Below are 55,843 nucleotides of genomic sequence, written 5' to 3' on the forward strand. Positions count from 1 at the left end.
AAGGTGGGGCCATTGATGTTTATAGAAGAAACAGCGTCCCCTACAGCCACAGCTTGGAATGGTTTTAGAATTTGATGCCTGTATGAAAAAACGGAGCATTTTTTTGTTTCTCTTTGCTGGTAATTTTGTACGTAGTGATTTAAACCTGAAATGACTATCAAATCCAATGTACATTTCTACAAGTGACATTTTGGTGAAATTTACTTACGGGTCTGCTTGTGTTTCCTTCCTCGTCCTACGTCGCCTGCGTCACTTGTTGACGTCGTCTTGATTTTGAGCGGAGGACTTATTTATTTATTAATTGACGCAAGGGCGCTAAATCTAAAATAAACCGCAAATAAAATGTAATAACCCACTATGTTTACACTGATGAAGTAGTTACACGCACGAGAGGTTCGATAATATTTTTCCTTAACAATAAATTATTTACATCTGCGTCAGACTGCGAGAAACTGAATGTCTTGTTGCTAGCACAAACAGCTAGCAAGCTAACTTCACGAGTTTATTCAGCGGAGACGTTTCCTTTAACTATGTGTTGGTAGCTATTTTCATTTAATGTTTAATGTGTTGTTGCAATGTGATATACGTTCGGGTTTTTAAGTGCAGCTTTGTTGTGACAGTTAAATTGACCTACATCAGTTGGCTAAAAATAAGTAGCATACTGATAACAGGAGGACTTCTTATTAAGCTGCATGCTACAATTTAGCTTCGGCTAACTGACTATGTTAGCAAGTCCTGGGAACTATTTCGTTATTTAAAATTTTCCTTTTCGTTTTGTCTCTTTCTTTAGCCTTTTTTAACGTTTCTGATTCTGGTACAGAAATTATATGTAAGGATATGGCACCTCGCGTAAAACTGGAGAAAGCCGCTTGGCTTTGGGTGGAAACAGTAAAACCAGAAGATATAAAGCAGGAACATATAGAGCTAGCATATCGGATCAATATTCCGACGTGCAAGAGAGGAATCTGCAGGTACAGTATGAACATTTTAAACTTAAAGTATGTGCAGAAACAAACTTCCAAGTTGAACTCTCGAAGGTCTGCTTTGTATAGATATGTTAAAAAGCACCGCTAACATGCTTCAATTTTTATTTCGACGTGTTAAAGTTTTGCATTCTTTTGTCCATTTACATTCTCAGATATATTTCTTTATAACTGTATATAAAAAATTTTTGGACAATTTTTGTGAATGCACAATACATATTTACGTTTCTCCTGTAAATTCAAGGATTCGCATGTCGTATTTTTGTAAACCTTTACAGCTTCACTTTTTCGTTCCCATTAATAGATTTTAACGTGTATGTATTTGTTCAGTACGTTTATATTGTTGTGTCTCTTTGCTACTGAATCATTGTAAACGATTCCCCCTGCTTGTCTAATAAATAATTCTGTTAGTTTTTGTTACAGTTAGCTATATCCTCACAATCTTCAGTGCATTCGCCATTGTGTGATCATGAAGTTTGGCATCTGACAATATAATAAGGGCTCATTACAGTTTGTTGAGATTGTTGAATATAAAGTGGTTTGTAATTCTGTTATATTACAAAATTGTTTTCATTTATGAGAGAAACAATAATTGTTAAAGTGAAATCGATAAAAGGACAGTAATGGTCATTACTTTTTGTTATAGGAGGAATTGCAAAGGGAATCCCAACTGTCTTGTAGGTATTGGGGAACAGGTGTGGCTTGGAGAGATTGATGAAAACACTTTCCATAATATTGATGATCCAAATTCAGAACGCAGAGAAAAGGTATTTCTAAGTAACATACCCTTGGTTAATATTTACTCAGTTGTTCTTTAGTAGGGTGTTATAGTGCCATCTATGGAACAAGTTTTGAAGATATTCCAATTTTTGTTTTCTGTACTTATTGAGTTTTTTTGCCCCCTTCCAGAACATATTTGTTGGCCTGACCAACCTTGGTGCAACGTGTTACGTCAACACATTCCTGCAAGTGTGGTTCCATAACCTGGAGCTCCGTAGGAGCCTTTATCTGTGCCAAAATTCACGGGCACAGGAACACAATATTGATTCTGGTATATCTAAAAGCTACATTTGAGCATGTTCTTTGAAAGTCTGTATTTGTGTAATTAAACTGAATAAAAAATAAACTGAATTGCCAGATTTTAGCCAGATGGAAAGTATGATAACTTGATTTATATCTGTTTCAAGTGCATTAATTGTCTGGAAGAACCTTAGACCTTTTCTCTATTTTACTTTGTGTCTCAGATTATGAACCCCAGTCCATATGTGAGCATTTGCAGTACCTATTTGCACTCCTTCAAAATAGCAACAGAAAGTACATCGACCCCTCAGGGCTCGTCAAAGCACTGGGTCTGGATACGGGACAGCAACAGGTGAATCAGACACAAATTGTTGGACAAGATCCTAGTTGTATTTCAGAAACAGCTAGTTTCATATTTGGAACACTTTCAACGTGTAGTACATTACAGTAATCTTTTCTCTATTGTTTTCTGTGGTAAACTCTTTGTAATCACCATACATTTGATAAGGAACTGTATTCTGATTGGAATTACTTTGAAACGTTCTTTTTTTTATTAGATTCAACTATTCTTTTAATAACTCTGCCACTAACGTACTGACTCACTTGCACTGCAGAGAAAGGTTACTATGATCAGTTTGATTACATTTTTATGTATTTATTTTGTTTAGTGATACATTCTAGAATCACTAAGCAGACATGAGAGACAGATTGCAAACATTAGCTTGGTTATTAAAAATGAATGAGGGCTTTCTTTTAAAGTCAGATCTCTAAATGTCATTTATTTTTATTGCCAGGATGCCCAGGAGTTTTCAAACCTTTTCTTGTCTCTTCTGGAGGAGACATTGTCTAAGGAGAAGAATCCCAACTTGCAAAATCTCATCCAGCAGCAGTTCTGTGGGCAGTTCTTCTACGTTACAATGTAAGGCCAACTATATTTTGTGCTTCAAAAAAAAAAAAATTTGCATTTTCAGACACTGATGTCATAACATGTAGTGATTGGTGTCCCACTGTGATCCTGCCTCGTTCATTACCAAACAAGTTAGAAAGAGTGCCTCTAACAGGTCTAAATTTGGGAAGCAAAGAAGCATAAACCAGGCTGAAGTTAGTGTTAAAACCACCTGAGTCCTATCTAGGAATTGCTTTATTGTAAGTTACAGATAATCACTTATTCATCCAGCAAGACACCAGGTGCAGGTTTCCTTTAATGAGCACCATCAGGGTGGTCATGATGAAGGACAGAAAGCAGGAATTTCACATGAGCTGCTGAAAGCTAAATGGTCTGGCCATGATAGAAAACAGAAGGACCCCTCTTTGTGAGCTTCTAGTTGGATTTGCATCAGGATTTGAAAAGTATCTTTCCATTGCTGCTGTCACGATTAAACCATTTATTCCTAAAGCAGCTAAAGGGTCCTTCAGATCACATCACTGCATGCCATTGCTGCTGCCAGTCCAATTCTACAGGTAGACAAAAGAAAGTATCGCTCAATAAACAGGGAAAATTTAACATATCTACTGGTATCACTAAGACATAGAAGTAAGTGCAAAACAGTAAGAGTTGGGAATAAAAAATCCTTTTGAAACGGTTTTCCATCTAAGCGCAGTTTGTGTTTTCCTCTTTCTTTTCTGTCATGTTTTCTGTGCTGATTCTAAACGTGGAGCTATGGGTTGTTTAAAGGTGCAATATTGATAAAATGTAAATTATAACAATTAATCAAAGCACAAGCATGCTATTAATTACATAACAGATTTTTTTCTGAATATTACTTGTAATGTTTAATGTTACATAAAACATCTAACTAAGCCAAGGTAAAGTTTTACTCAAGATAGTACATATAAACTGTATTATGGATACAGTTATTAATAAATAGCGATCAATTTGTTTTTCAATCCCCTGTTTATTCAAGTTGATGATAGTTTCTTCAAAGAGCCGTTGTTGATTTTTGCTGCATGTCTTCCCCTCCCTCTCTTCCCCGTGTCCTGTATGTCAACTTACAAAATAAATGCCACTAGTGCCACATAATAAAAATAAAAAACAAATAAATATATCCATGTGGCCTACATATAAGTTTGGCCAAAAGAGGGTTAGACAAAACACGTTCCTCTTTAATTAAATCCTGACCAAACACATTAGCTGACAAATTGTTCAGTCAAATAAGTGTATTAGTATTTTGGCTACTTACCTGTTTGATGGTCTAAGGGACATCAGCTTCTCTGTCTGTATCTCCAGCCAAAAAGCAAAAAAAAATTATATATCGGGATCCAAAGAAAAGTTAAAGTTTTGAGGGTTGTTTCTTGAGCTCTCAGTTAATATTCCAACTTATAAATCAAAGCCGAAGACAGCATAGAGAGGCGAGACACAAATGTCGGCATCACCAATGTGAGTCTTTAGAAAGACAGCAAAAACAGCATGCATGTGTGCTACAGCTGGACTGAGTCTTTAATGTCCACACTCAGATACTCAGATGGTCAATCAGTGTGCAGCTTGAGGAAATCACTGGAGCTCTTTCTGTGTAAAATATCCAAAGTTTGCAGGTTATAAACAGTGTAATTCTTTCATTCACCCCAAACAGAGCACCGTTAAATAATGTGAGGGTGAAATGCTTAGACTTCACGTTTGTAACATAAAAACAGCATTGTTCAAGTAAAAGTTCTCAAAAATGTGATCTCCAATCATGGTTGATATTCATTAGAACATGTTCATGCACAACACTGCTAACCAAACTGCATAAAGGTAAGAAATGACTTTGTGAAGCTTTGCAAATTCCAGTTTGTCCTGAATTAAAATGTCATTTGTCCAATAACATTTCTTGACAAGGTATATGTAAAACTTTACTGAATTTATAAAGGTTTTTTTTTTTAAGTTGTTTGCCTTGTTTCCAGATGTAATCAGTGTGGAAGATCATCTACTTTGCCATCCCGGTTCTATGAGCTGGAGCTGAATATTCAGGGGCACAAAAACCTCACAGAGTGCATCACAGAGTTCCTAAAGGTAGCTTTGTTTCCCTATTATAGCTCCAGTCAGAAGTATGAAATGATGAGTAATGTCTACTTTTGGACTGTTGATTTTTTTGAACCATTTTAACGCACTGGATAGATAATACAGCACATAACTGCAGTGATAAAAATCAAGAATTAGGTGCACACGTTTAGATTATTTTGGATTTTCTGTCATTTGAACAGCCAATCAATAAAGATACCATTAGTACATGGTGGGAAGACTGTCACTGTTGAATGTGACATTTGTTTTCCAGCAGCTTCTAGTTTGTTGCAGGCCTTTAGCCGTGGTTGTTTCCATTTTGTTATTGAACACCTTAACCTTTTCCTTTCATCTTAAGGTTAAAAGTCTTTCAGATGGTTGAAATATAGACACAGTTTGGTGTTCCAACAGGACACCAATCCCAAGATTAACAAGTGTACCAGGAAATCAACCAGTTAAATGAACTCTTTCAGTTCTACCAAATATAGCCAGAATTTTGCTAGAAGTTTGGTAACTAAAAGCAGGTTGTCACAGGAATCCTTGCTAAGGGATATTAATAATACTGATCAAATAGTGACGTTTGTGTATTTAGGCCTGTGTGTATAATTTTTACTCTGTTTGGATCTGAGAAAGCTTGGTGAATTCAAACTTGAGCATCTGGTTCCTGTTTTAAAAAAGTAATTGAAATTAAATTTTGTATAATGGCTCCACCCTGACCTTGCATTATTATGGAACTCGTGACCAGAATTATTTAGTGTATCGTTTTAGGCAATAATAAATAGTGGAATTCCTCCATATGTTATTGAAATTAACATTAGGGTGCCTTGTGTTAGATTACAGTTGTGTGTGGTTGTTTTAAATGCTCTACTTTTAACCTTGTAGGAAGAGAAGCTGGATGGAGAGAACCGCTACTTCTGTGAAAACTGCCAGAGTAAACAGAGTGCCACCCGGCGGATCAGACTTCACAGCCTTCCTCCAACCCTTAACTTGCAGCTCATGCGCTTTGTCTTTGATAGGTCAGTAACGGGGTTGGAAAATAACTGCTTCCACTGACAAAATATGTGAATGAGTGAGTGAAACATGTACCCTATTCTATAGATCTTAGTGGTCAGCTTCTTTTTAATTAATGTTTTGTTCTCGTTTTGGAACCAAACATCGAATGAGAACAAACTAATTGTGGGATGCTAAGCTGATTATTGACTGTGTGATCTGGAGGCTTTAGTTGAATTTAACAACAATCTTATAATAATAAATCTGTTTTGAATTAAAAGACTATGCTTTTGAGTGGTCTATGTTTGTGTGTGAAGAAAGCTTACTTGTGGAAGGATACCCATATACAAGGAAAGACAATGAAATGTATGAATTCAACAGAAAACACAGGTCCCTAAAATCTCTCGTTTGCTCTCATCTACAGACAAACAGGTCTTAAGAAGAAGCTCAGCACTTTCATCAATTTTCCTGAGCAGCTGGACATGGAACCCTTCTTTGAGGGAAAACTAGGTATTAATGAATTATTTTTGTGCATTCAGATATTGTATTGAGAATGTACCACTCACCCTCATTCTGGAATGCAGATCTGTTTTGATCTATTTTGTTGTTGGGATAAAACATGATTAGCATTTGCATAAGAGCCCGCAGCCTTGTATTGTTGTCATTGATTGCATATTCCTATGTTTTGGCCTTTTCAATTTTAACTTTTTGTCATTTATAATAAGATTTTTACTCAAATATTAGTTTTTTTTTTCTTTTAAAATCTACTCCTTTACTTCCTCTTTTCTGAAGACAAATGTTAAATGAGAGTGCTGCATGTTTGTGTGTTTATGACGTAGAAGTATTGTACAAGACAAGAGAGCAGTAAAATGGCAATAACTATGCCAATGTTAAAGCTAGTCCTTAACTGAGCAAAAATAAAACAAGTCAACATAGGTGATAAATAACAGAAATGACATTTCCTTTAGCTGTGGGTGAAGTGACTTCCGAACTCAAATCATCAGTAGTGAACATAACCTTACCTTATCAGTTCATTAATTGTAGAATTTAGCATTTCAACAAAAAGGGTAAGGCAGTTCTGTAATTCAGACAAATGAAAGAAGTTCTGCTTTCCAAAAGGGACTTCATGTAGGTATATTCAAAGTATTCATTGACGAAATACTTATTTTTTTTTTTTGTGTTGCTGAATAACAGATATGCTTAGCTGATGAACCTGAAGTATGAAAGACTGCTGTTGTCGTTCTGTATTTCATTTGACATTTTTTCTCAGACCAGAGATCTGTCTATGAGCTAAGTGCGGTGCTAATTCACCGAGGAATCAGTGCCTACTCGGGACACTACATCGCCCATGTGAAAGATGCTCTTACTGGTGACTGGTACAAATTCAATGATGAAGAGATAGAAAAAATGGAGGGAAAGAAGCTGCAGCTTGGTATTGAAGAGGACATTGGTGAGTATCCAGGTTCTTGAAAATCAATGTCCTCTTTGTAATGTGTTATCAGACAAGAGTTTGACTTTTAAACCAGACAGTCTACCACAACAGAACTTCTGATAATAATGTTGATTTGCTTGTAGTACTTATGTAACAAGTCAGGTGCTTGCTAAAATAAAAGTAGAAAAAATGTTCATTTTGTTAGAAATTTACATCTGCACATCATGGGCTTGAATGTCAAAGTAATTTTGAACTTGAATGATATTTGACATGTTTGTTGTATGGTGAATTAATTTTGCGACATGCAAATTCCATGATTTAAAAAAAAAAAAACTGGGGCCACACGTTTACATTTTTTGGGAATTTTCTCAAATACACACAAGCATAAAGCTAAGCATACAGGCTGAAATATATACAAACACCATCATTAATATGTAGACTAAGGTCCTTTAGCTTATTGCAAAGAAACCTGATGCTTTTTGCTGCCATCAACATGCATAATTCTGGCTAGATATTTGACCACTTTTCTCAGCAAAATTTCAAGATTTTGTTTAATTTCAGTAAACGTCCTATAGGGGCTTCTTTCTTGGTTGACACCCTCGCAATTGGTAGCAATTTAAATCTCCAAACTGCTCAATTGTGGACAGTTGCCTCTTTTGCAACACATTTCAGTCATAAACCAGAAAAGACAAGCCTCTCTGAGCTGTCTCTTGCCATTCAGAAATCACAATGGCTATATCCCACTCAGCTTTGACACGAGGTATCGCATGGCACTGAGTTAGCACTACACACAATCTATGTCAAAAGTAAATTAACTGAACTTGTATAGCGCCTTTCCAGTCACACTGACCACTCATAGCGCTTTACACTAGAGCCACATTCACCCAATCGCACTCACTAACGCTCACACATTCATACACCAATACGCAGATCCGTACTTGAGGTTAAGTGCCTTGTCCAGGGGCACATCGACATATGGCAGGAGGAAGCTGGAATCGAACCCACAACCTTCTGATTGCAAGACGACCACTCTTCCTACTGAGCAACAGTTGCCTCAAAGAGTCTTCCCATGCCATTTTTTAAAAAACAGTATTGACCAACAAACCATGTGTAGTGATCTTGTTGTTGGCTTGGTAAATGCTTTAAATTTAATTTATATATTTCTCCTTCTTGTCTGAAATGATTGTTTAATCTTGTTTATGCTTTTACATCCTGTGGCTGGTTGATTTGTCAGACCATACACAACCAATATTTTGTTAGTATTACAGTTTTAGAATAGACTTTTAAACTTGCTGCCAGCTTGGTCAACTGGTAATTAAGTGTCTGCTTGAACTTGGCAGGACAGCCAAAATAAGAATACAAGCCTGTAGCAGTTTGATAGCATTTCTTTTATAGCTTCAAGTTAGCTAATGAACTGAGAAAATGCCATTTATAATAAATGGCATTTTTTATAAGATCTATAGAAAGCCTATATACTGCTCTCTAAACCTCAAATAACATTTTAAGACTGCAGTAGTCTTTCTGCTCATAAAATCTCAACAGTCTGAATGCTAGGGATTAGGCTACAATTTGTCACTGACAAGCATAATGTAATACAGAGGACATTATGTATTGATCAGTTATAAAATTAGATTGGTCAAAACGAACTGTTTATCATAAACAACTTAATAGTCATAAACATTGCATTTTCAGACAGTCTTAAGAACACATTTCTGCTGTTAAACAAATGCCTTGAATGCCACATAACAAAAAAATGCAATCTAGTCAATCATCAGGAAGTGAACAGCCCTGGGCTTTAATTAAAACAGACAGCACCACCTTTTTAAAAGGTATACATGAATGTATATAATTACAATTTAAACTGGTATAGAAAAATTGGACTCTGTGGGTTAGAGATATGTACAACAAGTTTGAGCACCTATTTAGGCCCGCCAAGGCTTAAACATTGCCACAAACTCACCAAATTATGAAAACATGATGAAACTTTAGGTGTATTAAATGTTGCAAAAAAAACTTCTCAAATACATGGCCCCCTAATCTGTCAAAGTTTCCGTCTGTCTGACAAAGTGCCACCTAGAATATGTTAAAGGATCAGCCTGATTTTATAGTCAGCATCCTACAGGAAGTCAACCATTTCTGAACAAATGTTTTTTGTTTTTTTTTTTTCTTGCTTTTTTTTTTTGTTTTATCACCAAGGCTGTGTCCTTTTTCAGCTTCTCTCTAAATCCCTTGCATCCATGGGGTTTAGAAAAGAGTGTTAACTCGCCTGTAGGCAAGTAAAAGAATAAACAAAACGTAACAATCAGTTAAGCCCCAAATTATTTATACCACAGGCAAAATTTGATTTTAATTTATTTTTATTCAGGGTAAAATGTTTGTTTCTGATCAGAAATAAAATAATCAATATAACAATGTAGAAGGGGTATAATTTGAGAAAAAAAATTCTACTTATATTTTAACAGCAATGGCATATTGGCATATTAATTAAAAATTATTTATAGGCCCTCAATAATCAGTGAAAAAGCCTTTGTTGGCATTACATCAGTCAGACACTAACGCTGAAAAGCTTTTTGCATGTTTCCATTCCATTGGTGTTTTTGACCATTGTAAAAGATTGCTTCATTGCCATCACCCCCTTTGTTTTGCTTGCTTCACAGATTTTCTGTCAGATTTAAGTCAGGACTCTGGCTGGGCCAAATCCATAAAATTAATATTACTTTCAATCAGAAGAAAAATGTCGGTTAAATTAATAATGTCAATGTCTATATTGTTTATGAAGCACATTTAAAACCACACTAGTTGGACAAAAGTGTTGTACAATGAAGTGAAACAACTCAAAAACCGTCACAAATAAAATGACGAGAAAAGAGGGAAAAGGAGATCCAAATTAAAATACAATAACAACAAGCCTTACAAGATTTCTTAAAATCTAAATCTGCCAGGGTATGAACAGCATTAGGCTTAAGTGTATGTATGATTATCATACTGGGTGATTCTTACCGTCCCACCTATTTGCTACATGTGCGATTTGTGAAACGGTGAGTGACTGTTCTGTGATTGTTTTTTTGTTGTTGTATTATACCCAGAAAAAAACTGTTCAAGGTAAATCAAGTAGAAATCTTAAATAAATACAAGATTAACACCCATGATAAGTGTATGTAAACTTCGGACCGCATTTACATGGGTGCATGTCGACAAATGTTGTTTTTTTTCTTGCTTTATTTTGATTTAGCTGATACAGGTAAAACACTGTCACGGAAACCAAAGTGCAGTAAAGGCTACCACTGCTCTAGAAATGCCTACATGCTGGTGTATAAAGTCCAAGAAGAGAAGAGCTCAGATCTCTCAAGGACTAATGTGAAGGTTCCACGTGAGTAGCTGATCTCATCTTTTTTTGGTGAATGGGTCTCTGCAAAATGTCAGCCATGTCATAAACAATGTTTGTTTGTTAGTTTTTTTCTGTAAGTGGCAAGATTAATTGCCTGATGTTCTTTTCTGTGTATCTTTGATATTAGCTTTCCTTCAGAAGTTGGTAGACCAGGATAACCATAAATTTGAAGAGTGGTGCATGGAGATGGCCAACATGAGAAAACAAAGTGTGGATAAGGGCAGAGCCAAGCATGAAGAGGTGAAAGAGCTCTACGACCTTTTACCTGCAAAAGATGGTTGGTAAAAACATTCCTAATCACTCCAATTCACAGAAAGTATAAATATTGGTTGTGACTGAGTTTGGAATGATCTAAAGTCTGAGCAGCAAATGAAGAATATTACTTTAATATCCTTTTAATGTTTCTGTGTTTTGCCAAATACCAATTTCCATTCTGGCTGCATGGTGGCGCAGTTGGTAGCATTGTTGCCTTGCAGCAAGAAGGTCCTGGGTACGATTTCCGGCCGGGGGTCTTTCTGCGTGGAGTTTGCATGTTCTTCCCGTGCATGCGTGGGTTCTCACCGGGTACTCCGGCTTCCTCTCACAGTCCAAAGACATGCCTGTTAGGTTAATTGGTCACTCTAAATTGCCCTTAGGTGTATGAATGAGTGTGTGCATGGGTGTTTGTGTGTTGCCCTGCGATGGACTGGCGACCTGTCCAGGGTCTCGCCCATAGACTGCTGGAGATAGGCACCAGCTCCCCCGCGACCCACTATGGAATAAGCGGTAGAAAATGACTGACTGATGACTGACAAATTTCCATTCTAAATAAAGTGTCATACATATATGGTACCACCTACCACAACACCTACTTAATGCTTACCTTATACAGATGATACACTTGGCCCTGTCTTTCAGTGTTTAACCCTGTCTCTCCTAGATGTAGCTACTGGCTGAGCTTCTACTGTGACTAACTGTATGTGCTCTCTTTCTTACTCTGGACTTGAAAACTGGATCAGGCTTCATCTGCTTAGCTGCCTTTTTCTCCTAGATGTAGCCGCTAAAGGAGCTATAACCATTAATGTTTCACTTTTCTTTCCCATAGAATGTACCACCGGATCAGTGCTTCTGTGTTCTTTTTGTGTCTCTGCTCTGTTCTCTCAAACCCCAAGTCGGTCGTAGCAGATGGCCGCTCACACTGAGCCTGGTTCTGCTGGAGGTTTCTTCCTGTTAAAAGGGAGTTTTTTCCTCTCCACTGTCGCTACATGCATGCTCAGTATGAGGGATTGCCGCAAAGTCAATGCAGAAAACTGTCCACTGTGGCTACATGCTCATCCGGGAGGAGTGACTGCTACAAGTCTCTGAATCGATGCAATCTGCTGGTTGTGTGTGTGTGTATATATATATATATATATATGTATGTACACTATAGACCAAAAGTTTGGACACACCTTCTCATTCAAAGAGTTTTCTTTATTTTCATGACTATGAATATTGTAGCTTCACACTGAAGGCATCAAAACTATGAATTAACACATGTGGAATTATATACTGAACAAAAAAGTGTGAAACAACTGAAAATATGTCTTTTATTCTAGGTTCTTCAAAGTAGCCACCTTTTGCTTTGATTACTGCTCTGCACACTCTTGGCATTCTGTTGATGAGCTTCAAGAGGTAGTCACCTGAAATGGTTTTCACTTCAAAGGTGTGCTCTGTCAGGTTTAATAAGTGGGATTTCAAGCCTTATAAATGGAGTTGGGACCATCAGTTGTGTTGTGCAGGAGGTGGATACAGTACACAGCTGATAGTCCTACTGAATAGACTGTTAGAATTTGTATTATGGCAAGAAAAAAGCAGCTAAGTAAAGAAAAACGAGTGGCCATCATTACTTTAAGAAATGAAGGTCATTCAGTCCGAACAACTGGGAAAACTTTGAAAGTGTCCCCAAGTGCAGTCGCAAAACCCATCAAGCGCTTACTTTTGAATAAATCCCCAACAGTGTCACCAGCAAAGCACCATCACACCTCCTCCTCCATGCTTCACGGTGGGAACCAGGCATGTAGAGTCCATCCGTTCACTTCTGCGCTGCACAAAGACTGGTGGTTGGAACCAAAGATCTCAAACTTGGACTCATCAGACCAAAGCACAGTTTTCCACTGGTCTAATGTCCATTCCTTGTGTTCTTTAGCCCAAAACAAGTCTCTTCTGCTTGTTGCCTGTCCTCAGCAGTGGTTTCCTAGCAGCTATTTTACCATGAAGGCCTCATTCACACAGTCTGCTCTTAACAGTTGTTCTAGAGATGTGTCTGCTGCTAGAACTCTGTCTGGCATTGACCTGTTTTCTAATCTGAGCTGCTGTTAACCTGCGATTTCTGAGGCTGGTGACTCGGATGAACTTATTGTCCGCAGCAGAGGTGACTCTTGGTCTTCCTTTCCTGGGGCGGTCCTCATGTGAGCCAGTTTCTTTGTAGCGCTTGATGGTTTTTGCGACTGCACTTGGGGACACTTTCAAATTTTCCCAATTGTTCAGACTGAGTGACCTTCATTTCTTAAAGTAATGATGGCCACTCGTTTTTCTTTACTTAGCTGTTTTTTTCTTGCCATAATACAAATTCTAACAGTATTCAGTAGGACTATCAGCTGTGTACTGTATCCACCTCCTGCACAACACAACTGATGGTCCCAACTCCATTTATAAGGCTTGAAATCCCACTTATTAAACCTGACAGAGCACACCTTTGAAGTGAAAACCATTTCAGGTGACTACCTCTTGAAGCTCATCAACAGAATGCCAAGAGTGTGTTCCGCAAAAAGCGGCTACTTTGAAGAACCTAACCCCCCCCCATCCCAAGAGGATCGCGGCATGTAGTATTATTATGTTTTAACAGTTAATGTCATTCGTAATAGATCATGTATGTCGTGAAAGATTTCTGTCCCTTCGTCGTTACTCTACTTTCTATGGCCAAACTTGACAAAACCCGGACGAAAACACACTCTTCATACGCTGACACTGACACACTGAGTTACGTGCGCTCGCACGTGAACACAAACTCCTGACAGTGGACAGAAAAACATGCTGCTAAAACCTAGAAAGCAGGCGAGGATACCTGCGGTTTTAAAAAAGTGCCAAAGCAAGCAGCAACAGGGCTAGCTCTCCTACTCCTGGTAGATATGGCAAAGGTAGAAGTACACAAAATAGCCCAAGTGTTTCATGCCCTGCCCCTGACACCCAGCAAAAGTGCAGTCACCACGAATAAAAGTTTCTGACCTGGCTTGGCTGTAGGAGGTGAAATTATCACCCTGGGTGTACAAGACGGAGTTTAGTAATTAAATACATAAATGATAGAGAAAAGAAAGAAAGATTAAAAGAGACGGAAATAGATAAAAGATGTGATAAAGAGAGAAAGATGGAGAAATAAGAAAAACGGAGAGACGGTTAAAGATATGGGAAAAAAGATATAAATAGACATATAAATACAGTAGGTAGACAATAAACATTTCAGAGTTTTTTTTCTATTAGAATGTTCTGTCGAATATGTAGACAGCTTAAACAGGCTGCAGTCAGAGGACACTATGGGCCCAGCCATTTACATATTCTTCTGAGTGTGTGTGTGTGAGTATACACTGACCTGTAAATTGAAAATGTTTGAGATTTTATTATTAAACAAACATTTATTACCTCATAAACACACACAAAAGTACCAAAAACTGGTACCATTGAGTACTGGTATCGATTCCCAGGTATCGAGTATCGGTACCGTATCGGTTCAAATTTAAAAGGTACCCATCCCTACACACGGCTCACATTGCTTCTCTGCTTCATCTAAACACCCCATAATTCTGCGCTATATCACTATCACTGTAAAATGCCTAAGCAAATACCACTGGCTGGAGTTGTAAATAGATTTTATTCACTGCAAGTCCTCACGCTGGCGATAAGGACACACTTGTTTTTTTTTTATTGATATGAACAAAACTATGAAATAGAAAACCGTACTAGATGATAAACTGGTTGTAAAGATTCACTCTTGTTGATTTAAAATTCTAAATTGTTCATATTAATTTTCACTTTGGATAATCATCAAATACTTTATTAGTTTTGAGTTTAAGCAGTATGTCTGTTTGAAATGCCCATCCTTAATATGCCTAAGATTAAGCTATGAAGTTATGCATCAAAACGAGTGTACAGAGAATTACTTTTTGAAGCAAATAGTCCCAAAATTTGTTGTTTTTTGTGTTCCCTTGCTTTCCTTCTTTAGGAGAACCATATGAGTTTATTCCTCTGGACTGGCTGAAGAAGTGGCTTGACGACTCAACTGCCACAAAGGAAATTGACAGCTCCGTCTTTCTTTGTTCTCATGGAAAACTGCACCCAGACAAGATGGGAGAAATCAAGAGGGTCTCTCTGCAAGCTGCAAAACTCTTATATGAACGCTACGGTGGTGGGCCAAGACTTGATGGTTAGTGAAACACTGTGTTTGGTCTCAGCTGAAATCCGGAACTTCCTCAAAAATGTTTGAAATAAATATTTCTGCATCTGGGGAGACTCAGAAGTAACTCACTTAAATTAGCAAAGTTCTGAAAATAAAGTCTCTAGCCAAGATTTAAGCTTATCATGCCTAGGTTATTTTATGTCCATATAAATCACTAAAACTTGACCTGTTTTATCTTTTGAGAATAACATTTGTATGGAGGTTTAAATTTTGGATTATGTTTGAGTTTATTTTGTTTGTTGGTTCAGGTTCCTCTCTGTGTAGAGACTGTGTAAGCGAACGATGCAGGGTGCTGCGGCTTAAAAAACAACTTGATGAAGACTACAAAGAAATTTCAAATTTAGTAAAGTGCACGCCCAGGTAACCAAAAAGTACTAACGAACTAACACGTTAACTTTAATTAAAATAACTTTATATCACGTGGTGTTATCCTTTATCTTAAGAGTGAGTCAGGTTGGATTTTTATTATTAATTTGTTGTGTGTGTTTTAGTGGTGAGGGCTACTGGGTGGACAAGGCATCTTTGCGAAGCTGGAGGCAGTTGGCTTTGGAACAACTGGAGGAAGATGAGCATGAAACTGAACACAGCAACGGCCATACCAATGGCCAGGGACCCCACACTAACAGTAAGTGTGGGCAGACTGCTTCTTTTGTCTTTTAATACATGTTGACTCCTCTTCATTTTTCTTTTAGCCAAACAAGAATCAGACAATGTGTCAAGCAAACCAAATACATTTGCTGCATTTAATTTGTAAAGCAGTTGAACAACCCTTTACTCCATGGTTTGTCTGCATGCGATTAACTGCCACTGCCTAAAAACATGTTGTGAGCTGAGATTTCATATTTCAAAGAATGAATTGTCATATGAAAACTAAGAGGAAACATGCAAAAGTTAGCATAGCACTTCAGTAAACTGCCCCACATGCAGAGATCATCACCATAAGCAAGATACATGTTCATTGAAGACTTTATATTTGTATGTGCCAAGTCAGATAGTCCCTAAAACATAAATATTGCAGCCATACACTTACTAGGGAAAGCGATGTTAGAACATTATTTTAGCTCACTAAAACCCTGGTAATGAGAGCTGTCCTATAGAAACACCAGTGAAAACAAATTCAATCAGTGTCAACAACAAAAACATTACTGAGCTGAGCATTATCATTGGTGAGTCAGCTGAGTCAAACACAATCTCAATGTGATCGTGGACTATGTCATACTCATGATATGTGTCAATTTAAAGTTCATATCTGGAGAAAGTTTATTGTACAAAGGACTGCTTCTTTATTAGTATGAAAAACAATTTTAATTGAAAAATAGTTTTTACAAAAACATTGAATCATTACATTTTATTCAACCCCTATTAAATTAAATATAAGCAATCTTTTGTATGAAACTGTTGAAACTGCATTTATTAATGATATTAAGTTACCTTGTTAGGTTAAAGAATTTGTTCATTTAGCCAAATATGGAATTCACAGAAATGAAAATGGAAAGAACAAAATTTTGGGAAAAAATAAAACTGATTTTACAGTGCCCTATTATGCTGTTTCCTGAACAGGCTTGGGATGCATTATTACAACTTAATTTAGGGCAGTTTCAAGGGTTTGTAACTAATTTAACTTTATTTAACTTTCCCCCTGAAATCACCTCACAAAACAAAGTGATCTGAGCAGTAGATACTCAGATAAGAGCTCAAGAAAAAACGTTCATAACATGTCTCCTATAGAAGATTTGTTAGAAATCGTCTGACCAGCATATTGGCCTCATCGACTTTAAAGAGAGGATACATCAGACTACACATTGTGTAATACAGCTATCATGAGTGATTGGTTGCTTATTAAACAGGATACTTCTAAGTCCTAATACACTCCTGATCAAAACCTAAAGACCAGTTGAAAAATTGCAAGAATTTGCATAGTTTGATCTTAAGAAGGTTCTAAATGCTGAAAGGAGAAATGGGAGCAAAAGCCAATCAATTTTGAGCATTCTATTTATTGAACACTGCATTTAAACCCAAGCATGTTTATGTCAGCTGATCAAAAGTCGAAGACCACTGCCTTTAAAAACCACAATATGCCCAAGAATTTGGATAAATATGGCAAAAAAGACAAATTGATATCTCTACCAAAGTAATCCTGAGTATATTATATGGCATTAGTTACTTAACCCCACAGCATCATGTTGTTTTAGACCGTTGTCAGGCATTTTCCAAGTACCCAAACTTGATTTTGAAAAAAATATTGTGTGAGTCCAGCTTTTACTGTTTGACTAGTTCGTGTCAGCAGCTTCATTACTTTTTTATGTTATAGAGTTTGGCTTGGATGTCTCAGGCGGTGTTGAAGATGAGACGAAGACTTTCAATGAAGACATAATTTGCAGTCATGGTATTATCCACCAACATCAAAAATAATCCTTGCATTACATTCTATCAATTCCACAATTTTTTATTTGTTTTTATTTTTAAACTGTATTATCATTTCAGTTGTATATTTGTCCATGCTGTTTGTGTTCCTGCTGTAGGGGGGCTGAGTATTTTGGAGACAGAACGGAAGCTGGTATCTAACGAAGTTTGGACTAAGCTGAGAGAATACTTCCCTAAAGCCCCAGAATTCACCCACATTCAAGAGCCTTGTCGACAGTGTTTGGTGGGGGCACTTTGACACTCTGTATTTTCTCTTATACACCAATTGAAGCTTAAATTTTTACCATTTGTCTGCATATCTTTTATAGAAGTCAACTTTGAAGGTTTAAACGTCCTTTTGCAAGAGTTTTGAATGTGTTTGATTGTAGATTCAGAAAAAACAGATTGTTTTCTCGATTTCTTTTAGATGTTTAACTTTTGAATAACTACTGCATTTTATGGCCTTTTTCAAAATAATTTCACCAGGTTGTCAAAGGGGTAGTTTGGATTTTTCAAGTGGGTTTTTGTGGAATGAATGTCACCACTCAGTAGATGGCTACAGTCGGTACAAAGCAAATACACCCTCGATCAATTCCTTAGCTTTAGATTGTATATTATTTGGCTTTACCAGGTTTTAAAATGATTTTTACTTAGCTGTACAAAAGCATTCCATCATTTTATGTTTTATCAAACATAGATAAAAGAAAACATTGAATAGTTTGTGAAATGAAAGTGCACTCTAAACATCTGTAGATGGGTAAGAAATAAAAATTATATCATTTTAACTGTTTTTACTTTTTATGATGACTTTATCAAAACGGGCTCAGTGTATTGAAAAACAAGTGTATGTAATCAGTGAGAATGCATACATGCATTCTCACTTATTGTTTTTCTTTATTTTTATTATATTTTCCGTACGTTTTTCTGCGCGTAACTAGTCCTACATGTTTCAACCGATTTCAACAATTCTGGTATCAAAACGTTCGGCTCGTTCTGGAGGATTATGCTATGACTTTTGGTAACTTCAGCTATTATAATGTTTGAAATATTCAGCTTTTTATGCCAATTTTTGTCCTATTGAAATGCATGGAGATTCAGCAAAATTCAGCTAAAACTTTGTGCTCTTTCACAGCTTACTACTTCTGCATACTTTCAGCTAGAAACACCATTCAACTTTTAAAATGTTCACAAGACATTAAGCTATCTTCAAATGATTCAGCTTTTTGATTTCTTTTACGGTTCTTCTACAATCGCGATTCAAGTTTTAGGCAAGATTTTTGACGTTTTTGATTTTATAATGTAATCCTATGGCGGAATTCGTCAGTTGGTAGAGTGTACGCTTTAGGTTTTTGAATAACCTGAGAAAGAACGAACAAACTCTCCTCACACGCTCAATTTTCACTCTACTGGCACAAATTATGTATCAAACCGTAGGATGCTCTTTCGCGATTCAGAAAATGTTACCCTCATTGATGTGGGACTAACAGATTTCACGCAACACGCCCGGGAGCAATGCAAAGTCAACACACCCTGAATGGAAAACCTATAGGAATTTCAGAAAGAATCAGAGCAAAAAATCCTTAAACTCACACATTTTCGAATCGCCGCCTCTCGTAAACCGTTCAAGTTAGAGACATGAGCTATGCACCAATTCATCTTCAGACCTTGCTGGCGCTCACAATGACGGAATTATTTTGATACCTTTTATCGTTTTGTTATACAAAAGGTTTGTTTAGGAGTACCAAATCTGTCCTTCCAAAAATCGTTTAAAATTGAAACATTTAAAAATTTTCCACTTTTCTACACTGTCACATCTCCTACACGGATTTATGTAGGCACACCAACATTTCCAGGATTGTTCACCGATCCCTGCTGATACCTACGGTCTAAAATGTTTTTGGATACCTTTTATCGTTTTCTCGTGAGGTAGGTTTGTTTGAGAGTAAATAATTCACCTTCACTCAAGTTAAAAATTGTCAAAATTATCCACTTTTTCACAGGGTCAAAACTCCCAGCCAGATTTTTGTAGAAACTTGAGAAGCTCCATGATTGTTCAGCAAGTCCTGCTAATTCATTCGGTGCATGAATAAAATCGATAGCCCTTATAGTTTCTGCGTTATGAGACGTTGTTCCAGAGCATGTTCAGCCATTTTTGTGTTTTTCTCCATTTTTCCCTTTCTTTTCACCTAGTGTTGTGCCTTTAATATTATATTTTCAGCAAAAAAGTGTTAATATTCTCGTTCCCCTGTCCGTTCTGAGAAAAACGGTCCAAGAATGACGTCGATAGCCCTTACGGTTTCTGAGTTATGGGCAGTCGTTCGGGAGCATGCACCTCCATGTTAAAAGCCCAGGCCATGGGGAGACGATAGTGAGGTGCTGCATTATGAAAGCTGCAGTTGTCAAGTTACACTGACACTCTTTGCTGATTGGCTGATTCACTCCTCACTGTTCTATTTATAGCTCTGTGTATATCCTACTGTCTATGTCTGTATATGATTCTGTCTTTGTTTCTGCATCTATTCTCTCTGTGTCTCACACGCGGACACACACATTCATGGATTACTATCTTTGGGAGGACTTTGCATTGACTTTCATTCATTTTCATTCATTTCAATGGCCTAAATCTGATCCGATCCCTAACCCTTTGACCATCTTCATTGGAGGCAATTACATGGCGGCCATTTTGTGTGTGGCACTTAAACAACATGTATTGCTGTTCCAACAACCACACAACAGTGATTAAATTTAAAAGGCAATTTCATAGACTTTGGCATATAGGCTGTTAGCACATCAGAACCTAGAACGAATTTCTATCAGAACCAGACCCAAACTCCATCAGAACCAAGAGGAAATCTCCATCAGAACCAGTTAGGAACCTTCCACCAGACCCAGGTCCAAACTCTGTCAGAACCAGGAAGAAACCTCTATCAGAACCAGAACCAAACTCCATTAGAACCAAGAGGAAATCTCCATCAGAACCAGTTAGGAACCTTCCACCAGACCCAGGACCAGATTCTGTCAGAACCAGGAAGAAACCTCTATCAGAACTGGACTCAAACTCCATCAGGACCAATAGCAAATCTATATCAGAATCAGACCCAAACTCAATCAGAACCAGGAGCAAATCTCCATCAGAAACTTGTATAAATCTCCATCAGAACCATATACAAACACCCATCAGAACCATGTCCAAACTCTTATCAGAACCAGATGGAAACTCTATTAGAACCAGGAATAAATCTCTTTCAGAACCTGGTAGAAATCTTCATCAGAACCATATACAAACCTCCATTTGAACCAGGTCCAAATCTCCTTCAGAACCAGAAGGACCCTTCTATCAGAACCAGATCTAATCTCCATCAGAACCTGGAACAAATCTCCATCAGAACCAGACCCAAACTCCATCAGAACCAGTTAGGGACCCTCCACCAGAACCAAGAGGAAATTCCCATCAGAACTTGGTAGAAATATCCATCAGAACCAGTTAGGAACTGTCCATTAGAACCAGACCCAAACTTCATCAGAATCAAGAGGAAATCCCCATCAGAACCTGGTAGAAATATCCATGAGAACCAGTTAGGAACACTCTAACAGAACCAGGTCCAAATTTATCAGAACCATTGAGAAAGCACTACTCTGTGACTTATGATGGTAAGACCATATTCATAGATCCCAGGGGAGCAACAAAACAGCAGCCACTTGATGTCAGGTGCTTAAAAAGCTTCATTAGGACCATATACAAACACCCATCAGATCCGTGTCCAAACGCTATCAGAACCAGATGAAAACTCTATTAGAACCAGGAAGAAATATCTATTTAAACCAGGAATAAATCTGTTTCAGAACCTGGTAGAAATCTTCATCAGAACTATATACAAACCTCCATCTGAACCAGGTTCAAATCTCCTTCAGAACCAGGAGGATCCTTCTATCAGAACCAAGTCCAAACTGCATCAGAACCAGGAGGAAATCCGCACCAGAACCTAGTAAAAATATCCATCAGAACCAGTTAGGAACACTCCACCAGAACCACGTCCAAATTTATCAGAACCAGTGAGAAAGCACTACTCTGTGACTTATGATATTGAGACCATCTTCATAGGTCCCAGGGGAGCAACAAAACAGCAGCCACTTGATGTCAGGTGTTTAAAAAGCTTCTATTGCTGTTCAAATACCTGAACAAGGATGAATTATTTTAAAGGGCAGTTTCATAGACTTTTGCATATGGGCTGTACTAAGCATTATGGATGGACTGACTTAATATTAGCCAACATGCTAGTTTTACTACATTGACATTTAGCTAGCCATAGCATTTTAAGTAATTTCAGCTTTTACATTGCTTTTTGCATACTAGAAGGAGTAAATCAATGTCAGCCTTCATTGTAGTGATAGCCAATATGCTAATGTTAGCATTTTATGTTCTCTCTTTTTATCCTTTCTCCTTCTGTCCCTTCCTTTTCTTGTCTCTCTATTTCTCCTTTCTGCTTCTTTCTTCTCTCTTTCTATTCTTTTTTCTATTTCTTTCCCCCCTTTTCCTTTTTCTCTTTCAGTTCTTCCTGTTTCTTTTTCTTCTCTCTTTTCTGCTTTTCTCTTTCTGGCTTGTTCTCTTGTGTTCTTTAACAGAGTGTTGATCATTTTTACTATGTCATATTTTTTCAGCATCTTCTGCTTAATTCATTCAGCATTTATATTTTCTGCTTCTTTTTCACCTTTCTGCCTCTTTCTGTCTCGTGTTCTTCAGCGAATTGTTTTTTTATTTTTGAAAATTTTTAACTTTTTCAAATTTCTTTGGCATGTTCTGCTTCCTTCATTCAGCATTCACACTTTCTGCTTATATTTATTCCTCTTTCTCTTCTTTCTGCCTCCTTCTATTTCATGTGTTCTTCAGCTAATTATTGCTCATTACTTTTTCACATTTTTTTAGCATCTTCTGCTTCGTTCATTCTGCATAATGCATTCTCACGTGCTGTTTCACTGAAACAGCAATTTTTCTAGTTTCTTTTTAGCTTTAGTTAATGGCAGAATTCTGCTTTCAAAACAACTTTTAATGGTTTTAGAGGTTGGATAGGTAGTGATGCTCTGCCACCTGAAACGGTCTGTCTGGAATAGAATTGTGAATACACACACAACTGCACAGAAAGATAAATCACTTGACAAAATATGCACAAATTTGGGTATGTGTGAATTGCAAACAGTTTTGCTTCCATAACAAAATAAAAATGCTTTTAAGTGTCTTTTAAATGTAGGTCTAAATTTACATAATTTAGTTATTTTGGTTGCAGGTAAAGGTTAAAAATCTGTAGTAGTTTGTGGGAAGAAGACTGCAGTGTGTGAGAGATGATAGATAGGCCCCTTTATTAGTTGTAAGTATTGTAAAAGTTGTTCTCCTGTGTACTCATTAGACATTAGAGCAGGAGGAAAAGGACAACGAGGCAGTCAGTAAGATGATGGCCCTTGACCAGAAGAACCAGCTACTCAACCTCTTCCATGAAAAGAACCGTCCGACACTTAACAAGTGGCCCCAGGTAAGCTCAAAGAAAAATGATAAACTGTCAGTTCTGAAGGCTTTGATTTTCAGTTCATGTGGCCTGCAGATACATTAATGCCTCTATGGTTGGTTCCTCCAGGGCACAGATAGACTTTACATAGTCCCTCTGTTTTTTGTGGAGGAGTGGCGAAAATTTATCAGGTATGTTTGGTTCAGCATCAAATGAGGAAAATGTTTGGTGTCTTACCTTAAAAATGATCATGTAGGAAATATATCCAGCATAACTGCAGAATATTGGAAGGAATACAAAATGTTTAATGGCATGGACCAAAGTACGCTATTCATATAAAGTAAAGTGTTACGATGTTTGCGCTGGACGTTCACCTAATGATGATTTTATCCTTATTCTCTGCTTATTGTAACCCGACCTCCCTCCAGATTTCAGTTTTTCATCAACATATGTATTTTTTCAGGAGACCCACAAAATCATCTCCAGTGTCTAATGTGGGCAACTCACTGCTTCTCTGTCCTCATGGTGGCTTCATGTTCACTTATGACTCCTTGATCAACGGCGAGGCCCAACAGTGAGTTCTGCTCATTTAAACGTTAAACGTGTGTCCTGCAAAAACAAGTAAAAATGACATTTACACTACTGTGCAATGTGCAGGAAACAAACATTTTTGCTCCTTTTTAATTGGTTCTTAGCATAGTTCTCAGAGCTTCCTATTGGATTTTCATAGTTTTTTTCTTTGAATAGGGGCTATTTTATTACTTCGTTTCTGTCTGGTAGGAATAAAATGTTATGTCAGTACTTTGTTATATTTATTGCAATGAATAAAAGGAATTGTACAAAGTATAAAGAAATAATTAGAGCCTTACAAACTTCAAAAATTGTATTTACCAATTATCAAAAAGGCTACTTCGTTTCAACAATCACAATAATGATTTTTTGCAATTGCTCGAGTAAACAGTACACACTACCTCCTGCTTAAAAAGATGAAATAAAACTTTGGCTCACTAGAAATAAAATATAAAAAAATTTGCAATGACTACAAATTATGAACTGTTCTTTATAAGTGTAATTTCAGACAATCTTTGTTTTGATAAACATACAGAGTTGGTAGATGCATTCTCATCATAAAACATTTGCTACAATTTTTCAGACTTATTTAAAGCTGTTACCAGAACTGTATATTGAATCATACATTGGTAATCATACTTGCCAAACTTATGTTGCAATGACCATTTTCGGGTTTGTAGCAAATTAAAGGGACAGCAGACAAATATTAAAACTACATAAGTCCGTTGGCTATTATTTTAAGATGACCTCTTTTATCCAACTGCTTCAGTTATTGTATTTAATTTATTTCATTTCAGAAATCAAGCAGCAAAGTAATTTAACTTTGTCAATGTCTGAAGTGTTTGATGTCCAGTTTAGGTTATAATTGACCCTGTAACAACTCATGATGACCTATTGACCTTTCAAGGAAGCATCATTCCCCTTTGCCTATCATAGCTGTGATTAGCTGGTATAAATAAAGGTCTGCCACCAGTGATCTTTCTTTCTGGTCAATCCAAACAGCCAAACAGCCTGCCAGAGCAACCAAAGCCATAGTTTATTGTCCAACAACTTGAAATACTTTCACCACTTGGACTTTAAAAACTCTAAGCCAGCTAATTTATATCTGAAGCAGAAGCCTTATCCCCAAGGAATGTTTTAGAAGTACAGTTTGGGCAGATCTAATCAATGAGTGGCTCTTAACTCCACTGATGTATACAGCTCACAAATGAACACAGTCCATTCATTACGTTGAATAGTCACAGCAGCGATTATAGGTTCCCCCTTCAATCCATAACAGGAGGCAGTGGGTTTAGAGTATTTAAACTTTCACACAACTAGGCATATTATAAAGAAAATCTCAACAATAAGAAAACGAAGGGATCATTGTTATTAAATTTTTTTAATATCTTTTTCTTTTAGCTCAAGCAGAGGGAAAAAATTATGGAATCCCTCATTTCTGAGGAAAAAATATGAAATCATGAAAAAAGAAACAAACAAAAGAACACTTCAACACACCACTAATACTTTGTTGCATCACCTCTGGCTTTTATAACAGCTTGCAGTCTCTGAGGCATGGACTTAATGAGTGACCAACCGTAGTTTTCATCAGTCTGTCTCCATGTTTTTCTGATTGCTTTTGCAAATCAGCTTTGCAGGTTGGAGCCTTGTCATTGATTATTTTCTTCAACTTCCACCACAGATTTTTAATTGGATTGAGATCCGGACTATTTTCAGGCCATGACATAGACCTTATGTGTTCTTCATGGAATGTTTTCACAGTTTTTGCTCTATGGCAAGATGCATTATCATCCCCAACGACACCAAACAAAAGTTCCAGCATCATCACCTTGTCCATTGCAGAATCGCGATTCATCACTGAATATGACTTTCATCCTGTCATCCACAGTAACCTTATTTTATTCTGTTTAGGTGTTAATGATGGCTTACATTTAGCTTTTTTGTATGTAAATTTTATTTCCTTTTGCCTGTTTCTAACAGTTCGGTCACAAGTGTTTTTTCCAGTTTCCTCCTATTTGTTTCTCATTTGTTTTGTTGTGCATTTTCTGTTTCTGTCTTGACGCTTTGATGTCTTCCTTGGTCAACCAGTATGCTTGCCTTTAACAACCTTCCCATGTTGTTTGTACTTAGTCCAGATTTTGGATACAGCCGACTGGGAATAACCAACGTCTTTTGCAACATTGTGTGATGATTTACCTTCTTTAAGTTTGATAATCCTCTCTTTTGTTTCAATTGACATCTCTTGTGTTGGTGCTGTGATTCCATGAATTTTGCCAGGGGTTGTATATGTATATATAAATATAAAACTGTACAGTGTTTTTACATATTGTGGTTGTTGTTTTGAACTGATGTTTGATATACGATGTGAGCAATGGAAGCCGCAGTCAAATTACTTGTTTGTACTCACAAACTTGGCCATTAAATATGTTTCTGATTCTGATAAGAAAAAATGTTAAATGAAGAATACTGAGCTGAAGTTCCCTGCGATGGTCTCACATTGTGCTGTTTGTTTTGCACAGTATAGCTCTGTTGTGGCCTAACGAATGGGAAGTGATCAGCAGACTCTTCATTGTTGACAAGCCAATAGCAATCCACTGTGTGAGACAGACCACACAAGACAGCTCCACAATGCAGTACACCACCCAGCCTGGTAAAATTTCCAAGTCTGAGAAAATTGCTTAACATTTTTGTTCACAGCTGTATTTTAGCTAGAATTCACATTTTCTAAATTTATGTCATTGGAATCTTTAAAGATGTATTTCAGAAAGTGTATGTTTTTAGCTTCTGTTATAGTAAAACAAGTTGAAATGACTCAACTAACCCTTTTACTGACACTAAAACAAAATCTTTGTCTGTTAACCAGAACATTTATTGATCCTTTAGCAGTTCCAGCTTTTGACCAACCATCTGGTCTGAGATTCTACTAATGCATTAAAAAATATTTTGGCAGGTTTTTTAGGGGTTATGTGAGTTATTTATGAATAGTCAGTGTCTCACTGGCATATAATGGAGGACTGTAAAATGGTTGTTACTGTGGGGATTCATTAAGGTATCTTTATGAACAAACCAAAAAAACTGGTTCCCAGAACACTATAAAGGCCAATGAATCGACCTTTGACTTTCTGATGCCCCTGTTTTGAGGATTTCAGCTCGGTCTTCGTTCTTCACCAATGTTAGAAAATGGTGGCCATCATCCACCTTAGGAAAGCGTCTCACATACAGGTCCTTCTCAAAATATTGGCATATTGTGATAAAGTTAATTATTTTCCATAATGTAATGATGAAAATTTAACATTCATATATTTTAGATTCGTTGCACACTAACTGAAATATTTCAGGTCTTTTATTGTCTTAATACGGATGATTTTGGCATACAGCTCATGAAAACCCAAAATTCCTATCTCACAAAATTAGCATATCATTAAAAAGGTCTCTAAACGAGCTATGAACCTAATCATCTGAATCAACGAGTTAACTCTAAACACCTGCAAAAGATTCCTGAGGCCTTTAAAACTCCCAGCCTGGTTCATCACTCAAAACCCCAATCATGGGTAAGACTGCCGACCTGACTGCTGTCCAGAAGGCCACTATTGACACCCTCAAGCAAGAGGGTAAGACACAGAAATAAATTTCTGAACGAATAGGCTGTTCCCAGAGTGCTGTATCAAGGCACCTCAGTGGGAAGTCTGTGGGAAGGAAAAAGTGTGGCAGAAAACGCTGCACAACGAGAAGAGGTGACAGGACCCTGAGGAAGATTGTGGAGAAGGGCCGATTCTAGACCTTGGGGGACCTGCAGAAGCAGTGGACTGAGTCTGGAGTAGAAACATCCAGAGCCACCGTGCACAGGCGTGTGCAGGAAATGGGCTACAGGTGCCGCATTCCCCAGGTCAAGCCACTTTTGAACCAGAAACAGCGGCAGAAGCGCCTGACCTGGGCTACAGAGAAGCAGCACTGGACTGTTGTGGTCCAAAGTACTTTTTTCGGATGAAAGCAAATTCTGCATGTCATTCGGAAATCAAGGTGCCAGAGTCTGGAGGAAGACTGGGGAGAAGGAAATGCCAAAATGCCAGAAGTCCACTGTCAAGTACCCACAGTCAGTGATGGTCTGGGGTGCCGTATCAGCTGCTGGTGTTGGTCCACTGTGTTTTATCAAGAGCAGGATCAATGCAGCTAGCTATCAGGAGATTTTGAAGCACTTCATGCTTCCATCTGCTGAAAAGCTTTATGGAGATGAAGATTTCATTTTTCAGCACGACCTGGCACCTGCTCACAGTGCCAAAACCACTGGTAAATGGTTTACTGACCATGGTATCAATGTGCTCAATTGGCCTGCCAACTCTCCTGACCTGAACCCCATAGAGAATCTGGGATATTTTGAAGAGAACGTTGAGAGACTCAAGACCCAACACTCTGGATGAGCTAAAGGCCGCTATCGAAGCATCCTGGGCCTCCATAAGACCTCAGCAGTGCCACAGGCTGATTGCCTCCATGCCATGCCGCATTGAAGCAGTCATTTCTGCAAAAGGATTCCCGACCAAGTATTGAGTGCTTAACTGTACATGATTATTTAAAGGTTGACGTTTTTTGTATTAAAAACACTTTTCTTTTGTTGGTCGGATGAAATATGCTAATTTTGTGAGATAGGAATTTTGGGTTTTCATGAGCTGTATGCCAAAATCATCCGTATTAAGACAATAAAAGACCTGAAATATTTCAGTTAGTGTGCAATGAATCTAAAATATATGAATGTTAAATTTTCATCATGACATTATGGAAAATAATGAACTTTATCACAATATGCTAATATTTTGAGAAGGACCTGTATAAGTAAGGATATTTGATATATATTATTTTCAATAATATTCAAAATCTTATTTCAACAAAGAGGTAGCTATATTGAATATTTCCTTCACTTTGCAAAAACAATTTAAAAGTAGGTTAGCAAGATAGAACATTCTGATCCCTCATTGGACATGTGGGGAAGCTTGGTAGCAAGACAGCAGAGCTTGCTGAGCTGCACACAATGTTTCTTTTGATGCAAAAAGGGAGCATCCATAAACTACAGTTAATACAGAAAATGAGATGACGACTCCATGCAAGAACAATGGTATGTACAATGTTTTCATTTGCATACACTACCAGACAAAAGTTTTTGAACCACTTTCTCATTTAATGGTTTTCTTTATGTTTATGATAATTTACATTGTATGTAGATTCTCACTGAAGGCATCAAAACAGTGTATGTACACAAATGTAATTATGTAGCAAACAAAAAATTGTAAAATAACTTTAATGTTTTTTATTTTAGATTCCTTAAAGTTGCCGCCCTTTGCTGTGATGACTGAAATATTAACCTCTGGCCGTCTCTCAGTGAACCTCTGGGAAGTTCTTTCAAGACTCTTTGGAAAACTATTTCAGGTGAGCACCTGATGAAGCTCATGGAGAGAATGCTAAGAGAGCAAAGCAGTTATCAAAGCATAGGGTGGCTATTTTGAAGTATCTAAAATATAAAAATCTTTAAAATTATTTCACACTTTTTGTTTACTAAATAATTCCATGTGTGTTTATTCATCGTTTTATTGCCTTTGGTGAGAATCTACAACGTAAATACACATGAAAGAATGAGACCCATTAAGTGAGAATGTTTATCTAAAACTTTTGACCGGTAGTGTATGTTCAGCATCCGCAAGTGTAACGGAAACGTGCATGTTTAGTGTGTTTTTGCAAAGGTATGTTCTTCGTCTTCGCCGCCATACTTGTTGCTTCTATTGTCTGAAGTTTGACCCGCCCACAGGTGACGTTACGGTTCATGCAAAAGAACCAAGTATTCTGCAGTGAACCCAAGTTGAACCAGAGTTTGTGCTTTAGACACGTATGTCATCAAGATGCTGGTCGCCTGTTGCACGGAAATGGTTTGGATTTAAGAGGGATCCTGTCAGGGTTATTAGGGTTAACTAAAACAAAAGAAAAAATGAAAACTGAAATTGAGAAGACATGTTCGTTAACTGAAACAAATAAAAACTGTCTCTGAAAGGGAAACATGTATAACTCACTGTATTGTGCGTTTATATAAAACTTACTAAAAGCTACAGAAATTATAGATAACCCTAAATTCTATTTCATCTCTACTGACCGCCAGAGGGCGGTGCTGAAAGCAGTGAACGTTCCCCTTGTGCATGCGCAGTTTAAGTAGCTATACCAACAGAGTAACACCTGTGACACACTGGATGACCACTCTGAAGCTGTACAGGTCCTTCTCAAAATATTAGCATATTGTGATAAAGTTCATTATTTTCCATAATGTCATGATGAAAATTTAACATTCATATATTTTAGATTCATTGCACACTAACTGAAATATTTCAGGTCTTTTATTGTCTTAATACGGATGATTTTGGCATACAGCTCATGAAAACCCAACATTCCTATCTCACAAAATTAGCATATTTCATCCGACCAATAAAAGAAAAGTGTTTAATACAAAAAATGTCAACCTTCAAATAATCATGTACAGTTATGCACTCAATATTTGGTCGGGAATCCTTTTGCAGAAATGACTGCTTCAATGCGGCATGGCATGGAGGCAATCAGCCTGTGGCACTGCTGAGGTCTTATGGAGGCCCAGGATGCTTCGATAGCGGCCTTTAGCTCATCCAGAGTGTTGGGTCTTGAGTCTCTCAACGTACTCTTCACAATATCCCACAGATTCTCTATGGGGTTCAGGTCAGGAGAGTTGGCAGGCCAATTGAGCACAGTGATACCATGGTCAGTAAACCATTTACCAGTGGTTTTGGCACTGTGAGCAGATGCCAGGTCGTGCTGAAAAATGAAATCTTCATCTCCATAAAGCTTTTCAGCAGATGGAAGCATGAAGTGCTTCAAAATCTCCTGATAGCTAGCTGCATTGACCCTGCCCTTGATAAAACACAGTGGACCAACACCAGCAGCTGACACGGCACCCCAGACCATCACTGACTGTGGGTACTTGACACTGGACTTCTGGCATTTTGGCATTTCCTTCTCCCCAGTCTTCCTCCAGACTCTGGCACCTTGATTTCCGAATGACATGCAGAATTTGCTTTCATCCGAAAAAAGTACTTTGGACCACTGAGCAACAGTCCAGTGCTGCTTCTCTGTATCCCAGGTCAGGCGCTTCTGCTGCTGTTTCTGGTTCAAAAGTGGCTTGACCTGGGGAATGCGGCACCTGTAGCCCATTTCCTGCACACCCCTGTGCACGGTGGCTCTGGATGTTTCTACTCCAGACTCAGTCCACTGCTTCCGCAGGTTCCCCAAGGTCTGGAATCGGCCCTTCTCCACAATCTTCCTCAGGGTCCTGTCACCTCTTCTCGTTGTGCAGCGTTTTCTGCCACACTTTTTCCTTCCCACTGAGGTGCCTTGATACAGCACTCTGGGAACAGCCTATTCGTTCAGAAATTTATTTCTGTGTCTTACCCTCTTGCTTGAGGGTGTCAATAGTGGCCTTCTGGACAGCAGTCAGGTCGGCAGTCTTACCCATGATTGGGGTTTTGAGTGATGAACCAGGCTGGGAGTTTTAAAGGCCTCAGGAATCTTTTGCAGGTGTTTAGAGTTAACTCGTTGATTCAGATGATTAGGTTCATAGCTCGTTTAGAGACCCTTTTAATTATATGCTAATTTTGTGAGATAGGAATTTTGGGTTTTCATGAGCTGTATGCCAAAATCATCCGTATTAAGACAATAAAAGACTTGAAATATTTCAGTTAGTGTGCAATGAATCTAAAATATATGAATGTTAAATTTTCATCATGACATTATGGAAAATAATAAACTTTATCACAATATGCTAATATTTTGAGAAGGACCTGTATATGCTGATGTCATCCGAGGCTCCTTTCCTTTCCGCGTGCTGTTCGCTTAAGGTTTTGCTTCCCTAATGCTGGATGCCCTTTCATTGCTGGCTGGAGTTGCAGTATTTTCGCCCCCTCTCAAGGCTGCAATGGGTTGATCTCTGGAGGATTTCTGCAGGTATGTTTGCTGTTTGTTGGTGACAGTTGCGTTCTTGCCCCCTCTCCCAGCTCACTGCTTTTGGTTACTGTTTTTGTGGTACTATTGCAAATTGGCTGCTGTTGTTTTTTGACTCTGTACTTGGTAACGGCAGCGGTTTGCTCGCCCTCTCCTAGTGTACTCGACCAGTGGGAGAAGGGTACTCCCATTGTACTCATCACCCCCACCCCCAACATCAACCAACCAACCCTGCTCTCTCAGTGGGGGGACGGATATGGCACCCTAACCCTCAACGTCTCCAGCTGTGGGCATGGCCACTGAGAGGCTGACTGAGTGTTTGGACCCTGTCAGGCGCACCATATTAAGTGCTACGACACCCTCCACTCGTCAGGAATATGACAGCAGATGGCGTCTATTTTTTCACAGTGGTGTTCTGCCTGCAATGACAATCTGGTTTCTTGTCCAGTGCCCACTATTCTGGAGTTTCTCCAATCTCTGCTTGATACGGGCTGCTCTCCTTTGACCCTTAAGGTATACAGGGGTTGGACAATGAAACTGAAACACCTGGATTTAGGCTGCAATAATTTATTAGTATGGTGTAGGGCCTCCTTTTGCGGCCAATAGAGCGTCAATTTGTCTTGGGAATGACATATACAAGTCCTGCACAGTGGTCAGAGGGATTTTAAGCCATTCTTCTTGCAGGATAGTGGCCAGGTCACTACGTGATACTGGTGGAGGGAAACATTTCCTGACTCGCTCCTCCAAAACACCCCAAAGTGGCTCAATAATATTTAGAACTGGTGACTGTGCAGGCCATGGGAGATGTTCAACTTCACTTTCATGTTCATCATACCAATTTTTCACCAGTCTTGCTGTGTGAATTGGTGCACCGCCTTCAGGATACAATGTTTGAACCATTGGATGCACATGTTCCTCAAGAATAGTTCGATAGTCCTTGGCAGTGACGCGCCCATCTAGCACAAGTATTGGGCCAAGGAAATGCCATGATATGGCAGCCCAAACCATCACTGATCCACCACCATGCTTCACTCTGGGCATGCAACAGTCTGGGTGGTACGCTTCTTTGGGGCTTCTCCACACTGTAACTCCCGGATGTGGGGAAAACGGTAAAGGTGGACTCATCAGAGAACAATACATGTTTCACATTGTACACAGCCCGAGATTTGCGCTCCTTGCACCATAGAAATCGACGTTTGGCATTGGCATGAGTGACCAAAGGTTTGGCTATAGCAGCCTGGCCGTGTATATTGACCCTGTAGAGCTCCCAACGGACAGTTCTGGTGGAAACAGGAGAGTTGAGGTGCACATTTAATTCTGCCGTGATTTGGGCAGCCGTGGTTTTATGTTTTTTGGATACAATCCGGTTTGGCACCCGAACATCCCTTTCAGACAGCTTTCTCTTGCGTCCACAGTTAATCCTGTTGGATGTGGTTCGTCCTTCTTGGTGGTATGCTGACATTACCCTGGATACCGTGGCTTTTGATACATCACAAAGACTTGCTGTCTTGGTCACAGATGCGCCAGCGAGACGTGCACCAACAATGTGTCCTCTTTTGAACTCTGGTATGTCCCCCATAATGTTGTGTGCATTTCAATATTTTGAGCAAAACTATGCTAATTGAAGCTTCACACTCTGCTCTTACTGGTGCAATGTGCAATCAATGAAGACTGGCTACCAGGCTGGTCCAATTTAGCCATGAAACCTCCCACATTAAATGACAGGTGTTTCAGTATGTTGCAGCATTTTCATGTCATCATGCATCTGTTGATGGGGAGCCATGAGTTGGTCTGTCTCTTTCTGCACGATGCTTGTAGGTTGCGACCAATACTGGTTCCGCGAGTACCTGATTGGGATCTGTCCTTGGTTCTGGCAGATCTGTGCTGTTCCCCTTTCGAGCCTTTGGTGCAAGCGGACCTCAAGTGGCTTTCGTATAAGACTGCCTTATTGTTATGGTTTCAGTTAAGAAGGTTGGTGAGCTGTATGCTCTTTCTGTCAGTCCCTCATGTTTCTGATGGGGTCCAGCTGGTTCTGGTGTCGCCTTGTGGCCTAACACTGCATTTGTGCCTAAGGTGTTGTCTCGTTCTCACCGTAACCAGCCATTGAGATTGGCTCGGTTTCAGCCTCAGTCAGGTGCAAACGAGGATGGGTCTGAGTTGTGGCCACTGCAGGTGTAAGACGCTCAGACTAGCTTTTCCTGTGCTATGGCAGTCCCAGGCTGGGTTGTCCTCTTTCTAAACAACGTCTCTCCCACTGGATTGTGGATGTCATCTTCCACGCATACAGTGCAGGACGGGGTCAGCCGCCCGTCAGTGTGAAGGCTCACTCTACCAGGAGCGTCTCTGCTTTCTGGGCATCTATGCGGGGGGTTTTGCTGAAACCCATATGTGTTGCTGCATTATGGGCTTCCACAAGCACATTTGCCAGATTCTACAACTGAACTCGACTGTACTGTTTGATAGTTGGGATTAATTGAATGTATGTACCCGACTTGACATCTGTATGATTCAATTGAACTGACTTTGTAAAGTACCTTGAGACGGCGTGTTGTGAATTGGCACTATATAAATAAAACTGAATTGAAATGAATGAAAGTTACGTATGTAGCTATGGTTCTATAAATCTTGGAAAACCGCTAGAGGTTCTCTGTCACTCAGAATCCTTGCTTTCCGCGAAAAGATTCTGTAGGAACAGAGCCTTGTATGTCAGCTTATATAGCTTCGGAGTGGTCATCCAGTGTGCAACAGGTGTGACTGTTGGTATAATTACTCGAACTGCGCATACGCAAAGGGAACATTCAGTGCTTTCAGGACCGCCCTCTGGCGGTCATCCGGGATTCATAGAACCGTAGTTACATACGTAACCTTCATTTTCATGTTTAATCAATTTATTTAATAATAATAATAATACATTTTATTTAAAGGTGCCTTTTGGGGCACAGAAGGACACCTTTCAAAAGTAAAAAGCAATAAAAGTAAAAAAAACAAAAAACAAATCTGATAAAAAAATCAGGAACAAAATAATAAGACCATGGTGCTAATCATTGTAAAAGCCCTTGTTTGAACAGATGAGGTTTCAGCCGGGATTTGAAAAGAGACCGTGTGGCAGTGTTTCTGATGTCAGGGAGGGAGGGCATTCAGGAGGCGGGGGTCAGATCGGCTGAAGGCTCTAAATCCCATAGTGGTCATACTAGCAGGAGGCACAATGAGACTGATGAAAGAGGCTGACCTAAGAGACTGGAGTGTTAATTTTAATTAAAAAAAATAAAAATCTAAACCCACCCCTTAGGGAGCAGTGGACTGCCATTGTGCGGAGCTTGGGAAGTATTCAGGGGCAAAGGGTCTTGCTCAGGAACCCAGATTGGCAGGCTGTGGGATTTGAACCAGGGTACTTGTGGCCTCTCCAGGATGCAAATGCCCTGCTCTCTAACCACTAGGCCACCACTCCCCAATGTGAAGAGATCAAAAAGATGTGAAAGGGTGAAGTGATTGATGGCCTTAAATGTATAGGGCAAGATTTTGAATTCCAGGCAGTATTTAATTGGGAACCAATTGAAGTACAGGTGAAATGTGACTGGTGGGTGATGTTCTGGAGATGACACAGACAGCAGCATTCTGACCAGTTGGAGTTTATGAGTAGATATTTGGGGGAGAACAAAGAGGAGAGAATTATAGTAGTCCAGGCAAGATGTGACATGAGTGTGGACCAGGATTGGGGTGGTGACAGGAGTGAGGGACAGGCGGAGGCAGTTAATGTTGCATAGGTGGAAATAGGTGGATAGAGTGGCGTCAAAGATGAAACCCGGACTCTTAACCTGAGTGGATGGAGACATGAGTTGTCGATAGTGAGTGTCTGCGATCAGAGACTTCAGAGATGGGAGGCAAGTTTTATCCAGAGAAGAAGGTAAAGGGTCCAGTAAGCAGGAGAAGGAAGTTGAAAGGTTGATGAGTGGTCAAATGAGGGTGTGCGGAGTACTGGGGGAGATGAAGTGCAAAGGGTGTGAGGGGTCAGCTGTTGGTGCATTTTGGCTATTTTGTCAATGAAAATTTCAGAATTAAATTGCTGCGGTCTGAGGAGTAGAAATATATCTTTAGTATTTCCAACACCAGCACTGACAAGATCTTTGTAGTACTGAGTTTTAACTGAGAAGAGGGGGGCTTTATAATGAAAAATATGGGAGTGATACAGTTGTTTGTGAACAGCAAGACCAGTTTACCTATAAAGCTGCTTGAGTTGACATCCTTCAGCTTTGAGATGACGCAGCTGAGAAGAAAACCAGGGAGCGGGAAAATGAGACAGTTTGAGTTTTTAAAGGAGCAAGTGAATCCAGCAGAGTATGGAGACTATTGTTGGACCCATTGTTCATTGAGAGAGGAGGAGTGGCTGATGCTGCGAAGGTTGTCTATATGATGTGAGTACTGCTACATTTATATTTTTGAGATTTCGAAAGTGGATGACATGTGACTGTTTAGCTGTGGACAAAGTTAAATTCAACTTGAATGTTACCAGCTTGTGATCTGAAGTGGGAAAATCAGCAGCAGAGCAATTTACAGGAGCTACACCTGAGTAGCAGACCAGGTCCAAAATATGACCTTTGGAGTGAGTGGAGAAATCAACATGCCGTTGAATCCCAAAGCTGACCAAACAAGGTGTGAAATCCCTTCTAAGGGTATGATTGATATTGTCCATATATATATTGAAGTCACCCAGCAGAAGTTTATTGAGGCAAGTTGAACAGATGTGAGTGAGAAAAGCAGAAAGGTCATTAATAATATCCTTGTTAAGTTTAGGTAGGCGATAAATAGAGGCTATAATAATTGGAATTGGTCCTTTTAGTTGAAGAGTGACTGACTCAAATGACCAGGTCTCACAGTAAATTATAGCCACGCCTCCTCCTTTGCCGGTTGAACGGGACTGAGAGACTGAAACAAACCCAGGAGGACAAGACTTGTTTAGCTGGGAGAAGTCATTTGGACGTTGCCATCTTTCAGTAAGCACAGCAAATCATATTTGTCGTCCAGAAGGTCTGCAGGAGCTGTCCCTTCGCCATCAGAGAATGGATGTTAAGTAATCCAAATTTGATATCACTGCGCTTGTTCATGAAGCTAACGTTAGCCTGGCTAGGTTAGCTAAGACACTGCGATCAACTTTTCTACTGGAGTTTCAAAGCTTTATAGGCGTTCCGAACTGATGTGAAATGGACGCTTTTCCATGTGAGCAGTTTACATGAGTTATAAGCACCTTATAGCATCTAATATTCCCTGGCAGCACTTTATAGTTTGGAGAAAGCGACAGGGTCCTATTTGGGGTTTCTTCATTTTTGACTGTGAGAGACATAAAAGCAGGTGTCTTGTTGTCAGAACAGGTGATAAAATATCTGAGATACGTCTCAAAGCGTTGCGAGTACCTTGACAAGCTAGCCTCTCTGATTAGCTACACCGAAGGGATGCCACAGTAGCCCCGGGAAGGAAACAACCATAATGGAGTTCTTTTACCAGCCAACAAGCTGCTGGCAAATTAATACATAGGACAGCACAAGTGGAAGGTTGCGCTGGTGAATATGTTTGAGACTGGGATGTCCACACAACTATGTGATTGAGATTTAAGTTTACATTATATTGTGTTGTATTATTAGGCCCTTGCAGCGAAAGCGCTGCGAAGGCCTGTTGTAATTGTAGTGCTTATTATTACTTTAAAAGCAGCGCCATTTTGGAGGCCTAAACAGGGTTTCTCAAAAGTTGCAAAATGGCTCAACTGCGCCCCCCTGAAATTTTCGTTTACTTTATCGTACACGGATGAAATTGGGTACACTTGTAGAACTTCCCAAGACCTACCCAAAACTCTCTTGCACCACGTTCTACAGCAAGTATAAAGTTGGCCATCTTGGATTCATTTTGCGTTTATAGCCTCTGTAGTCGATCAAACTTTTTTTAGAGATTTTGATCAATCAACTTGACATTTGGTCAAAATTGTAAGTTTTTGTGTATGTAGAAGGGGCGGGGCCAGACCTCAAAGTTTGAATACTCGCCAAAAGAACAAAATTATTGTAGCTCTTTCAAGGAAAGCCGCAGAGACACATAACCTTCTGGGATTGATCCGCATCTGGCCCTAAAAATTATGCAATGATAAATAAAAAGATGGTCTAAGTTGGTGTCCAGTACTGAGACGTTTGGCTGGAGGTTGTGGGCATGTCGAAGTCCGACGTCACACCACGTCATTAGGTTTGCCTCTGATTTACCATTTTTGCATCCAATCGGCATCAAATTCCATATGATTGATATTAATCCATCCATTAATCCATCCCCCCCATAAGATACCCAGTCAAATAATTGGTGGGCATTGCCTGATTCCTCTACAGCGCCCCCTAGAAGTACTTAAACAGCCAGCCCCAAGCCATGCTTGTCCGAGGATTATGAAATTTGGCATAAATATGTAACTTCTCTGGACCTACAAAAAAAGTCTTGTGGGCCCGTAGTAGAAAACCCCACTGGAAGTCAGCCATTTTGGATCAAACCCACCATTTTCTCTCATTTACAGGTCATATCTAAGCAAACTCCTCCAACAGCTTTTCACATACAGACTTCAAAAAGACTAGTTTTAAGGCATAGGGACTTAAAAGTTATCAAAAGCTTTTTGCTACATGGCTTTCATGTAGCAAAAAGCTTCAAAATCGGACGTCTCGCCATAAAACACGAAACACTTCAATATACCAGCTTGCAGCACCACCAAACTTTCTATGTGTCATCTCAGACCAGCACTGATCATATTTACATGCTCATTTGCTGACATCAGCTTAGCCCCACCCACTTACAACAGGAAGTCACCTGTTTTACTGGTGGAAGTCCTCCTTTTACACTCTTACATGTTTCAAGCACAGTGCGATCACACAGAACAAGGTGATGTTGAATCCTACTGAGAACAGTTACTGTTGGCTCGACTGTATTGTTGTGGTGGCATGGAAAATTATTACATCTCGCCGTTGGCAAACGTTTCCCTCTAAATTACACACACATGGTCCGATTTACTCCAAACTAAATATGGTTGGTCTTTGTCAACCCCAAACACCTCTTTTGGATTACACAGGAATTTGGATCAACGCCGCGGCCTATAAAATTCCAAATGCTTTATCTCCCCCATACATCGTCGGATCCACAACAAATTTTGTGAGGATCATCACCAATGCTAAAAACGTTGGTATGCTCATTTGCTGACAATCCTTTAGCTCCGCCCTGGCCTCAAAATCTGACTTCTCGCCTTAAAACACAAAACTGTAATAATTTCAATAGACCAGCTTTCAGCTCCACCAAACTTTCTGTGTCACCTCAGACCAGCACTGATCATATTTACATGCTCATTTGCTGAAATTAGTTTATCCCCGCCTAACAACAGGAAGTCACCTGTTTCACTTGTGGAAGTCCTCATTTTACACTCTGACACTAACAGGTTTCAAGCACAGTGTGGTAACACAGAACAAGATGATGTTGAATCTCACTGGGAACAGTTACTGTTGGCTCGACTGTGTTGGTGTGTAGGCCTGGCGAATTCTTTTTCAACCACAGCTCAATTGCATTATATTGGAATTTAACTCAACTGGGCCCACTAGAATATTTCAAACAGCTACATCTCTCCAGTGCATCAGCAGATCCACAAAACATTTTGTGTGCTTCATTGTGGATGACTGTTCATGGTCAATTGGTATGGTCAGTTGACCATACCAACCATCAATTGACCATTCCCACGCCCATGTGTGAAACGACAGAATGACAGAGTCCCTGAGAAGGGCACAGTCCAGGACCCCCTACAGGGACACCAAGGAGGCCGGGTACTCTGCACCGCTGCTCAGGCCATAAGCCGAATCAACAGTCAGTGGCCTCTCCCTGACCCAAAAACTCACAACACGGGAGGCCATTATTTTCAGAACACAACTCTTAATACATCATCAACAAAATCTAAAGAATCCCAACATTTTATACAAATTAGGGTTTATATATACAAACTCATATCATTGGTGTGTTTTTAAAAATTCTAACCAATCTGCTCTCATCTTGTGACTTAGGTGAATGCTTTTGTCCTTCTGGACTAATGTCAAGGCAACCTGGCAGACTTCATGATGTAATAATAGTTCATTTCCAGCTGGACTGTTTCTCACTGGTCTATGTGCTCGATTTTACAGTAACAACTCCGTTAGTTTTTTCTACATGCCAAGAACCCTTCCTTATCAGGCCTTGCACATTGCTCAGAATCACTCTTAAATTGTTTTTAGAACAATTTATACCACATTCACTTTCACACATGGTAAAAACAATAGTAACACTTTTTAATCTAACACAGGGGCTGGGTTCCAGACCCCACGCTGTGCGTGGAGTTGAGCTTGACTATTTCTAGTCAATATTTCCACCCTCCCACGCAAGCTCAGGCTCTGTACCCCCCAGCGAGGTGACATTTCACATCCCTAAAACCAGTTTAAGCATCTGGAGATCAGGACGCTGAGGTATCTGCCTTCGACCGCCGCCCGATCCTCTTAGCGGTCCCTCATGGTTCTCCCTGGAGGTGGTGGGCCCACTCTCGTTCGGGCTTAGCCCGGCCAGGTACCACGAGGAGTAACCCATTCACCAGGCAGTCTGCGATGTGTCCCAACCCTGGCCTAGCTCCAGGGTGGGGCCCAGCTCCACCGTACTGGGCAACGTCACATGCCTCATTGTGCTAGTCCTCATGAAGGCTTCTGAACCGCTTTGTCTGACCCACCACTCTGTTTGCCATGGGAGACCCTACCAGGGTCATTTAAGTCCCAGACAACATAGCCTCTTTGATCTTTAAATCATTCAAACTCCTCCACCATATTAAAGTGGCGGTTTAAGGAATACATTTTTTGAAAATGGTATCTTGTGTTGAGTCTTTATTACCCAATACAAATATACATATTTCAATAAGTACAATACTCTGAACTCTTTGAATCTTGCACCTAAAAATTAATCCAAGAATGACAAACTAAAACTAAACATTATTAAAATAATGCTTAGTTTTAATAAAAATAATAACGACTAATAAAAATTAGCAAACCCATTCTAAAAACAAATTTAAACTTACTGAATTAGAGAAAAAGTCACAACAAAAGACAACTAAATCATAATAAAAAATCTTAAACTACTACAGCAAAAGACGACAAGACAACCAACTGGTTTCACCTTCTCTGAACTAAGCACCGTACTAACTAAACACAGTGATACCATTGAGGAAACATTAAACACACCCAGAATATCATTTTTTATCCCTTATTTGTTTTGTTTCTGTGCGTGCCAAAGCCGGGGGCTTATTGTGAAATTTGGTCCGACAAATCTGTGTTTGATTTATCTGAAGATTTGTAAACTTTTTTGAAATCAACGTAATAGTCTTTTAGGTACTATTTCCAAATACCTGTAAATAAAGACATTAGGGTTCTTCGGTATTTGGGGTCTCAACACAATATCAAATTATCATCAACGGAAAATTAAAAAAAAGAGTAATGCTTTTTAATTCATATTAAAAACCACTGCTTATTAGGCTGGTCAAAATATTTTATTTTTTGATATAAATGATATCAAAAATAATAAATCAAAGATAGTCATTTGCGTCAAAATCAGTACAAATGGACTCATTCACATTTGCCCAAATTGTTGCACTACTTCCAGCACCAGTGCTGCAGTAACAGAGACACCTATCCTCTTCCCTCCCTGCAGCCACTCACCTGACCAAAACAGTGAGCTGTTGAAAGTTTTAAACTCTGCTAACTTGGTGAGTACTTTCCAAAAAAAAAAACTAATCCGGTCCTCTATAGTCAACAAAGCAAATACAAAGGTGTTGTTCTTAAGTACTTTCTGTTGAGTTAAAAAAAAACTCAGCATTTGTTTATAAGAGAACAGATCACAAAACAATTGCCCCTCCATTGAGTATTGAAGATTCAAATTTGCTTGTACAAGGACTCTTGCTTTTTTTTTTACTCTGTACACACTAAGGTGCACACAATATCCCAAAGAAAGAGCAACAACCATTGTGTTCTTACACAAACCACGCTACCCTGCATTCTACTGGGATACGAATTAACATAGGAAAATGTTGGCTGCTGAATAGTGAAACAAGCCAGTGCAATGGTGGTTTTGCCCTATATCATTTCCCACATTGTACTTAATCATAATTTTGCTGTTAAATACAAAGAACTTTAAAAGATTGTTGCTGCAGTATCGTAAACATTGTCAAGCATTTTGCTTATTATTGGTATCGAGTTTGAAATTTCAGAATCGTGACACCCTTACTGTTCATAAGTACTTCACTTAGACCAACTTAAATAAGGCCTTTGAGGGTAGCCATTGTAAAGCACGTGCAAGGTAAAACCAGCCCGTGAGAAGTGATCCTCTACTGGGTGGAGCTCTGCTTCAGTTGCTAGTCAGGGGCGAGACTCAGGTAACGTTGCTCGGTGCCATTGTAATTGTGACATCACAATTACACAGCTTTTGAAACCGCGCATTTTCTAGAAAAAATAAAACATACATTTAGAAGCATTATAGACCCAAATGGAAGTATAAAAATTATCAAAAAGTGAATTTTGCATAATAGGTCCCTTTTAAAGTCAAACATGAACCTTTTAAAATATCATTAATACAAGGATTTAAATGCATGGGTGTTGATGGCGTGTTATGGACGATCTGTGTTTAAAAACCTCCCTTTAAATAAAATTTTACTTTAAAAAGACAACACAGAATAGCCTCAATGCTGAGAGGCCTATTCATATTAGCTGAGCAGCTAGTCTGCTAGCACATAGATAACTGAGCTTTCTCAATGCCAACAAAAAAACATACTTCATGAAATAAACATGATTCATATAATTTCCTCCTAAACTAATTCCTCTGCCCAAAACTCCACCTCTTACATGAACTGTTCTGATGAAAAGATTCCAAAGGGCGCTGGTTTTGGGAAGCAAAGTTGTCCGGTCCTCCATGTGTGGACTGAGCTGTACACAAAGACACGTTTCGGCTACTTCAGTTGCCGCTGTATGTTGGGGTAGCTCTCGCTACCTGGATGTGCACACTGGACATGTACTGAGCTGGTGGCTCCTAGGCTGTCCTTTTTTAGGCATGGGCAAAATCGCTTCAATTAGGGACAGGAGCTTTCTGTTTGCTTCTGTAAACTCAGAAAAAGAAGTCAAACTTGTCTTAATTACCCCCTTTTTATGAATGAATGCTGGGTACTCAAACAGCAGATCATTACTTAACTTTGTTGCACAGGATCAGCGGGGACTCAGCCACCAGATTGTATTCACTTTGGATCCAAGGATTCTCGAAGGTGGTAGTCTTATACTCACCTGTGAGTTTAAAGACCTTCAGCTGACGCACAGTTCTGTTAGCTGCGTCTGCAGCCGGATTGAGATCGAGTGGGGTTTTTTTGGTCAGAGATTCCAGCTCTTCTTCCTGGGCTGAGCTGGAAGTAGGTTAATGGGATTTATTTAAAAGTCCCAAAAATGTTCATACCAGCCTTTAATGTTGTGACCCATGGCTGGCATCCCAAGAAGATGTTTGTGCAGGATTTGTTTTAATGAAAGATACTTAAACCTTTTTAGATCACATTTGTTTGTCATATGTATTTTTTTTAATTCATTAGATATTTTTAGTAAAATGTTTCTGTAATTAGATCTGTGCTGGGAGTGCAGAGAGAGTTTCCTGTTTCAGCAGCAGAGGGACCTGAGAGAGTATACCCAGGCAACTGTCTACGTCCGCAAAGTCATTGAAGACAAAATAGTATGAAACACACACGAAACGACATATTAAATATCAACAACTTCATTTTCTTTAATAAGAAGCAAAGATCTTCTGTAAAAGGTACCTTACAAATATTTGACTTCATCATATTGTCCTCTACTTAGACAGCAAACGATGGTGCCCCAGAACTGAATGCTTGCAGCTCTGAAGCAGAAGAGGAGAAGGAAGAGCTTCCAAAGGTGGATGGAGAGAAAGACCCAGACTTCAGTCAGGTAATTACACTGCTGGGACATAGTTCAATGTTTTACAACAACCTGACTCCTAGGAGCTGTTGTTTATTAAAAACACACAACACAGAGGAGTTGCCGCAGTAACAGATCCATGACTTGCTCTTCCAGGCTATTGGAATAGTTCACTTTATATCTGCGTGTGATAGGTTCATGATTCTGTGACTGTTATTTTTTAGTATGATGGGCGCGGCGCTGGTGGTGTAGGGGTTAAAGCACGCAACCATGTGCAGAGGCTATTGTCCTCGATGCAGCTGTCCTGGGTTCGAGTCCTTTGCTGAGTGTCTTCCCCTCGGCAAAGGGCAAAGAGTGTCTTCCCCTCTCTTTGCCTTCTTTCCTGTCTACCTACTTTCAAAAATACAAAATAAAGGCTTTTAATGCCACAAAAAAAAAAAAAATGAGCATGTTAACAAAATAGTGAATTGTCCATTAATTGCTTCAAATCTCATTCTTTTCTTTAGTCACAAGATGGTACAAAGCGGATAAAGTTGAATGACAGCAGTGCAGCTTCAGTGGCTGCTTCTTCTGTAACCAGCATGATCAAACCAGGGGGAATCAGAAGAAGCACTCGCCACAGGAAACTCAGAGGAGAGAAAGCACTTATTGTTTCAGCAAATCAGACACTAAAAGAGCTGAAGATCCAAGTGAGGGCATCCTATTACAGAATATAGTGTTGTATGTTTGTCTGTTTTGCATTGTTAACTCTGTTGTCTTTGTGACTATAGATTATGCACGCCTTTTCTGTGGCTCCATTCGACCAGAACCTCTCTATCGATGGAAGAAGTCTCACAGATGACTCTGCCACATTGGGCAGCCTGGGTGTTATCCCAGAATGCATAATATGTTTGAAGGTTTGTTTTGCTTTATAACCCCATGATTGGGGACATCAGCAACTTTAATGTCAGCAACTGTATATTCTTTGGTTTATTTAACACCTTGGTTTCTTCCCAGGCTGATGAACCAGTAACAGATTATGCTGCAATTGATGATGCCTATCAGGGTAAGTGACATCATGTGATCTACTGCTGGTGTATACCACGGTGGCAAAAGGTTTTGGCAGTGACACAAATGTTGTTTTTTTGTGTGTGGCTTCAGGGTTTGTTTTTGTACATTTTTGTAGCTAACTGAAAAACACAAACATTACACATACACAAACATTTGAACAAATACATAAAGTGTACAGTTATGTTCAAAATAATAGCAGTCCAACTAGACTAACCAGATCAATCGTGGTTTTTGGTAGAAATCCTATCACCACATGGCAAATAATTTACTAGTAGGTGTAGTGGAGTCATAGAAAACCAACAGAACCAATGTTCATTATATGCATGCTCCTGAGTGTGTAATTGAATAATTGATTGAAAAGGGGCATGTTCAAAGAAATAACCGCTTGTAGTTCAATTACTGAAGTCATTCATTCTGTGAAGAACCAAGTGTCAATCAGGTGGCCTATATTTAAGGATGACACCAGCTCATGTTGTACATGCATTGCATACCTGATAAAAATGGGTCATTCTAACCATTTTTCAAGAGAGCAGCGTACTTTGATGAAGACGTCTGATTGGAGAGGGGAGTAAGTATAAATAATAGGGGTGCATCGATTGATCTGCTGGCCGATTGATCGGCCCAGATTTCCTTAATTTTGGGTGATCAGGCGATACTTTCATGTGAAACCAATCTTATCCACCAATCTTATCTACCTCAGCAAAGGTCTGAAGATCAGCCACATTCCCCTTTTGCTCTGATGTGAGGGCTGACTGACAGACCCGCCCCCAAGGTCTCGCCTACATATGCATGGTTTACAACTGCTGATAACATAAGATTGGAACATTAAAGGTGTGTTGTGACCTTATGACACCTGACAGTGTCAGTTATGAAGAAAATTGATATCGGCCAGAATCGGAATCAGCAGGTCAGGCTTTTTAAAGATAGGCAATGGGTGATCGGCCAGAAAACTGCAATCTGTGAACCCCTAATAAATAAGTGCAGAAAATCATAGGCTGCTTGGCTAAAATGAGCTTCAATGCTTTAAAATGAAGAGCAACACCAGAGATATGGAAGAAAACGAAAGACTACCATTTGTTGTGACTATGAATCTGAAAATATTATTTAATATTAATATTTTATCAAATAATATTTCGGTCTGTTAAGGGTTGTCCTGTGAATACCAGCCTAGTAAGGTGGTGGTAATAGGACAAAATCAAAAGGGTGAGCCAAGCTCTGACATTATTGAACAGCATAAACTCAACACAATTTCTTAAAATACAAGAATTTATGAACAAAAATAAGTCAACTCAAAGTCAAACATATTTCAATCAACAAACTCTTTACTATGCTAAATCAATCCAACGCCCGACAGCTGCGGCTCGCTGTCGGGCCCACCAAGCTGCACGTTACCACGGTAATGCGGCTCCTGTTGTCCTCCTGTCAGACTGGTAAACCGCTCCACTCGGCTTCGTAGAGACAGTGTCTCTGCAGGGAACTCTCTGGAACACAGTTTGCTTCTGCAGGCCTCAGAGAGAAAGTCAAGCAATGCTTATACCTTAATTACCCCTTTTTATGAATGAATACCGGGTAGACAAACATTGATTCATTCATACTTAACTTGTGCATATGATCGATGATAGTATGACACCCTTGGATCCACTTTGAAGAGTTTATGTCTGTTTGCCAGCAAAGAGACATTAGCGCGCTCTCTCTCCGGCCAGCCTTGCACGGAGTCCGGGTGGAAGAGATCGGACCATTGGAAAGGTGGGGGTTTTATACGGGCAGTGGCACTATGGGAAGTCCGCTGTTACCCCCCTTCCCCTTCTGAAGTTGTGCTGGAAGTCGGTTGAATGCAATTTATTTTGAAAGTTCCAGAAAAGTTTGTACCGCATCTTGATGTTTTAATCCATGGCTGTGGGTCCCAACACATTCAAATCAATCAAAGGCTCAGCCAATGATCAGCTCCAGGGTGATCAATGAAGGTCTGAAGTGAATGGTGAATATTGTGACAATTAAGACACCTGTCTGAGATAATTATTTGGCAAGAAGCCCCTGTAAAGTCACACTGTTAAAAAAAATGCTGAAGAGGATACAATTTGCCAAATAACACAACTGGCCTGAATAGAAATGGAAAAACATTTTGTTTACTGATGAAAGTAAGATTGTTGTTTTTGGGTCAAAGGCCACAGACAATTTGCCAGACGACACTCAAACACAGACTTAAAGCTGCAGTACTCTCTGAAATCTATGAAGTATGGTGGTTCAAGCATCATGATATGGAGATGTTTCCCTCACTATGTTGTCAGGCCTATTTATCGAACACAAGGTATCATGAATCAGTTTGCATATATCAAAATACTTGAAGAGGTCATGTTGCCTTATGCGTAAGAGGAAATGGCCTTGATATGGGTGTTTCAACAAGACAACAACCCAAAACATACCAGTAAGCGTGCATCATCTTGGTTCCAGACTTACAAAATCAAAGTTATGGAGTGGCCGGTCCAATCCCAGGACCTTAATCCGATTGAAAACATGTGGGGTGACATCAAAAATGCTGCTTCTGAGGCAAAACCAGGAAATGCAGAGAAATTGTGGAAAGCTGTCAAATCATCCCGGGCTGGAATATCTGTCCACAAGTGCCAGATGTTGGTCGACTCCATGCAACACATATGTTAACCAGTTCTAAGAAACAGTGGTAATACAACTAAATAGTAGTTTAATGATTCACAGAAATGATAAATCCTAAAGATTTTCAGGTACTCGTACTCGTCGTCTTCCGCTTATCCGGGACCGGGTCGCGGGGGCAGCAGACTCAGCAGAGACGCCCAGACGTCCCTCTCTCCAGACACCTCCTCCAGTTCCTCCAGGGGGAGTCCAAGGCGTTCCCAGGCCAGCCGAGAGACATAGTCCCTCCAGCGTGTCCTGGGCCGTCCCCTGGGCCTCCTCCCGGTGGGACGTGCCTGGAACACCTCCCGAGGAAGGCGTCCAGGAGGCATCCGGTATAGATGCCCGAGCCACCTCAGCTGGCTCCTCTCGATGTGGAGGAGCAGCGGCTCTACTCCGAGCCCCTCCCGGATGGCCGAGTTCCTCACTCTATCTCTAAGGGAGTGCCCGGCCACCCTACGGAGGAAGCTCATTTCAGCCCGCTTGTATCCGGGATCTCGTTCTTTCGGTCATAACCCAAAGTTCATGGCCATAGGTGAGGGTAGGAACGTAGACCGACCGACCGGTAAATTGAGAGCTTTACTTTTCGGCTCAGCTCTCTCTTCACCACAGCGCCCCCATTACTGTGGCCACCGCACCGATCCGTCTGTCGATCTCCCGCTCCATTCTTCCCTCACTCGTGAACAAGACCCCGAGATACTTAAACTCCTCCACTTGAGGCAGGAACTCCCCTCCAACCTGAAGAGGACAAGTTATACAGTAAATTTTTGAGTTTAAGAAATACAAAAACTACAGACACTGTTAAGGGTTAAACAGCCGAATATGAAATTTTCTTAATTTTCCGTAATGTGATTAAAAGATTGATACATTTATTTTCATGGTTTGATTTAAACCTACGTTAGCGTGCAGTATTCCCAACGCATGGAAGTAAAAACTAATCTAAGGATTCTGACCTTTACTCACATTTTTTTGACACACTGCTATTATTTGGACACAACTGCATGAGAATATTCCATATTTACTGTATTGACCCATCTTCTTTATAACAAGACAAAGGATGCTTTAAAATGGGTTTCTCACTTATCAGCACAAAGCCAAACTGCATGGGGGATTTACCTGACGACTACATGCTCTCTGACAATGTATAGTTGTTTATGGTTTCTGGCTAAAAGTACGTGAAGACCTATCATCATGACTATAGTATACATTGCCTTCTTGGTGACATCACAAAAGTAGATTTAGTAATAAATGGATGCCACATACTTTTGGAAACAAATAGATGCCACATACTTCTGGCAGTTTAAAGCATTGCAATAAAAACAATACTTAAGAATTGGAAGAATAAAATGAGTCCCTGGCTTGGTAGGTGGGCCGGGAGTTGCTTTGGTGAGGGCTTGGTGGCCTTGGGTGTCGGGCCATGGGTGGACCAGAATAGAGCCTGGGAGGGGGGTTGGGGGATCTGGGTATGTCCAGGTGGACAGCAGGGGCCTGGCAATAGAAGCACCTATAGGGGCCTGCATGACGCCTTGCTGATTTGGTGGATCTCGGGCCATGGGTGGACCAGAATAGAGCCTGGGAGGGGGGTTGGGGGATCTGGGTATGTCCAGGTGGACAGCAGGGGCCTGGCAATAGAAGCACCTATAGGGGCCTGCATGACGCCTTGCTGATTTGGTGGATCTCGGGGTCCCTTACTCTGCCGGCAGTGGGCTCACATTTCTTGGCTGGCCCAAGTTCTCCAGGACTGCTCTTGCTGATGGGGCGGCTGCTCTGTGTCTCCTCGGGATCTGTTTGGGAGATCTCTAAGGGCTCCCTGGCCTCGGTCGGTGCTGGGCTGGTGTGGGCACAGGTGGGACAAGAAGGTGCCAGTTGAGGACATGGCCCCCAAGGGGGGATTCATGCTGGTGCCTTGTACCCACACCCTCCTCTCTCACATATGTAATACATATGGACAATGGGCCTTGTGGGCACATGGGAAGGTTTCCACCATGGGGCCTATGCCAGATTGGCGGGGCCTGGTGGTGTGGGGATGCCCTGGAGGTATCTTACAGCCCTTAGGAGGCCCAGCAGGTGGGTGCACGGGCCACATCCTGTAGTGGTGGGCCCCTGTCTGGAGGCCTATGGCTCCTGGAGGTGTGTTGGGCTGGTTGAGGCTTGTGGGGGCTGCACTGGGCTCTGGTAAGTATTCTTGCTTCTAGACCTCTCTGCATTTCGGTCTGTGCCTCGGTGCTCTGCAGCGATCTACTTCTGTGCTAGACCTGGGGTGATGCTTTATTTCTGGCTACCTGGGACTGCTGCTGCCTTCCAGAGCCGGGTCTATCTGCCCTTTTTTTACTCTTAGGTACTGTGGATTGCAGGCCTTCAACCATTCTCACCACACTTACAAATGTACACTTCCAGGTGGCACACTCACGCTCACACAAACCCACTCAACACAAACACACCTTTTTCTACACACACATACCAACACACAATTACTCAAATGGTTCAATATCATACAAACACAACTTACTATAACATCAATGTGGCTTGCCTACTGTGATGTTGGATTGAATCTGGATTTAATAAAGTTAATCAAGATTTTTAGGATTCTGTCTTGAGATATCCTTTTTGTAGAGCAAAACTGTTACAGAATAATGTCGAATCCTGAGGGATTGAAGGTCACGGGCATTTAGTGTTGGTTTTCGGCCTTTTGCCGTACATGCAGAGATTTCTCCAGATTCTCTGAATCTTTTGATAATTTTATGGATGTGTGTAGATAATGAAACCCCAAAATTCCTTTCAATTGTAAGTTGAGAAACATTGTTCTTAAACTATTAGACTGTTTCCCCATGCAGTTGATCACAAAATGGTGGACCTCGCACCATCCTAGGTTGTGAACAACTGAGCTATTTGTCGATCCTCCTTTTATACCCAATCATGAAACTCACTTGTTTCTAATACACCTGTTTAACTGTGGGATTATCCAAACAGGTGTATGTTTAGCATTCCTCAACTTTCCCAGTCTTTTGTTGCCCATGTCCCAGCTTTTTTGGAACGTGTTGCAAGCATCAAATTCAAAATGGTGAATATTTGCAAAAAAACTAAGTTTATAAGTTTGAACATTAAATATACACTACACGATACAAATGTTTTTGAATGCCTTTCTCATTTAATGGTTTCTTTGTTTTTATGACTATTTACATTGTACATAGATTCTCAATGAGGGTTTCAAATCGCTGAATGAACACATGCAATTATGTAGAAAACAAAAAATTGTTTTGAGGAAATTATGCAAAGAAAGGACAGTTTCCAACCTAATGACAAGCAAAATAGATTTAAAAATATTACTGATATTTACTGTCATTCTGTTGTTGAAATTAAATGCAATTATTCCATAAAAACATAAAACCTGGTCAAACTGAAATTTATTATTATATCTATATTTTAAAAAAACATTTGTTGTTTTCTTATTATTTTTAGCCAAAGGTATTAAGAACCATTGTGGAAGGTCCAAAGGGCCACTTGTGGCTTCGGAGCACAGGTTGCAGACCCCTGATCTAATGTTTTAACAGTCAATACAAAACTGAAGCTGCAAGTTTTGCAACATTTAGTTACTGCTAAAGCCATCACTGTGCATAAAAACATGTACACTTTAATTTTTACATAGATTTGTCTTATTTGTTCACAGTGAGAATGCCTGAGGAGGGATTTAAAGGTGTGTTTTTCACTTGGTTTCAAAGATTTTATTTTATGAGAAGAGTGAGATTACCATGTATAATGAAATCATTTTCTAAACTTGTCTGATGTACTGAAAAACATGTGAGAGCTTTTTCAGTTTAAAATTGTTAACTTCATATTCAGATATGTTTAATCATACTCATGTTTGTATCCCTTTTTAGGTACAGGGCTTCTTGGGCACTAAGGATTGCTCTGCTGTAGCCATAACTAAATTCCATGGATATTTGAGGAAAATTGCTTGAATATGTGGAGTGTCAATATATAAATAAGTGCTTTAATTTTTATGTTTTGGCTAGGTTTTCTTTAATAAAACTGTGACTATGTTATAAACAATCTGTTTTCCTTTGCTTAAGGATTGTTGGTCTTTTGATAAATTTAGATAAGTTCAAGGTTTGTTCATTAAAAAGTTTTTGTCCTTACTTCAAACTGACCAATTTGAACAGCTTGAAAAAAGAGATCTGTTCTCCAAATTGTAGCTTTAGTTCAGTTTGACTCGCAGCCAAGAAAAGTAACTGTTATTTTTTTTATTATGGGTTAAGAAAAATGTAATACGATGTTTCGTCTTTTCATTATGCCGAGGCTTGAGTACTTCTCAATTTACAGTTATTAAAACAATGCACAAGCAACTATCACTGCTCATAAATGTTAGAATTTATTAGCTCAATATCATAACATCATATCAGTACCATACACATTATCAGTCAGAATCTTGGAAACAAAACTGCAAGATATGTGTAGAAGCTGATAATTTTTTTAATTCTCAACAGTAAAAACGTGAGTCGAAAGTAAGAAATGGAAGTTACATGTCTACAAGTTTTTGCTCTGTTATTTCTTATGGACAATAAAGCTATTTTCAAGGCATGCCGTTACCTCCTGATTTTTAATAATTCAACTGTTTTGTTCCAGTTCTGTGGATGCCTTGAATACCCTATACAGCATAGTAAGATATTTTGACTAATGTCAAAACATGTTTTGTGCACAAAAAAGGGAATATATAAAAAACCTTTTGGTGTTTACTTTGGAGCTCAGAATCATCCCAAAGCTCCAACACAGGACTACAGGCCATTAAAGTGTCTTTTTCCCATAAAACAAGAGTTGGCTAGGTTTTGTTTAATGAAGAAAATGTAGAAGCAAGTCCTCAAACCAGCCCTGTTGCAAGCCAAGCCCATATCAAAGTCAGCCTTGTGGCCAGGATACTGCACAAAAGCACCCAGCAGCAACGCTACCCAGCACTGAGGAAGGAGAACACTCCACCCTCCTTCGCAGAAGTTCACAACTAGGCCTGAGATGGACTGATCTGCAATCATATGTGGTGAGACAGCCCAAAGAGGTCAGGAGGAAAGGGGGCCCCATACAAGCCGGTCCCCAGGGCCCACAATCAGCCCAATACATCTCCAAGAATCATGGGTCATCAACCAGGAACTGACCATTCGATTTATTTTAAAAACACTTTATTAATAGCAAAGGTAAATTACACTCACGGGCCACTTTATTAAGTACACTTGTCCAACTGCTCGTTAACGCAAATTTCTAATCAGCCAATCACATGGCAGCAATTAAATGCATTTAGGCATGTAGACATGGTCAAGACAATCTGCTGCAGTTCAAACCGAGCATCAGAATGGGGAAGAAAGGTGATGTAAGTGACTGTGAACGTGGCATGGTTGTTGGAGCCAGAGGGGCTGGTCTGAGTTATTCAGAAACTGCTGGTCTACTGGGATTTTCACGCACTACCATCTCTAGGGTTTACAGAGAATCCTCAGAAAAAGAGAAAATATCCAGTGAGTGGCAGTTCTGTGGGCGCAAATGCCTTGTTGATGCCAGACATCAGAGGAGAATGGCCAGACTGGTTCGAGCTGAAAGAAAGGCAACGGTAACTTAAATAACCACTCGTTACAACCAAGGCATGGAGAAGAGCATCTCGTCGAACCTTGAGGCGGATGGGCTACAGCAGCAGAAGACCACACCGGGTGCCACTCCTGTCAGCTAAAAACAGGAAACTGAGGCTACAATTCACACAGGCTCACCAAAATTGGACAATAGAAGATTGGAAAAACGATGCCTGGTCTGATGAGTCTCGATTTCTGTTGCGACATTCGGATGGTAGGGTCAGAATTTTAAAGCATGGATCCATCTTGCCTTGTATCAACGGTTCAGGATGGTGGTGGTAGTGTAATGGTGTGGGGGATATTTTCTTGGCACACTTTGGGCCCCTTAGTACCAATTGAGCAACGTGTCGACGCCACAGCCTACCTGAGTATCGTTACTGACCATGTCCATCCCTTTATGACCACAGTGAGTGTACCCATCTTCTGATGGTTACTTCCAGCAGGAGAACGTGCCATGTCATAAAGCACGAATCATTTCAGACTGGTTTATTGAACATGACAATGAGTTCACTGTACTCAAATGGCCTCCACAGTCACCAGATCTCAATCCAATAGAGCACCTTTGGGATGTGGTGGAACGGGAGATTCGCATCATGGATGTGCAGCCAACAAATCTGCAGCATCTGTGTGATGCTATCATGTCAATATGGACTAAACTCTCTGAGGAATGTTTCCAATACCTTTTTGAATCTATGCCACAGAGGACTAAGGTAGTTCTAAAGGCAAAAGGGGGTCCAACCCGGTACTAACAAGGTGTACCTAATAAAGTGACCAGTGAGTGTAAATTCAATTCAAAGATACTTTATTAATCCCAAAAGCAAATTAAATGTTGTTATAGCTCATATTATGAAGGTTTCCTCAAAGAGCCTTTGTAGATGCTGATGGCTGTGAGCAGGAAGGATCTCCTGTAGCGCTCCGTCTTACAGCAGATCTGAAGAAGCCTCTGACTGAAGACACTCTGTTGTTGTAGGACAGTCTCATGAAGAAGATGCTCAGGGTTCTCCATAATGTTCTTCATTTTATGAAGAATCCGTCTTTCCACAATGATCTCCAGAGGTTCCAGAGGAGTCCCCAGAACAGAGCAAACTCAAATGTTGTTGTAACTGATATTCTTCCTGCCCACAGTCATCTCTTGTTGCTCCCTGTTTTACAGTGGATCAGAAGAAGCCTCGGATTAAGGAAAATTTGTTGTTGTATGGCAGTCTTTTTTTAAGTCACTAGCTCTGGTGCTGCTACTCTAGCAAATGCTGGCAGAAGAGATCGCACTCTCCACAACAGGCCTATAGAAGATATGCAGCATCTTGATGCAAACACTGAAGGACCTAAGCTTCCTCAATAAGTACAGTCTGCTCTGTCCCTTCAACTTCACAGTTGCATCTCCGGTCCAGCCTGCCAGATGAACACTAAGGTATTTATACTCCTCCACCACCTCAACTTTGTTTTTCATGATGGAAATAGTGTTTGACGTATTACTGTTTTTCCTGAAATAGCTGGCTCATTTAAATACACACTGACATTCATGAGATGTTTTGCGTTGACCAGTTATGGTTGAATGTTAGCATGTGAAGGGGAGAACATGAGGTGGAATTTTGTATGCAAAAATTGAGGTGCAGCTGTGATTTATAAAGGGCAAATTGCTTGCTGGTGTGTGTGATTTTATAAGTATAGATTTTCCTTAGCGTAGGTACACTTTTTGTATAGATCCTATGCAATGTTTTATAAATGACACCCTAGATATTGCCACAAATGCATTCAGGTGTTGTGTCTGTTGCTTAGTAACAACTGAACTGCAATGTCAACATTAGCTTATGGTGGAACATAAGTTGTTGCCAAAATAACACTGGTGAACTCTCTTGTTAAATAGACAAGTTGGACAAAAACTTGCTGCTAACAGTCCAATATCTGGGTTGCAAAGACTACACTTTTACAATACAATTGTCCTAGATTACACCATCTGTTCATATTCACTGCTAATCCACCTCCTTTGCTTTTGCCACTTCTCTTTAAATCTCTGCTCGTATGGTCAGAAAGCCTGGCAGAGACGCTGGAGTCGGGAATATGATCCTGCAGTCATGTCTCATTGAAACACATAATACTGAATTCCTGATACTGTGGCTTGGGGTTCATCCAAGTTGTTTCTCAATAATCCCACAAACCCAGTATAACCAATGGAAGAGATGGTTTGAACTTCCTTCTTTCTGCACCACGGCGCCTCCTTTTCAACTCAAAATCATGTTGCTATAGTTATGCAAGAAAGTCCTCAACAATCTTCCGGATCAAAGACTACCTGACAAACAGACCACAGTTTGTGAGACTGAAGGATTGTGTGTCTAATCAGGAATTCAGCAATGCAGAAGCATGACAGAGGACTGTGCTCTCACCATTCCTTTTCACTCTGTACACCTCAGACTTCCAGTACAAGACAAACTCCTGTCATTTGCAAAAATACTTAGATGATTCTGCAGTCGTGGGGTGTATCAGAGATGGACAAGAAGCTGAGTACAGGGAGCTGGTGGACCGCATTGTGTAGAAACGATCATCTTGAACAGGAGATGATTGTTTATTTGAAGAGAAATGGAAATAGGTCAAACACTATTTCCATCATGGGAGAAGAAGTGAAGTCAGATTGTCCCCTGATGCACAGTTTAGTTGGGATCCTTAGTCACAGACCCACAATACTAATAAAAGAAGAATTCCACAGAAGTGCCCGTATCAGTGAAGCAATAATGTAGTGCGTAAAACATTTTGATAAACAAGCATTATCTTTTTATATATTTCTGAGTTTCCAGACTTAATTGCCTGCATACATTGCAGTTACATCCACTGCTGTTTCATT

At 39.8% G+C, this 55,843-nt stretch overlaps 1 protein-coding gene across 6 annotated transcripts; it reads left to right on the forward strand.

Annotated features, from left to right (window-relative positions):
• Positions 1–237: 237 nt before the first annotated feature.
• On the forward strand, positions 238–51,979 carry usp48 (ubiquitin specific peptidase 48). Of its 6 annotated transcripts, none has more exons than XM_047346629.1 (28): positions 238–393; positions 791–971; positions 1,630–1,750; positions 1,893–2,034; positions 2,228–2,355; positions 2,798–2,922; positions 4,884–4,992; positions 5,863–5,996; positions 6,395–6,480; positions 7,241–7,420; positions 10,635–10,772; positions 10,918–11,067; positions 15,028–15,228; positions 15,510–15,621; positions 15,753–15,886; positions 17,573–17,647; positions 17,784–17,908; positions 23,067–23,189; positions 23,292–23,353; positions 23,626–23,736; positions 26,252–26,382; positions 43,396–43,502; positions 43,628–43,735; positions 44,212–44,394; positions 44,476–44,601; positions 44,702–44,750; positions 51,069–51,095; positions 51,280–51,979. In XM_047346629.1, exons 2-28 carry the CDS (start codon positions 838–840, stop codon positions 51,300–51,302), a joined length of 3,144 nt encoding a protein of 1,047 aa, XP_047202585.1. In that variant the 5' UTR covers positions 238–393; positions 791–837; the 3' UTR covers positions 51,303–51,979. The 6 variants fall into 6 exon arrangements, 3 of the variants coding, with proteins under 3 accessions (XP_047202585.1, XP_047202586.1, XP_047202587.1); XM_047346630.1 differs by having other exon boundaries at positions 244–393; positions 821–971; XM_047346631.1 differs by lacking the exon at positions 238–393 and adding an exon at positions 423–538 and having other exon boundaries at positions 821–971.
• The last annotated feature ends 3,864 nt before the right edge of the window (positions 51,980–55,843 follow it).

This window comes from Girardinichthys multiradiatus, chromosome 20 (assembly GCF_021462225.1).
Source record: "Girardinichthys multiradiatus isolate DD_20200921_A chromosome 20, DD_fGirMul_XY1, whole genome shotgun sequence".
Classification (NCBI taxonomy): Eukaryota; Metazoa; Chordata; class Actinopteri; order Cyprinodontiformes; family Goodeidae; genus Girardinichthys; species Girardinichthys multiradiatus.

Excerpts from the sequence above, each read along its gene's own strand:
- usp48 (XM_047346629.1), top strand. The coding sequence starts at position 838 with ATGGCACCTCGCGTAAAACTGGAGAAAGCCGCTTGGCTTTGGGTGGAA. Across the intron at positions 15,887-17,572 it reads CCAGGGACCCCACACTAACA|AGTTTGGCTTGGATGTCTCA; the intron begins GTAAGTGTGGGC and ends TTTATGTTATAG. Across the intron at positions 44,751-51,068 it reads AATTGATGATGCCTATCAGG|TGAGAATGCCTGAGGAGGGA; the intron begins GTAAGTGACATC and ends ATTTGTTCACAG.